General features: G+C 42.2%; 1 protein-coding gene across 2 annotated transcripts; it reads left to right on the forward strand.

Moving 5' to 3' along the window:
* The first annotated feature begins 226 nt into the window (after positions 1-226).
* Positions 227-37,429, forward strand: SEPSECS (Sep (O-phosphoserine) tRNA:Sec (selenocysteine) tRNA synthase). Of its 2 annotated transcripts, XM_024573617.3 has the most exons (11): positions 227-487; positions 1,303-1,457; positions 3,541-3,659; positions 3,985-4,143; positions 6,680-6,833; positions 10,366-10,468; positions 16,057-16,186; positions 16,318-16,409; positions 29,859-29,952; positions 31,578-31,668; positions 33,279-37,429. In XM_024573617.3, the coding sequence occupies exons 1-11, from the start codon at positions 374-376 to the stop codon at positions 33,532-33,534; spliced, it is 1,467 nt and encodes a 488-aa protein (XP_024429385.2). In that variant the 5' UTR covers positions 227-373; the 3' UTR covers positions 33,535-37,429. The 2 variants fall into 2 exon arrangements, with proteins under 2 accessions (XP_024429385.2, XP_024429386.2); XM_024573618.3 differs by lacking the exon at positions 3,985-4,143.
* The last annotated feature ends 31,274 nt before the right edge of the window (positions 37,430-68,703 follow it).

The raw sequence follows: 68,703 nt of genomic DNA on the forward strand, positions 1-68,703 counted from the left end.
GAGATGTTTTCTTCGGGAACACTCACGCCGTTGCCCTCCAACTTTCCTCAGCCCTTCTGCACAAGTGCAAAGTCCTCCCTTCCAGTCCATCTCAGACACTAGGGATCAACTAGACCAATCCGGGGCAGCAAGGCGGGGCTCATTTCCAGTGTCCTCAGGAGCTCGCTAGACAAGCAGAGAGCCCCGCGCATGCTCAAATTCTCCAGTTTCTCGGTGTGCCGGCTGAGGCGGTTCGCGCATGTGCGAGAGCGAGACGTAAATTTTTGACCCAAGGTCTTGCCGTACCGTCCAGGCGGCGAATTGCAACCCCGTTTTGTCGTGCGTCCGTTTCGTGTCGACTGTTCGTTGTCCCGCCGCAGTCGCTACCGGCACCATGAACCGGGAGAGTTTCGCGGCGGGCGAGAGGCTAGTGTCGCCGGCGTACGTGCGTCAGGGCTGTGAGGCCCGCCGCTCGCACGAGCACCTTATACGGCTGCTTCTGGAGAAGGTACGGAACCGTGGGGTCTCTCCGCAGCCGCCGAGCCCCCAGGCTCCGCCCCACTCCCCGTGTCTGCTGGGTCCCGTTTCCCTTGCTCGCGTTCGCTGGTTGAGAGCCGTCCCCGGGCGTTGTCGCAGCCGGTCGCGCACTGGGTAGACTTGCTGCGCTCAGCTCCTTCTCAGCCTCGCCAAAGCCGGCAGAACCCGGAGAGTGTCATTAGAGGGTGTGCGAGGGTCGAGATTTTGAGTCTCGTTTGTGTAACTTCGAGATGCGGAAGTGAGTGGAAGCCCCATTTGGTTTACTTTTTTGTTTGCGGAAAGGGCAAAGTTCGCACCTCCCACCGAGAACTCGGGGAACACGTGTTTGTAAACCTCCGTAAACCAGCTGGAACCAAGTGCTGCCTGGGAACATCCCAGGTCCCCCCTCTGCCAGCATTTCCGAACTGTAATTTCACTCAAGCTTGACAGCCTCTAGCTTTAACACTCTGGTTTGAAGAATCTGCGTTGAAGATAAGGTTTTCCTGGTTTTCAATGACCTTAACATACTGCAACTTCAAACGCGAGTAACTCTCTCATCATGCTCATTTGTCCCTTCTTGCCATCTGTAGGAAATTGTAATACAACGTAACATACAACGTTTAGCCTATTTGAGGTTTCTTCATAGTACTCAATTTCTGTCTGAATTCTAGACGGCAAGGAGCATGGCAAAATAACACATTAAAAAGTGGTCACATTCCTTGAATGGGTTCTGGGGAACGATGAAACCATCTTAAATAGGGTTAAGCTATAATTCAGTATAACTACGCGGTTTTTGTTTGCTTTAAGGGCAAGTGTCCCGAGGACGGCTGGGACGAAAGCACACTCGAGCTCTTCCTGCATGAACTGGCCATCATGGATAGCAACAACTTCCTGGGCAACTGCGGAGTGGGGGAAAGGGAAGGGAGAGTGGCGTCGGCTTTAGTTGCTCGGCGCCATTACAGGTATTTTTTTCAAATAGCGTGTGAAAACATTTCTTTTTTCCTTGCTTTTTTTTTTTTTTTCCTCCTAAAAACAATGGTGGCAGTATTTATCATAGATTATAAAATGTCTGTCTGGAACCTACTTCTTCCTTACGTAAACGGGCAAAACTAGACGCAACAATTTAATCTGAGTAGTTGCTTTTCAAGAGAGTAGGGTAAGTCTTTGACAGGTTCTGGGTGGTTAACCATATTGGCTATATGTTTTGTTGAGAACATTAACCTAGTAATCCTAGTGTCTGTAAGAGTTTAAAACATGTTAAGATTTCTTCTATGTTTCTTTCCTGCAGTCACGAGTTTTTGGGTTTTTTTTTCTGAGAATGACGTATAAGTAGCACTTTGAGCGTTGTTCATCTACATCTAACCGAATCCCATTTTATAGGCACCTTGCTATGTTACGATAAACATAGGAAAAGGTATGTTAAATTTAATTTTAGATTACTAAGTCAGCCTTTTATATTTTTGTAAAAAGCTTCTTCAATTCTAATAACCATTTAATTGACAGCGATTCCAAATATAATCATTCCTCTGTTCTCCAACTTTTCTGTGAAATACAGGTATACTCTTAAAAACTCCTGTCTTTCATGATTTCAAATCATGATGAAATTTTCCATCCTGTAGTACAATTTTATTTCAATCAAAACCACCAAACTTCTAGTTCAAACAAAAGACACAAACTTCAAGTTATAAAATAAGTAAGTGGTGGGATGTAAGGTACAGCATGGTGTCTATAATTAATAATACTGTATTGTATATTTGAATGTTGCTAAGAGAGTAGACCTTGAAAGTTCTCATCAGAAGAAAGAAAAATTGTTACTGTGTATGGTGATGGATATAAACTAACTTGTGGTGATTGTTTTACAATATATACAAATACGGAATCATTATTTTGTATATCTGAAACTAATATGATACTATATGTGTCAATTGTATGTGTCAGTTAAAAAAAATCCATTGCAGTTAAAACCAATGATAATGAATGTATATCTTGGGTGAAAGTTCATGTTAAAAATGGACCGATAATGGTTGATATTACCTGTAAAAAATTCTTTGTACATGAGGTTTCAATGGTAATGAAGTGCGAAACTAATGTTCTGTGACAATTCCAGTGTGTAGAATTTCTGATGTATTTTACCGTGAATTAAAAATAGATTTTGATTTTGAAGACTGTTTAGAGGTATTTTTAAATAGTGTGTAACATCTAATTTAAAATGAGTGGATTTGCACACAAATTTTCAAAAAATGGATTAAAGCAACATTTGGAATATCAACTCATCCTCCCTGGAACTTAGTGCCCTGCTCTGGTTAGGAGAAGAAGAAAGAAGAGAATTTAATGTAGCATATGTTTTGTTTTTCTACTATTGTACAACAAACCACTAAAAAACTTAGTGCCTTAAAACAGTCATTTATTATCTCATAGTTCTGTGGGTAAACTGAGCTCAGCAGGGTGATTATTGCTTTGGGTTTCTCATGTAGTTGCAGTCAGTTGTTGGTGGAGAATTTAGTCATCTGAAGTTTCAGCTGGACAGTTTATCCAAGTTGCCACACTTAGATTGCTGAGAGCTCAGGTGGCCTCTGCCTGTGGCTTTGGCTTCTCCCAGCAAGGCATGTGGGTTATAAGAGGGAGCCCCTAAAGAGCAAGCCCTTCAAGAGGCTTGGTAGAAGGCTTTAAGTCTTCTTACGATCTAACTGAGAAGTTCCAGACCATTACTTTTGCTAGATTCTCTCTGGCCAAACAAGTCACTAAGGCCAGGCCAGATTCAGGTGGAAGGAATTAGACTCTATCTCTTGGTGTGGTAGTACCATGTGGGCACAGGGAAGAAAGGAATTAATAGTGGCCACCTTTGGAGACTAGATACCACAACATAGTTGATGAATTTGTTTCAATTTAATAGGATATTTTTATAGTAATAGTTGATGGAATATATCCATAATAGTTAAGTATTGCTTCTGGTATTTTTTTGGTTATTGTATTTATATATTTATACAGTGGATTACTTAGAACACTGAATATTTTTGTCCAGTTCTTGGCCTATTTTTTGCTTAGGTTCATTCATGGAATTGGACGATCAGGTGATATTTCTGCTGTGCAACCAAAAGCTGCAGGTTCTAGCCTTTTGAACAAAATTACCAATTCTTTGGTCCTGGATATCATAAAGATAGCTGGTAAGTACTGTGTTAATCATAATACTTTTGGCTGACCAGCCAGTCATGCCTTTGCCTAATTTCTTTCATTAATGCATCTTACAAAAAGGATATAAATGGCTTTTGAAAAGACGTATATGTATATATAAAAACCTTTAGAATAAGATAAAAAATCAGAGCCATAAGAATGGAGGATGAATTTGGCAGTGAGCTTCCCGAGAGTGAGTACAGAGGAAGGAGCACTAAATCTACAACTCTTATTATTTCCTAGAGGTATATCGCTTCTTCAAGAAGATGCTGGTTTTTCGGTGGAATAACTAATTTCTGTTTTACTTCTTATTCCTAGGTGTCCATACAGTGACTAGCTGCTTTGTAGTGCCTATGGCAACTGGTATGAGTCTAACTCTGTGTTTCTTAACATTACGACACAAAAGACCAAAGGCAAAGTATATTATTTGGCCACGAATAGACCAGAAGTCCTGCTTTAAGTCCATGATCACTGCAGGTAAAAGAAGAGAAGTGTTGTATGTAGTGTCTTCATTGTCACAGTTAGACATTTCAGACTTTAAAGATATATAAATGGAAAGGAACTAAACCTGTTCCTGTTTCTTCTTTTTATTGTGTAACATACACATAAAATTTACCATTTTTAAATGTACAGTTCCATGACATTCACCTTGTTGTGCAGCTGTCACCACCATTCACCTCCAGAACTTTTCACCTCTGAAACTGAAGTTCTGCCCACTAAACAGTAACTGCCCCGTCCTTGCCACTCCCAGTCCCTAGCTGGCGTCATTCTACTTTCAGTCTATGAATTTGACTGTTGTAGGCCCTTCACATAAGTAGAGTATTTGTCTTTTGTGACTGATTTTATGTCTTTAAGATTTAATCCATGGTGTAGCATGTGGCAGAATTTCTTACCTTTTCAAGGCCTGACTGATATTCCATTCTGCGTGTATATCCCACATTTTGTTAATGAGTTCATTCGTAAATTCATTGATAGACCCTTGGGTTGCTTTTACCTTTTGTGAGTAACGTTGCTGTGAGCGTGGGTCTACCAATACCTGCTTGAGTCCCTGCTTTGAATTCTTCTGAGTATATACTCAAAAGTGGAATTTCTGGATCGTATGTTCCTGTTGTTTAAAATGGGGTTATGAATAGCTACTTCACTAGATTGTTTTGAGGATTAAGTGGGATGACATATAAAATGCCCAGCAGTAATTCCTGGAGCATGAAAGGTGCTTAGAAATGTTGGTTGAATGTACATGAGTGGAGTACACGTAAATTATCACCATGAGTCAAAGTGCAAGGATAACATACCGTTAAGTACAGATGAGACAAAACTTTACATTGCTGTTTTTGTATTTGGCTTTCTTAAGTCAAATGTGAATATTTAAGGTCATTTTTGAATGGCTTCAGTCTGTTGTATGAAATGAACAGTATTGGGCTGTAATTAACCTGCATATGTGTACATAATCATAAAGAAACTCACGTAAAGGGATTTATAAGAAGGACATACAGCAGAAACTGATCAACTTTAAAAATATGCTGATTTATTTTAAGTGGTATAAAGTTGTCAAGTCTGTTAATTTACATCCTCTTAACCAAATAATTGATAACCAAATGTAGGGAAAAGATTGCCTTACTGAAAAACTGCAAACTTTTTTCCAAAAGATGTTACAATTTGGACTGCAATGTACAGTTTATTCTTTTTCAGGATAGCCTCTGTTCTTACTAACCAGCATAGTTGTATTCTTAAAAACAGCTTGTATTTTAATTGTTTGATAGCCAAAATAGTGTTGGGTCTAGAGAATCTGAGAAATAGAAAGTTAGCTGTCCTCAGGGAGCTACTTATTTAAGTCAAGTTTTATGTGTTTGTTTTAATATCTGTGAAGGTAAGAATTAATCTGCACATCTCAGCATCACAGATTAGAAATGATTTTATAATGGCAAAGGTTTTATATGTCTATAAATAGAATGCAGACAACTTGATGTGGATTCTAAGACACAAAAGGAAACTACTTGCTCTTAACTTTGTCATAACTTGCAGTGTGAACTTGAGGAAGCCACTTAATCTTTCTGAACTTTGACTCCCATATCTTCAAAATGAATGAGTTGAGCTAAATGGTTTCTAAATCCCTTTAGGCTTTTAAATCCATGAATCTAGCTTGGCTGCTAGATTTGGTATTTGGGAAGACTGAAGATGTGACTCCCTAACTTTATGTGCAAAATTTCCCAGGTTAATATTCTATCCAGTTTCTGAGACTTAAACACTTAGGGTTTACTTTTACCCTGAATATTCACTAGTATCACAGAGTACTTAGTTATATAAGTGCTTTGTACATTATTTTGTATATTTATAGCTTATACAACTCCTTAAGTTTTTGGATACCTAAACATTTACTTACAAGTTAACATAGTTACTTTTTGGATAGACCTTTGATCACAGGATAATTAAGTATACTAATTCAATTAAAAATTGAAAAATAATGTTTATATTTAGGTTACAGAAGGCCTTGTAAGCTATGAGAGGGGTTAGTAATCCCTAGACTACTAAAATTCATTACCCTTTTCTTTAGAGATAAAACATTAAGTTGGTGATTGTGATTTATTTTCAATACTTGAGTTATTATTTTTGTTTATCTCTGAATAAAGTGAACTTCAAAATAAACCTTAAGCATTGCCAGAGAATGTGTAGATTTACTTTTCTGTGCATTGAACTGGACTACACGATCCTTTTTGTCATCAATGACTGTTACTGCTTTTGTAGGTATCTATTTAACATTTGTTGTCCTTAACTCCCAGAACTAATCTTGTTATATCAAAGTGCTAGATAGATTTGTGGTCCTAGTTGTGGACAAGTTGTCCCTCACGTTATTTTGGCTGCCTTGGACTCATCCCAGGACTGAGCCAGGTCTTTTTTGCTAGAGAAGGGTCCGTCAGCCAAGATGAATATGTGGAGTTCTTCTCTGAAGAGTGCCAGGATCTTCTCTTGTTCCAGTTTACACTAATGTTTTGATTTCTGGTTGATTTCTGGTTAGGTTTTGAGCCTGTGGTGATAGAAAACGTTTTAGAAGGTGACGAACTTCGCACAGACCTGAACGCAGTGGAAGCTAAAGTCGAGGAACTAGGGCCTGATAACGTGCTGTGTGTTCATTCTACTACATCCTGTTTTGCTCCACGGGTGCCTGATAGGTAAATGATTTGTGAATATTGTCTTTTAGGTAGCATCAGTCTTTTAAATAAAATGCACATATACTGATTCTCAAGGATGTTTAAGTAACATTTGGCAGTAAATAGGTGAATGGACTGTTCTGAGAGAATACATTGACTTTGTGGAGAAACAGCATCATTTCTTGAGAAAATAAAAACTTGTTATATAAGAAGGAGTAACAACTAGCACCAAGTGTGGAGACCCCTTTATCACCTGAGTAGATGCAGAGCAACTGTTTTCTTGCTCTTTTTTGGTTTCTGATCTTCTAGCATCTTTTCCCTCATTATTTAATAGAAGTTTCTAAGCTAAATATTGTGTTTTTACTTGTTCTCATTGCTATCTCCCCTTCTTAGATCTTACAGTTAGTTTTCATATGTAGGAACTATCAGTAGTGACAGATTTTAAATAAGAATTTTGAGAATTATTTACTGCCCTTTGATTATTTTTTAATCGGAAGAGTAATTCAGATGTACACTTAGGTGTACACAGTGGTTGTCTTTGTGTTCTGAGAAAAATGCAAATGTTTAAGAAAATAAAAGCAAAATGAAAAAAAAATCCAAATGTTTACTTTTATAAAGGATGCCCCCAAATTTTTATTCTGAAATTATAATAGACTTAGGTATAGGAATATAGAATTCCAGGGTTTGTTTTTTTTTTTAAGATTTTATTTATTTATTTTTAGAGAGAGGGGAAGGGAGGGAGAATGAGAGGGAGAGAAACAGAGATGTGATATGTGAGAGAAACATTGACTGGTTGCCTCTCACATGCCCCCAACCAAGTACCTGGCCCACAACCCAGGCATGTGCTCTGACAGGGAATCGAACCAGCAAACTTTCAGTTTTCAGGCTGGCACTCAGTCCACCGAATCATACCAGCCAGAGCCAAATTTCAAGTTTTGACATAAAGTCTTTGTTTCATTTTAACATTTTGAATAAAGTCCTAGTGATTTGTTAGAGCTATATTGACTCTGTACTTTTTTTGTAGCATCCATGGAATCATATAATATGGCAGTAATGAATGCATATTAGCTTTTACTATCTTAAAGGCAGACTTTAAGAGACAATTTTAAAACCATGCTCTTGAAAATTCACCTTGCTTCAATCATGAATGTGAATTTGCTTAAAGAATATCTTGAAAATAATGCAATAATTAATAAATAATAACATAAGAATAAGTTCTTATGTTTCACAAACTGCAAACCTACTTTTGCCCCACCCTGTATTGTATATGCTTTATTTATTACTTACCAGTCATATGTATTTTAAATTTCTATTGAAGTATTAATATTAGACATCTCTATTCTTTCTTCATTGATGGTGTTGCTATTTAGAAAAATTTTAATGTGATAGAAATAAAGCACATTTCCAAAAACAGCATATGGATATTTGTATTAGCTTATTTATCCTTGAGGATGCTACTGTTTTCGTTTCACCTTGACTCAATCTTTCTGGATGTTTATAGTATGCTTGCTGCAGTATTACCTATTTTACATGTATCATGAAGTTTTTTATCAGTAAAATTCTCATATACCACTTTTTAGTGGTATTATCTGATGAGTGTTTCTTATGAGAGGGAATCTTAGGAAAATGGTGATGCACTGCTATTAATAATATGTTTGAATTTCTGATTTACTAAATTTAAAAATGTATTTTGATTTCACATTAAGCTTAATTCTTCTGTACTCTTAATTTGAATGGGTAAAGATATTTACTTTATTGAGACATTTATTGAGACATGGTCTTTATTGAGATATTGTCTTTATTAGTCCATTAATTGGACAGAGAACATTGTGGGGCAAAAGCAGCCAAAGGAAATGTTAAAAAAAGTAAGGGTATCGTGTCTTTAATTGACAAACACCTTAAATTAGAATACAATTTGATTCACACGGATGATATATTTTCAGTATCTCTTTGCCTTTCACTAAATACCTGTATATACATACTCAATATTAGTAGATTTGATCAATTCAGAATATTTAAAACTACTCACAAGTGATTTTTTTTTAAAAAAACAGTGCTTTTGTTATTATAGTGCCTTACTCTCAAGGAAGTTTATTATTAAGGAATGCTTCTGTTAGAAGGCAAACATCTGAAAGTGCTTTTATGAAGAAAATACTGTGTGTATCTCAGAAGGTCTATTTTGTTAACAACAACATTGATTAAATGAGGTGTGCTGTGATTTGTGAGATTTGTGAAAATGAACGATGAAATGAGTTCTTACTTCATAAAACTCTGAGAGAGTAAGTTGGAAACTTCTGACAGATGAAGAGAATAACTTATATTTGTGGTTTGAAAACATATTAATGCACATCTACTATAAGAAGAATAAATAATACATAAATAGATGTAAGTCTATATACTGTATATTTGAAATACATTCCGTGGAAAGGAAGTTTTATTGTATTAAAATATCTTGCTTCCAAATTCTTTGTGTCGTAGAAAGAGTATTTTTTTTTAAATTAATTTTATTAAGCCATAGAATTTAGTCTTTGCTTTATAATGTGAAGACATTTATGTTAAAGATAACCTCTGTCACAAGTATTATTTGATTTTGCAAAAGGATATCACTTAATTATACTCTACTTGAAATTTAATTACTTTTGCATAAAGTTAGGCTCTCAAATTGTCTTTTTTTAATGTTTTTTTTAATTTAAATTTTATTTTTCAATTACAGTTTGCATTCGCTATTATTTTGTATTAGTTTCAGGTGTACAGCATAGCGGTTAGACAACCATATACTTTACAAAGTGCTCCCCTTGATATTCCCAGTACCCATCTGGCACCATACTTAGTTATTACAATCTTATTGTCTGTATTCCCTGTGCTGCACTTTACATCCCTGTGTCAGATTGTCTTTATATAAGGAGTGTCAAGTGAGAAAGTAAGCGTGAATTTAAAACCAGATTTTTTAGTATCCAAGTTGCTGGAAAATGTTATTTCGTACTGAAACATTTAAATGTTCTCTATTTTTTAATACACTGAAGTCTATTTGAAAATGTATTTTTTACATTATAGGATATTTAATGTGAGATTTTTAAAAGATTTTGAGATATGCTAATTATTTTGCAGATAATATTTTTAGTATGATAAGCAATGTGAGATTTTTTAAAGATTTCAAGATATGCTTACTACTTTGCAGATAATATTTTTAGTATGATAAGCAGCCAAAAATATTTAAACATGAATGTACCACATTATAAGGGGTCATTATAAATAATCTGCTTCTTGCATTTTATATAGGAAATTTTAAAGTGGCTTAAACCATCCATACAGATTTTTATAAATACATACTTTCTCATTTATTGGTAACATTTTAAATTTAAAAGCTTTTTAAGTTTATCCTAAAGTGCCTCCCATGCCTTGCCAAACTGCCAAATTATATGCTAAAATATTGCTGTACAAATTTAAGTTTTGTGATTTTTTCTCCTACTATACGTTAACTATTCGTTTTCACACTGTAACTTATAAAAGCACAGTAGGAGTGTGTGTTTCTATTGAATATTTCTGTTTATAGGTTAGAAGAACTGTCTGTGATTTGTGCTAATTATGGCGTTCCACATATAGTCAACAATGCTTATGGACTGCAGTCTTCAAAGTGCATGCACCTCATTCAGCAGGTAAGACAGTTAAAAAAAATCTGTCAAGAAAAAACGGATTTTAACATACAGAATTATTACTTTGTTTTTCTTGCAACTTAATATAGTAAAAATAGTTATCTAACACCCTCTACTTTAGGGAGCATTAGAAATTTGCATTCAGTATTCACTCAATAAAAGTCTTTTTTTAAAAAATTGATTTTGGAGAGGAGGGGGGAGAGAGAGACATTGACATCGATATGAGAGAGAAACATTAATCAGTTGCCTCCCATAGATACCCCAGTGGGGATCAAACCTGCAATCTACGTATGTGCCCTGATGGGGATTGAACCCACAACTTTTTGGTGCACGGGATGAAGCTCCAACCAACTGAGCCACCTGTCCAGGGCACTAAAAGTCATTTTTTGGTAGTATGGTGGTAATCGGACTAGTAACTTTGGTTGGAACCAAAATAGAAATATTTAAGGGGCTTAGTTTTTAACTTTCTGAGAATGTTTCATTACTGGGATTCTCATTTTTCTAAATACTGGATTATAGTATTTTAAAAACTATATCAATGATTTGTTCTGTGTTTAATATTTAAGGAAATCACTTTATCCCATCCTAGACTGGAAATGACTTCATTTATAAACATTCTAGCATATAACTGGAGTAGGCAAGTTTTAAAAAATTTTATGACTTATTTTATTCTTGTAAGTGTCAACTAGATCCTGGTCATCTGTTTTAGGTGCTTATTTTGAAAATATGCTTGGGTTTCCCATCCCTGTTAGAATGAGAGTGACAGCCGTGGCCGGCTAGGCTTAGTGTATTCAGGTCTCTGCAGCTTCTCTGAGTTGTTTTCCTAGTGCTCTCCTCTTACCTGTTCTCTCTGGCTGCATGCACCTTACCTTCTGTTCCTCCGTGGAGCCACGTGTGTGCACCCCTTCAGGCTTCTCCTCTTGCTCATCCCTCTCACTGGGTTGCTCTTCTAGGGAGGTGCCTGGCTTCCTACTCTTTTTAGGTCAGTGAGACCTTCTTAGACACTCTTATCTAAAATAACACCTCCTCTCCCTTGCCACCATTTCTGTTCCCCTTTTCCTGTTTTACCATTTTCATCGATTTTAAGATGCACGTTTTTCACTTCAACATTTCTGAAATTGGGATGTTTTACAATCATTGGTGCTTTATAAATGTTAATTGGCAGTTTTTCTTACCTACTGCTTTGTAAAATAATGTTGCTTCTTAAAATTGATGGCCTCTTACTCTTTTTCTCATAGCACTTATTACCATTTAATAGGTTATTTATTTACTGTCTAGTTATTGATAGTAATTAGAATTAAGTTTCTGTTAGGACAAGGACTTTGTTTTGTTCACTGTTATGTCCTCATTGCTTAGGACACAGTACCTGGTACATAATTGACACTCAATAAGTAGTTACTGAAAAAAGGGAATGACTACATGAAGTATTATGTTTATTTACAATGTTAATTATTCCTACTATATTAGGAAGTGGGTAGGTATTATACCGAATGACGAGTTATATAATTTGTGTGCATGATGATGTTAATCCCATACTCAGTTCTGAAATACATGTGATTTATGTCATGTAGACACAGGTTATTCACAGATTACCTGTGGTGTTCTCCAATGTGGCGGTGAATGCTTATTAGCCCAGGAAATCTTTTCTAGTAATTTTTTTTTGTTTTTTATCATTTGAGCATACTGGTGTCATCTCTGATATAAATGTGGCTTATATGATAGTAATAGCTGATTTACTAGTTTCTTTACTCAAAAATTGTACCTGTTAGGATGTACTTGGCAGCAAGTAACAGAAATTCCAGCTCAGATTAGCTTAACCGATAAGGAAATAGATTTGTTTCTATAACATAAGAAGTCCAGGGTTGGAGTACACTGTAGGCGTGCTATGTCAGCACTGCTTAAGATCCTTGGAGGAAAACTGGCATTTCCTTGATGTCCTTTTCTGTTATTCCTTAACTTCTTAAGGCTTCATCACAATTCTGAACTAGATTATATCTAATTTGATTGATAGCAGAGGAAGGTTGTATAATTCTCTGTGCTAGAAATATTAAAAATAATTTTAATTCAGTGATTTATTTTTATTTCCCCTCCCCATTCCCCCTCCTCTTCCCTTCTCCTCTTACTAAATTTTTAGCAGCCTCAATTTTAAAAGTCAAATACATCAGCATTATGAAAAGTTAAGAAAAGGAAGGAAGGATTAGAAACTCATAACCATATGACCCTAACACTCATAGTAATTTATGTATCCACTTTTTTCTTATTTTGTATACATTTATTGCTTTTTATATATTGTCATTGTGTACATTTAGAATTAACTTTTCAAAACAGTGAAAAATATATTTAATTTTTAAATTTAAATATGAACTTACAGTTTTATACTCCACACATACCTATGTAGTTTTAAAATGATAATTTTAATGGTTCCTTAACGTTTACTTAAATATTGTTTACTTAACCTGGGAGTGCTCCATGTTTTGGTGCTTATATATATTTTTGCATATTAGAAGTCAGGTGGCATACTTGAAGAAATTGAGACTAAAAGAAAATGAGCTCCAGGATAGGCTATGAAAGGTGCCCTTATAGTTGTGAGTCGGGAATACCCTACTCTGTCATCACCTGTCTTCATTCATGAGGTGGTTTTACTAAAATTTTAACCAGAAAGTAACAGTGAGACCAGTGAATGAGTTTTTTAAATGTAGCTATTCTGTTGTTGAAGATACTATATTACCTTCTAAAATTGTTACTTATTGAAAAATTTAGAAAAGCAGTACACAAACATTCCATTTTCCCAAATTGCCCCTTACAAATAGAGGTGGTGAATCAATTGCTTTAAATCAAATAAGTACTTGGATCTTATTGAGTGCTGATTACTGTTTCTGACATTCTAAAAAAATCAGCTTTAATTCTTCCCAGTAGTTCTTACTAGTAATATATGCCATTTATGAGTACCCATCAAGTGTCAGGCATCTTGCTAGACTTTCAGAGTCTAGTAACATAGCCCTAACAATTCAGGTGTACTTACCGTTTCCATTCTACAAATGGAAACGAGCTCAGGAGGACTGAGTGACTTGCCCAAGGCCTGAAGCTGCAAAATGGCAGCTTTGTGATTCATTGCGACTCCAAAGCCCCATATTTTGCTCTAAAAGACAAAGTACTAAAATGGCAAATACTTTCTTGGGAAGCTTATATTGTAATAACAAGGCAATAGGTGAAGAACTAAAATGTGTCAGGATTCCTTTTTTTTAAAGGCAGTGCCCCAAAATGACTTAATGCAGAGCATATAGGACATTCTGTATGCACAGGTACTCCTCAGGAAGTCAGTTTTAAAGAACCTACACTTCCGTTTATATACTGAACTCACCAATTTAGGAGACTCATGGAATATGGATATTAGGACAGCTTAATGGAAGGGGATATAGGAGAATTATAAAAATACATAGAATTAATTACCGTAGAGTCAGAATGGATTGTAAAGATCCAAAGAGTAGGAAGCAGCAAATTTGCTTATTAAGAATTTGAGAGAAGTAGGTCTTAATACTACTCATTCACAGACCTAATTGTCAGGTCAGTTAACAAATATCTACAGGGTTCCTACTGATGTGCCAAGCACCAGGATAGGTGTTGGGGATGCAGGAGTGAGTACAGCAAAAGCCTACCCTCATGGAGCAGAAGCAGACAGTAAACAATGAGTATGACAGGTCTTGGCTGATGCTCTCATATTTTGGAGGGGAGGGGTGTCAGAGTAGATGGAGTGATCCAGGATCCTCTCCTGGGGTCACGGGGTTGGGAATCTGCCTGTGTGGAGGACCAACTTGAGTTGTACGTGGATTTTTGACTGTGCACGTTCCCAGTACCTCTAATCTGCATGTTGTTCAAGGGTCGTCTGTATTATTCCCTGCTGCTCTCTCCAGAACCTAGAACAATGTTTGACAACTGATAAGTATCCACATATTCTATGGATAAATGAGTAAATGGATGAACCGATAAATTGCAGTTCTTTACTTCATAGAACATGCTCCTGCGTTTCCTATTTAAATGCTTCCAACCTTCGAGGATTTTTCCTGCTCTTCAATAGCCTCTGACTTCAGTGTGGAGAGTGAGGTCCCTATACAACATAAATCCTTCGTGAGATGGGTCCTGCCTCTGTTTTCTTGCCACAGGATGTGCTGCCCTTCTAGCACTTTCTGTGTTGTAGTGATGAAGGGGTTTAGCGAAGTCTGGGGCACTGATTGTTCTCTTAGTGCTCCTGCTCCCAGTTTAGGTTCAGGTTTCTCTCAGGAAGCCTTGGACAGCACTTAAATGTCAATAGAAGGCAACTATAACTGTTCCGCTTTATTTTTATGTGCTACTACTTTGCATGTTTTTCAGTTATTTCCTCTGTCAGTCTTACATGCTTCTGTTTTCCTGTGATATGGCGAGATTTTTCTCTGATCACAGTTTATGAGGAAATTAGAAAAGTAACAGGAAGGTTGAGATTTAAACAACCCTGTGATAGCCTCCAGCTTTTGCTGCTTCTACCTGTTGCCTGGATCTGGTCTCTCAGATTAGGCCAGCTATCTGCTGCTCCTATTTTTCCTGAGATACGGATGTGGAGAGAAAGTGTGATGCTGAAGGTCAAATGCGGTTATAATATTAATAGGAGTGTAGATTCTGAATACAGATTGAAAATCTGTCACCACAGATAAAGAAAAAAACTCTCTTAGTTGAAATTTAGATAGTATCTCTGCTTTTAAGAGGAGAAAATTGAAGCACATTAGACAGAAGGTCATAGACTATGTCAGATTGGAACTAGAATTTGGCTTTATATTTCTGTTAAGTAAGTGCTCAATTTTTCATCAGAATATTAGATTTTCACTTGAAGTTCATTTGCAGTAGAATAAGATCACCTGAGATGATAACATTAGGAAACATGAGTTAAATGTAGAAACACTGCCAAGAGTTAACACGCATTTCCATTAGTTGATGTTACAAATAAGAATTTTCTCTTTCTCTGTTGTTACCTGAGCGGTGGTAGGGGCAGACTTGCCGCTCTGAGCGGTCATGCAGGTGGTAGGGTGTCTGGCATCAAAGAGGCGCTCACACGTGCAGCTGACTGATGGGCAGCTCGGGCGGCTACAGTCCATTAGATCATGGTGGCCACTCTTAACCTCACAAAGGGTGTTTAAAATTGCTTAATAGCTTTAGGGCCCACTGTGGACATTTATTGTCAGATGGAACATCACAGATGATAGGCACCGGAGGAATCTACTCTCTCTAACCCAATTTTAAGGTGAAAAGCTCGGTTTCAATATAGTTCCCTCCTGAATTGACGCTGAAACCCTGCTTTTCTCACAGGGTTGTTGTGAGGATTAAGTGATTTTTGTGTGAAAGCAGGTTGTAAACTATAAAGTGCTCTTCCACATGTAAGGAGTATATGTTTAATATTTAGAAGTACTCAGTTTAATATTGAAAAATATTTTACTGGCACTGTTACAAGGAATAAAAATATTGTATTTGTTTTTGATATTCATGCATTATTTTATTGGTGTTTATTTGTTAATAGTCACTGTTGTCTCTTCTTCTAGAAACTAATATGTAATATTTTATTCTAGGGAGCTCGGGTTGGTAGAATAGATGCTTTCATTCAGAGCTTGGACAAAAATTTTATGGTTCCAGTAGGTGGCGCTATAATTGCTGGCTTTAATGATTCCTTCATTCAGGAAATCAGCAAGATGTATCCAGGTAAATAAATTAGTTGCTCTTCAGGAAAAAGTAACTAACAAACAAAAATCCATTTGTACATAGGCTACTATAATAAATCTTAATTTCCAAAGCTTTTTTACCCTCCTGAGTATAACTTGTTCTTATTTCAGGAAGAGCTTCAGCTTCACCTTCTTTAGATGTTCTTATTACTTTGTTATCACTTGGATCAAATGGCTATAAGAAGCTATTAAAAGAAAGAAAGGTAAGCCTTCCCTTTAGGTGTAAAATAATAATCTTATCTAGAATGGCACTCCAAATCATTGGTGTTTTTGCCTGTTGGTTTATCATTTTGGCTCATATTTAGGTATCCAGTACAGTCCTACAGGATTTTGTTTGATCTGGAACCACCCTAGGTGGTTTGCAGTTAATCATTGTCATCCTGTTTATCCAGATATTCCAAGGAATCTTGGACAGGTGATTTTGCTTTTTTCTTTTTGAGAAACTTCTACATTAGGGATTCTTATTAGTTTAGTAAAATTCAGTTCATTTATTACTTAGTTCTTCTTGAAAGACAAATGAAAAAGGCTTTTCTTTTTATTTTCGGAAGCCTGGAGACTTGTTTAGGGATGAGACATCAGTTGAAGACAAAAGAACTAGGTCAGAAGTTGGCCAGCTTCTCATTCTAAAGTAATAAATTTATCCCTTGCCATTATTGGAATGTTGACCTCACAGTTATATTGACTGTGAAAAGAAAAGTGACATTTGTGCTTGAAAACTGAGCTTTGTCTCTAACACTGAAAACTAGCATAACTCAGGACAGCTCCAAAATTGTAGACAGAGACAGTGTTGGCAAGGTGAGTCAGACTAAGATGTTTATTCATCTCTCTTCTCAGAGAGCTGGCGGACCCTGGTGCAGTTTTTGTATCTGTATAACTTTGGAATGCTTAGTAGCAATTGTAGCACCTTGGATTTTCTAAGAGTACTTTACATATTTTTAAATATTTCCATCTATGTTATTAGATAGATCCCCTCAACAGCTTCATGAATATGAATAAGCTTAAAAAATTTTGTGCCCTGTTTTACTCTAGTCTTTCTACCCCTGCTTATTCAGTTCATAGGAAAGTAATTATTTACATTTTTTAGAATTTATTGGTCTTAAAGACAGAGGAATGGAGACAGACAGACAGAGAGAAACATCAGTATGTTGTTCCACTTATTTATTCATTCATTGGCTGATTCTTGTATGTGCCCTGACTGGGGATTGAACCTGCAACCCTGGTATATCAGGATGATGCTCTAACCAACTGAGCTATCTGACCAGGGTTAGTAATTATTTACTTTTTATTGTGAGGATATCTTAAGGTTTACGTGATAGAGGAAAAAATATGCAACATTATTAGTCAGATTAAACCTACAATGACATACCACTACATATACACCTATTAGAAGGTCTAATTAAAAAAAAAACCCAAAACCTGACAATATTAAATGTTGGGGAAGATTGCAAGCAAGTAGAACTCAGACATTGTTGGTAGGAATGCAGGTAGTACAGCAACTTTGGAAAACACTTTGGCGGTTTCTTATGAAGTTAAACATACACTTACCATATTAACTAGTCACCCCACCCCATACTACTTACTCAAGAGAAATGAGAATTTATGCCTGTACAAAAACTAGCCATGAATATTTATAATGATTTTATTTGTAATTGCCAAAACCTGGCAACAATTCAAATGTGCGGCATCTGGTGTATAAACAAACTGTGGTACATACATACACAATAATAAAAAGGAACTCACTGCTAGTATATGAGCCAACATAACAACTCACAACTACATTATGCTAAAGGAAAGGAGTCAGACTTAAAAGTTCTACATATTTATTATGGTTTCATTTGTATATCATGTTGGAAAAGGCAAAAAATATCAGGACCGAAAAAAAGTAAGTTTCATGACTGTATATGTTTGTCAAAATTCATAGAAGTGGATACCTGCAAAGTGGACATTTGAAATTTTACTGTATGTAAATTATGTCTTGGTAAACTTGAGAATTTTTAAAAATGATTAGAATGAAACTCTAGTTTGATAAACTCCAAAAAGTAATCATCATGGTCATAGATTGTTGTTGCCAAGAGACCTCAGAAAATCTTTCAAGGAATCTTCTCCAAAGAATAGACGAAAGCTCTGTTTGTAGATAGGACAAGTGTCCTCTATTTCTATGAGAGTTAAGTTACACCAGATACCAGTGGTCTTAGCTCTCTCATAACTAGTTGTTTCACTATGGAGAAGGTACTTGAATTCACAGATTTTATTTCCTCATTTATGAAAGAAACAATTGATACCTCAGGCTACTTCTAGTTCTAAAACGCTGTAGAATATTTTTTAAAATACTGCACTTCCTGGGGCAGGGGCAGCATGATCATGGTAATTGGCCTGTGACTTAGTAATCCAGCACAAGTCCCACTGGTAATTTATACATCAGACATTTTGTAAGGTTAAATATTTTAAGATGATGGTCTCTTCAGTTTCATGGTGCCTCGTATCCATTTCTACCCCTACCGGTCAGTCTTGGCCCTCCATCTAAAGGATGACAAGCCCACATAAAATAGCTCGGTCTGAAATATGGACCAGTATTTCTGTGAAATTCACAGTAGATAAAGTTGAGTGTGGGATGAGTTTCCTGGAGTAGATATTTAGTTTACCAAATATTTATTGAGTACATGTTTTGTTTCAGGCACATTATATTGATATAGCAATCAATAAAGTAGACAGAGATGGAGCTTACATTGCATTTGGGGGAGACCAGCAATGAATGAGTAACATAAAACATAAATTACAAAGTTTGCTTAATACATAAATTAGAAAGGTGAAAAGTGCTCTGGAAAAAAGGAAGAAGAGTAAAAATAAGGGAAGTTGGGGATGATGACGTGGTGGTGGTGATTGATGGGAATTGTTTTTTAAATGCAGTGGTTAGGACAGTCCTCACTGAAAAGGTGACATTTTAGTTGATGTGAAGAAGTTTGAGGGAATATACACAAGTGATGGAGAAGAGTGTTTTAGGCAGAAAGCCAGATGTATTGTGTTTAAGGAGCAGTAAAGAGGCCAGTGTGGCTACAGCAAAGTGATCAAGAGAGTTGTGGGGGCTAAGGTCAGGGTGGTAATGGGGTGGGCTGATCATGTAGGGCTTTCTAGGTCACAGTAAGGTCTTTGCCTGATATTCTGAGTGAAATAGGGAGTTACTGCAGGGGTTTGAATAGAGGAGTATTGTGATCTGACTTTTTTGGAAGACCTCTCTGGTTGCCATGTTGAGAACAAATTAAAGGGGCAAGGGTCGAAGCTGGGACCCTGTTAGGTTTTTACAGTAGTCTAGAAGTGATGTTAGCCTGAATTTAGATAGTAACAGTGGAGGTGGTGAGAAGTGGTTGGGTTCCAGGTCTGTTCTGAGCCAATAGGAGTTCCTCATGGATGTACTATATGACAGAAAAAGAGAAGTCAAGAATACTTGTGAGATTTTTGACCTGAGCAATTGGAATGATGGAGGAACCGCTAACTGAGATGAGTACCTGTGGGTTTCGGTAGAAGGCCAAGAGTTCAGTTTCTGACAAAACTGAAGTCAAACATCCATTGACACCTAGATAGAGATGTCAAGTAGAGAGTAGGAAATGAATCTTGTGTTAAGAGGTAGAGTTGGGCTGGAGATAAAAATTTGAGGAATTAATTGGCCAAGAGACTAGATGAAATTGCAAGAGAGTGAGTCTGAACAGAAAAGTGCAGGAACTGAGCTCTGGATACACCAACATTAAGAAGTCTGGGAGAAGAAAAGGTACCTGCAAAGGAGTTTCAAATAACAGCCCTGACTGGTGTAGCTCAGTGGGTTGGGTCTCAATCCTACAAACTGAAAGGTCACTGGTTCGATTCCCAGTCAGGGCACATGCTTGGGTTGCAGGCCAGGTCCTTGGTTGGGGGTGCATGAGAGGCAACCAATTGATGTTTCCCTTTCTTTCTCCCTCCCTTTCCCTCTCCCTAAAAATAAATAAATAAAATCTTTAAAAGTAAAGGAGTTTCAAATAACAAAAATTTGAAGAGGAAGCATAATTTTTTATTTTTCAATTACAGTTGACATGTAATATTATATTTGTTTCAGGTGTACAACCCAGTGGTTAGACATTATGTAACCTACTAAGTGATCACTCTGATAAATCTAGTCCCCCATCTAATACCTTACATAGTTATTACAATATTATTGGCTCTATCCCCTATGCTGCACTTTACATCCCTGTGACGATTCTGTAACTACCAATTTGTGCTACTTAATCTTTTCACCTCTTTCACCTGTCTTTCCAACCCCCTCCCATCTGGCACTCATCAAAATGTTCTCTGTATCTATGATTCCATTTCAGCTCTCATTGTTTGTTAGATTTTGTGTTTTAGATTCCACATAGAACTGAAATCATATGGTATTTGTCTTCCTTTGACTTATTTTACTCAGCACAATACCCTCTAGGTCCATCCATGTTGTTGTAGGTGGCAAGATTTCATTCTTTTTTTATGGCTGAGTCATATTCCATTGTGTATATGCATCACTTTTTAAAAAAACTTTTATTTATTTATTTATTCTTAGAAGGGAAGAGAGGGAGAGAAACATCAATGTGTGGTTTCCTCTCATGCCCCTCCTACGGAGGACCTGGCCCACAACTGAGGCATGTGCCATGACTGGGCATTGAACTGGCCACCCTTTGGTTTGCAGGCCTGCGCTCAATCCACTGAGCTACACCAGCCAGGGCTGTGTATCACTTCTTTATCCGCTCATCTATTGATGGACACTTACGTTGCTTCTATATCTTGGCTATTGTAAATAATGTTTCAACGAACATATGTATGTATGTTTTTTCAGTTTAGTGTTTTGGGTTCTTTGGGTAAATACCCAGAAGTAGAATTGATAAGTCCTTCTTTGTTTCATTATAGAACCTTTGTTTTAAAGTCTATTTTGTCTAATATAAGTATTGCTACCACAGCTTTTTTGTTTGTTTTCATGTTCATGAAATATCCTTTTCTATCCCTTTACTTTCAGTCTGTGTGTGTCTTTGGATTGGGAGTGAGTCTCTTGTAGGCAGCATGTGTAAAAGTCTTGTTTCATTATCCATTCAGTCTCCACATGTCTTTTGATTAGAGCATTTAATCCATTTGCATTTCAAGTAATTGTTGATAAATATGTGTTTATTGTCATTTTATTATTTGTATTTTTATCTAGTAATACTGGTTTGGTAGTAATGAACTCCTTTAACTTTTGTTTTTCTGGGAAGCTCTTATCTGTCCTTTGATTCTAAATAATAGCTTTGCTGGGTAGAGTAATCTTGGTTGTAGGTCCTTGCTTTTCATCACTTTGAATATTTCTTGCCAGTCCCTTCTGGCCTGCAAATTATCTGTTGAGAAGTCAGCTGACAGCCTTATAGGAGCTCTCTTATACGTAACTAACTGCTTTTCTCTTGCTGCTTTTAAGAGTCTCTCTTTGTTTTTAATTTTTGGCATTTTAATTGTGATGTGTCTTAGTGTGGACTTCTTTGGGTTTATCTTGTTTAGGACTGTCTGTGTTTCTTGGACTTGTTTGTCTATTTCCTTCACCAGGTTAGGGAAGTTTTCTGTCATTATTTTTTCCCATAAGTTTTCAATTATTTCTTGCTCTCTCTCTCCTCCCACTGACACCTCTATAATGTGCATGTTCGTATTCTTGAAGTTCTCCCAGAGGCTCCTTATACTAGCCTCATTTTTTTGGATTCTTTTTCTTTTAGCTTTTCTGATGGGTGTTTTCTGCTTCCTTATCTTCCAAATCTCTGATTTGATCTCTTCTGCTTCATCTACTCCACTACTGATTCCCTGTAATATGTTCATTTTAGTTAGTTTAGTCTTTATTTTCGATCAGTTCTTTTTTATATTTTCTATCTCTTTTATGTTTTCTGTCTCTTTATTGAAGTTGTAAGTTCATCTACTCTCCCCCTAAGTTTATTGAGCATCCTTATAACCAGTGTTTTGAACTCTGCATCTAATAGATTGCTTGTCTCTATATTATTTAGTTCTTTTTCTGGAATTTTCCCCTGTTCTTTTGGGACACATTTCTTTGTTTCCTCATTTTGGCTGCCTCTTTGTGTGTGTTTCTATGTATTAGGTGGAGCTGCTATGTCTCATGGGTTTGGTAGAGTAACCTTATGTAGTAGGGGTCCTGTGGGGTCCAGTGGCACAGCCTCCCCATCACTTGAGTTGAGAATTCTAGGCCCATCCTCATGAGAGCTGTGTGTACCCTCCTGTTGTCGTTGAGTCTTGATTACTGTTGGCACCTCAGTGGGAAGGATTTCCCCCCAGACGGATTGGTGCAAGGACTGGCTGCAACCACCATGGAGGATCAGCTGTGCAGGGGCTAATTCTATAGAACAGGGCTTACTTCACTGGGGCTCTGGTGCCCGCTGAGTCCTCCCCTGGAACACGTTCCTTGTGGAGGAGGTTGTGTGGTGTTTCAACGTAGGCTAAAGCTCTCCAGCAGGTGTGCTGGCTCTGGGGCCTCCTGGGAGGTACGGGCCAAGGTTAGCCACCACCTGTGCCCTGCCCAGGACCACCCAGCGTGAGCTACAGAGTTATCTGCAGATGACTGCTACTTGTGCTGGGCTTGGAGGTACCCCAGTGAGGCCAAGCTGTGAACCGAGGCCGGCTGCTGCTAGTGCTGGGCCTGGTTGTGTGCTGCCATCTTGACCAGAACCCTTTCATAGCATTTTAATACTTATACATAGGTGGGTAATATTCTATGGAGTTTGAGACAGACTGCATAAATATCTCAAATATCAAAGCTTTGAAATACAATTCGTTAGTTGTCTTTTTTATTTTTCATAGTTGTTGGCTTTTCTTATGTTGTAGCTGCTTTTTGCCTTATATTGATCATTATGGAATATGTAATAGCTGCGACAATGAGACTTTTACACAAAGTTAGACATTTAAAGAGTATAATTTATTATGTATTGATACATAGAAACTTAAAAAATTTAATATGCTGTTATATAAAATAAGCGTCTGTTTTTCTTGAATTGAAACTAAATAGCTAATAATATTAAATATTTGCTATAAAAAATTAATACAAGTCTTGAAGTGATTTTGTAGTTCCATTTACTTAACTAGCAGATTAAACTGATTATTTTAGTGCACGCCCCTAAGAATTACCATCAGGTGTCTGAAATGAAACTTGGTCCTTGATTATAGGTAGTCTAGTAGACTAGTGTCCACCTTGGAGTTTGCCATTGATCTTTCCATTCTTGGCGTCCTTTGCTTGATAGATAGCAGATGCTCATCAGATGTCTGGTGAATGAGCCAGTGCAGGGTATTTGGGCACTCACAGGTTCGCTGTTGCGTAGTCTTCTCTTGTTCTGGATGTATAGTCATCCAGAAAGAATAAGCGTCTTTCTGGAAAATCAGTTAAAAAGCAAATCACATTTTGATATTGACTTCATTAAATTAGATGTTTTACAGAAACATTTCCCTATATGAACATAGTTGAAACCTTGTGAAAAGGAATGAGTTGAAATGGTGAGTACCTGTTGTGTATGACAGGTACCGACCGCACTTGCGGGCATGGGACTTCCTTCTGAGCAGGTACTCCCCTTCCAAGGCTCTTTTCTTATGTCCAGATGATGGAATTGTTGATTTGAGGGGGTGTTCTTAGATTTTGGAATCTAAGCATTTCTGTTATGCCATGGTTTTTCTAACTTTTGACATTTAGGGTTTGACTTTAAAGTTTTCAGCTACTTTTAGATGACTCAGAGGCCCATGCTTGTGTACGTTTTGCTTAGTATGAATGAAAATGCACCCGCTTTGAGGATGACCTTCAGGAATATGTAGCTTAGCTGGTGAATGGCTCCAATATATTGGCAGCCCAGCTCTGCTTTTTGGGGATGTTGCTCTTATTAATCATTAAATAAATATTTCATGGGAGGAATTTTATGTTCTAGTGATATTTATGAATTGGGTGGCTCTATCTCAGCTATCAAGAGGTAACTCTCTTTGTAACATCCAGAACTTTGTTCTTTTCCTTTTATCTTGGTAGAGAAGTATGGAATAAACAGGGACAGGACAAGAATAGGATTATAGCTACCAGGTATTAGCATGAGTCTATAGGAGTCCTGTTAGCTAATGTTAGTTATTATAACCAGAAAACCCTTTTAAGCTGTGGAAAAGTAGGTGGTGTGGAACAAACATTTTTATGAATGTGTACTGTATTCCAGGAACTCTGCTAGGTTTATTAAATTCATCATTTCATATTACTCAGAGTATGTTTATGAGGTAGCTATTATTCCCGTTTTACAGATGGAACTGAGGCTCAGAAAAGCTAAGTACTCTTACCCGGGGCCCACATGTAAGTGGCAGAACTGCCATTGAAACTCAGGTTGGTGTAATGCTAAAGCCTCTGCTTTCTGTCTTACCACTCTGCTCTCACTGCTTCCAGTATTGAGGGAGTGTTCATCTGCTCTGTGCTAGGCACAGGAGCCGTAAAAATGATGGTTTTGTGACTCCCCCACATTTTCTCTAGTGGAGTATGTACAACACCACAGACTCTATTGGGTTAACCGGTTTTATTTAAAATTCTTTGTATAGCATTTACTTAGAATAGAGACTATCTGCAGTAGTAACCTTCAAAGTGTTAGAATAGCTCATTTGAGAACTCTGTCACTGTAAGCGAATAAAATTGTTCTTTAACAACTTCATTCATCAGGCAAGTCTTTCCATTGAAAAATGTCGTTGTCCTCCATAAACCATAATTGCATATATGTAGCATAAATATTGTTTTTTTTATTGGATTTGTTGCAGAAGTAAGGGCCTCTTTTGTTTAAATGGACTTGCTTTTGAACTGTGAAAATTTAATCGTAATAGTTTATTGGTTCAGCTCTGGAGAAGCTGAGGCAAAGCTATTTTGCTCCATCCAGAGCTATTTATATACCATCACTGAGAGCTCCTTTTTATATTATTGGTGTTACTGTGTACTAAAAAAGGAGTGTTAAAAGAAAACTTAGGATTTTTTTATTCTGTGCCCTTATTCACCACAATGATATTTTTAGAGGTTATTTCATCTAGTATATCCCTTCAGAAAAGACTATCTTTTTTCAAAATAGAGGCAGACAAGAACTCAGCTTGAAGCCATTCCTTCTCAAGCCATCTTTTTTGAAGGGTGGAAAGATCAGAGAAAGTAGAACTGTGTGTGTGAATTGAATGTCTTTGTCCTTAGCGCCTTCCTGATCAACACATCTGCTTCATTGAAGGGAGAAATGACCATGAATTTAACTGAAGCAGCCTTGAAGAAAAGGGGTTAAAATTTAAGAGACTGTTTCTTTGAGTTTCTCTAAGCAAAAAGAAAGATCAGTCTCAAAGTTTATCCTCGCCTCTGTTTTGCTTCCAGAGAAAACCATTATTCTGCTTAGCTTTCCTTTTAGAAGAGTGCTTTGTTGAACAGGGCCGGTAGGTAATCATGGTTGCAAATAGCTGCTGACTCGGACAAGTGCAGAAGAGGAAGGACATGGGAATGGCTGCTCCAGTGGCTGGCATTTCTTAGCTGAAGCTTGGAGGACAGGCTAAGTTCTAAGAGAACATCAGACATCTACTTCAAACAATAACAAAGCTGAGTTTGGACTTATTAGTATATCTGCAACCCTAAAAGTGGAGTAGTTGAATCTCAGCAAAAGCATGAGATTTCAAGCCTGGCTGTGGGGCCTCAACAGAAGAGTTTGAAATTGGTGTTTAGCCTGTGATGCAAAGACCGCCACACGTGCCTGGATCCTTTAATCTGGCCGCACTCAGAGAGAGCAGCACACTGATACCTTCAGATATGGACATCTGTGCATGGAGAAGTACCTGCAGTCTGCTGTCCACTCACCTTTCCTGTCATCTTTGAAATATTAGGCTACTCGTTATGTTTCTCTTTTGATTTATTATCCACCAACAAGGCATACTGTAATAATATGTGGAGTTCTTTTTACATCTTATTCTGTAACATGAACAGTATGTTTCAAAAAACATGATTACAAAAGACTTTTTTCTTTAAAATTTAGTGAATTATGTGCATCTTTGGGTTATGGGGAGGAATAGGCTGAACGTTGGGCTTCATGACTGCAAATTGGTTTGCAGAAGGCCATGTGAAAGGTAATGCTCAGTATAATTCAACTTCTCTTTCATTAACATCTTGAACTATGGTCCAGAGTTTTATATTTTTAGTCTGGAAATGTAGCTGACATTAGCATTCAGGTATACAGCTCAGTTTATCTCTAGTGAGAGTCTCTTAAAATTAGGTTAAATACAGCAAAAAAGACATAGAAAATCAATAACATTTCATTTCTTTTAAGTAAGATCTTTCTATATACATTTGCTTGGGGTGCTAATACATTTCTCCCTTTATAGAAGTATTTTATAATAAATGTCAGTTATAGATTTAACTGTAGCAAAAAATATATAGTGCAGGTTCTGGTAGTGCCTTTAATATATCAGGTAAAAAATGCTTAGCTAAGTATTAGCATAGGAAATAGTGATACAGTCTCCTAAATGATATATTTTAAATGTAGTGATATTAACGGGAGAGCATTTAGGACCTTAATATCTGCAATATTGTAAGATTCAGTATATTGTGCTTTCAGATAATTTAAGCTCCTTTGCTTATTGGATTACCTATTGTAACCCTTCACATAGAGTAGAGATACTATAAATATTTGCAAGTGGATGTTAGCTTGACTTACAACTATATATTTTTTTGTCTAATTACTCCCACAGTAGTGACATGAGATTTAGTTACCTTAGTGTTATGTTTATTGTCTAAAGATTTTTATCCCAATGTTAGCTGCAGTTAACACTGAATTCTAGTGCCATTACCAAGTGATTGATAGAACTGATTTGGTTAAAACTAATTTGTTCAACTATTAGAAATTGAACATTGGGGGGAAAAATCTCAGTTTTTTAATAGGCATGTATACAGTAGTAAGTTTAAAAGCACTGCTAGGGCTATTACTAAGGATACATTCTTCTCTCTCTTTAGAAATAGCTAAGAACAAATTAAGTATAGTTTACTCAAACAACATAGAGTCGAAAATCTACATATAACTTCTGACTCCCTTGAAACTTAACTACAGTGAGCCCTGGCTACCTGTGGGGGATTGGTTGGCTCTAGGACACTCCCCCACCCCTGTAGATACCAAATTCTGCAGATGCCCAAGTCCTTATATAAAATGGCATAGAGCAACGTCTACAGTAGGCCCTCCATATCCATGGATTCCGAACCATGCATTGAAATGCTCAAATCTGTGCTGTTCAAGGGTTGACTGTACTCTACAAGTGTGACCACATTGGTGAGTGTTGTGGCAGCCATACTAGTTAGAATAATATTTTAAATTCTTCCTCACCTCTGAAATTTTTTTTTGTTACACTGGAGGGAAAACATAGTCTGTAAACCGCATTTCTGGGCTATTACATTTATTTCTTTTGATGAGAAGCTGATGGATAGGAGAGAAAGAAAATGCAGATGAAGACTTTGGTTTATAATATAGAGAAAGGAAAATCAGCAATTAATATCTAAAAATGTGACTTAAAAATACAGAGCATTTAAATTTGTGACCTACCTACTTTATAGTAGATGAAAACATGTAAAAGAAACCCAGGAATTCTGCTCTTCATTAACACTGGTGTGGTACTAAAAGATTATGAATTGTTCCAGTTGCTGGAAAACCTCTTAATTTCTTTATTCCATTTGATGATGGTTTCACCTTCTGAAGTGAATATTGAAATACTAATTTAAGAAGGAAGGGTCAGAAATCATTATATGTTTAAGGAAAGATGCCTACCATAACTTTTTTTTTTCTGTTTCTGGTGATAACATTTGTCTCCTTAAATATTTCTACAATTTTTAAATGACAAAAGAAAAAGACATCACATGTATCAGTGGGTTCAATAAGTATGACAAATATTGATACTGACTTTTAAATACAAAAACTGTCAATTTCTTTTAATCTAAGATTTCATAATTCTGACATGTTGAGATCAATCTTATAAAATATCCTAAGAATTTAAGAACAACAATTAGTTTAAAAAATTTTCATGTCAGGATATAAAATATACTGTGCATCAACAAGGGTAAAAATGCTTGTGGTCTTCAGTAGACTCATTAATAATTCATAAACTTGGTAGGAATTTTCCTCTTCTTTTAATCTTTACCTAACAAAAGATGGAGTTAGTTATCTATGTGCTTTAAACATGAAAAAGCTCTTCTGAGTGCCAGTGTGGGACCAGACTCTGCAACCCTTGTCTTACAGAAAACTGAAGCAGTTTTTGTGGCCTTGGGCGTTAGAGAAGCCTTTCCTGCTGTCTCCACAGCAGGGCTGGCCCTTGGCCCTTAAGTAGATCTTCAGAGTTTATGGGTTTTGACTGTGGCTGGAGGAGGCCAGTACAGATGGGTGTTCAAGGGCAGACTTTGGTGGGCAGATTTTTCATTTCAGTTCTTTTGAAAGGGCTTACTAGGAGAAGAAAGTATAATTTTAGGTCAAACAGTTGCCAACTTAATATTTATTTGTAACTTCTTACATGTGCACATGAAATTTTATACTCACAAAATATACGTATTTTTATTTCTTTCCTACATTATTTTCTAGAGTGGGATCATGAATACAATTTTTAGTTTTTAGTTGCTTTATTTTTTAATTGAGTTTAGAGAATCGTTGATTTTTCAGTTTATATGATTTAAAAGAAATACATTTTTAGGCTACCTTTTCCTAAGTTACTTATATTCTAAAAGCCTGGCACATTTTTCTTGGTGTTGAGAAAACTGATGAAGAAGACGAAGTCCCTTCTTTCAAGGAGTTTTCCATTCTACTAGATTGTCATAGGCAGTATGCATTTTGGCAAATAAATGAGGTAATTTCAAATTGTGATAAGTATAGTGAAGGAACCAAAATAGGCAATGGTGTTGGAGTGAGACTGAGAGTTGGGAATGGGCAGGGTTGGAGAGCTGCTTTTACAGGGAAGTAACAAAGGAATGTCTTACCAATCTGTGTCAGAAGGAACCACTGGTGGAATGACCTGGGAGAAGAGCTTGTGAGTCTAGGGGAAGCAGGCATATTCACTGTTGGCAAGAAGGGTGATGCGGCTGGTGCCATAGTAAGTGGAGGGGAGGACAGTTGCTAAGTTGGGTTTTTGGCTGGGCCAGATCATTTGGGCCTTATAGATGAAGGGTTTGTTTTTTTGCACTTACAAATGGAAGTCATTGGGAGGGACATGATCTGATTTATGCTTTTGAAAGACCACTCTGGCCTCTTTGTGTAGGACAGATTGTAGAGAGGTGGGAGAGGAGGCAGAGAAATCATTTAGAATGTATTGCTGTGGTCCGGGACAGAGGGTGACAGCCAATTGGATGAGAGCTGTAGCCCTGGAGGTTCTGAAAAGAGGATTGATTTGTGATAGATACGTAATAGCCCCAAATCAGGTTCATTGCCTTCTTTACTTAAATCCTGTGGTTTCTGATAATTGTGTCAGCTTTGAGTCTCATTGGATTGCAACAAAGGAAAGAACTGCTCCTAGGCACATGGATGAGTGTCATTTAATTTACATCACAGACTTTCACCAGGCAGATTTTGTCTTTCTAAATTTGGCAAGTTGCAATACATATTTATTTGATTTTCTTTAAGTGTAACATTTTGTTATTGCAGGAAATGTTTTCATATTTGTCCATCCAACTAAAGAAGCTGTCAGAAGCCTATAATGAAAGACTGTTGCATACACCTCAAAATCCCATATCTTTAGGTAATTTATTTTTCCTATAAAAAAAAATTAGCACTTCTGAACCATCCCCAGCAGGAAGCTGGTATTTCTAGAATGAGTATGAATTCTTTCTGGTTACAGTGTTATTTCTAAAGTTATTACAGTATTAATTTGTAAATTGAAAAGGTTTAGTTAGCCTTTAGAAATGCTTTAATGTATTTCTGAGATAAAAAACTATATACTGAAAGAATCCAAATCAATATTAAGTATTATAATGAATAGACAGAGAAATAATACTTTAACTCCTGCTTCTAATGAAAATCATTTGGTCACTAGTAAGGATTCTATATAAAAAATTTCTACCAGTTAATAAAACACCATAATATTAGAAGTTTGTTTTCTTGAGTGTCTCTATGTTGGAGAATTCTGTATTTATGGTAATTTCCTTTGTTTGTATAAGAACTATATATTTTTGTCATGTAGTACTAGACCTACACAGGATAATATGCATGTTGACTTTTATGCATTAAGGAACTTTTAAGCTTCATACTTACCCTTTTTAATTGTGAATATATGCAGTATAATATATTTCATATTTCATGTACATTTGTGGAAAGTAAGGAAACAGTCATTTGTAACTAAAACCTTTTTCTGGAATGAGCTTCCATGGAAAACGATGTGGCTATTAATATATAATGAACCTCATCCCAGTCAGTCCTTCACTAGCCTATAATCTAGGCAGATATAGTGGAAGATGATACAGTATGGTTTGAATCCCTGTTCTGCCATAGAGTAGCCCCTAACTTCCTTTCTCCTATCTATAAAAGAGAGATAATGATCCCGCACATGCAGAATTGTGAAAGAATGGTTGAGATTATATTTGTAAACTATCTAGTATGGTAAGTCTGTCCTCAGGAAATGGTGCCTGTCATCAGTGATTGGTGGTATGAATAGAGTATAGTTCACCCATATGACCTCAGAAAGAATTTTTATATCCATATGCAGAAGTTGATATTACTTAGTCTTACATGTGTGCCGAAATATATCCCACATTCTCATTTTACAACTTCTTAAAACATTGTTGTATTTGAATAAACTGCCATATTGATCACGTCATAGTTCCATCTGTTTAATTGGAAAATTCACTCTTCAGAGGGGTGATATGGAAATTCTGTCCGATTCTGAGTATGTTAACTTATATTAACATATTTTTGTCTGATATGCAAACAAATCCTGACTATAATTTATTAAGTGCATTCAAGTAAAATCATGCCACTTGACAATGAATAAAAAGTAATGTCTCTGTGAAATAAGCCAGTTAGAAAAAGACAAATACTGCACTAAGTCATTTAGATGAGGTACTCAGCAGTCAAAATCAAGAGAGACAGGAAGGGCAATGGTGGCTGCCAGGAGGGGAGAACTGGGAACTATTTTTTGTTAGGTACACAGTGTTGGTTTTACAAGAGGATAAGAACTCTCGGGGGGGGGGGGGGGTGGTGATGGCTGCACAACAATGTGAATGTATTTAATGCCACTGAACATGCACTTGAAACTGGTTAAGATGGTAAATTTCACGTCGCCTGTGTTTTTACACACAGAAAAGTAATGTCTCCATTATTATGTGTTGTTTTTTTGAGGCTCATTGGGATACTTTTTTTCCTTTTCAGCCCTGACACTTAAGACACTAGATGAACACTGTGACAAAGCTGTCACTCAGCTGGGCTCAATGCTTTTTACCAGACAGGTTTCTGGGGCCAGGTATGTTTAAAAGAGGCTTGGATTTATTTAGCTTTTAAAAGTTAATTTCAGTAAAGTACCTTTCTTTAACAATAGCCCCCCACGTACATGCTGAACTACCCCTGAGAATTCATCGTGCAGTAAGTGACGACGCGGTACAGAATCCAGGAGGATAATGTGCACCTGTGTTCTGCCTAGACTTGAAATAGTCACAGAAAGATAAGAATCTTGTTGGTTTTAATAGACATACAGAAACAAAAGTCCATTACCTTTCTGTGCAAATATTTGTCTTTATTTTCTTTTGTTAGATAATCTGTGGTGTCACTTAATGGTGTTAGAAATAGGTCATCTTTGTTACTAAATTTAAGTGAAAATATTTTTAAGGAAAAGCCCATTTTCTAAACTAAAGAAGGTTATGCAATTCATTTTTAAAAATTATTATTATTAAAAGATTTTATTTGTTTATTTTAGAGAGAGGGGAGGGAGGGAGAAAGAGAGGGAGAGAAAGAAACATCGATGTGTAAGGGAAACGTTGATTGGTCGCCTCTCATACACACCCTATCCGGGGACCTGGCCTGCAACCCAGGCCTGTGCCTTAACCGGGAATCGAACCGGCAACATTTCTCTGTGTGGATGATAGTCAGCCAGCTGAGCCACGCTGGTCAAGGCAGGTTATGCAGTTCTTGTCTAAGTACTGCCTTTTAAAAATGTAATTTTTGCTCTTTTATGTACATGGCTTAAAAATTAATTTAACGATGTCAGAGAAAAATGACTTGAAAAGAAATATCTTGTGCTAAGTATTCTTCTTTACATTCTTCTATTATTTTTCTCTGACTACCAGAGGTTAGAGATTTTACATGAAAGAACAACTTTTTAAAAGAAAAAAAATCTTAGATTAGTTGAGCTTTTACCTTGATGAACTATGTCTGTACAACACAGCATAGTTGGGTACTTCTAAAATGCTTTTCTTGGCCTTGTGTTTAGTGTTGCCACTATTTGTCTTTATGTTTAAGTTGATCTTAATTGACTTCTTTGGGAAAAAAAGTAACTCTTAGAAATCTGCTTATATCAAGTATGCCAATGAAATCAATCTTAAAAAATACATATGCCATTGCTGAGAACTACCCCACTGTAAGCAGTTATATAATTTCTTCTAGATCCTTGCTTTAAAATTTAAAACCCTTACTGCATAGCACTGGTTAGATAGGTGTCATTTTTGTTCATTGATGATTTGAGATGACACATGGTAATTAATCAAAATGGTTGGCTTACTAGTTTCACCATTCCATTAAAGTCTGTATATGTGAAGTTACATTCCATATTTGGTACAAAAACAAATAATTTTCTTTTCACCTCTTTGAAGAAGATGTACAGGTGTTTGTGATTCTGCAAGCTTGTACCTCTTTATAGTATAAGATGAATACATGGTAATCATGTTTCCATTTAAAATTGAGTGTATTGTATACTTTTTAGTTTAAGGCTAACACAGTCTCTTTTCATAAGCCACGAATAATGGCTGTTTATAACCCTCTTAAGTAGATGTAAGGCTTACTAACACAGATATCTTTTGTCTATGGGTAGTATACTAATATCACCAGACATAGTAAATTGGTAAATTTTTTCCATTTTAGAGTTGTGCCTCTTGGGTCTGTGCAAACTGTGAATGGCTACACTTTCAGAGGCTTCATGTCACATACGGATAATTACCCGTGTGCTTACCTCAATGCCGCATCTGCCATTGGAATGAAGACACAGGATGTGGACTTGTTCATACAGAGACTTGACAAGTGTTTAAAGACAGTAAGAAAAGAACAAAATAGAGAGAGCGATGTATCTGGAATTGACAGCAGTGACAAAACTGAAGGTGTGAGTAGTGAAGAACTCTAAAAGTAGTAATAGAGTTCTTGACACATAGCAGGATTCTTCCTCATGACAGGTGAAGGGGTTCTTTTTGATAATTTGAAAGAAATGATGCGGCAACACTACAGGCAAGCAGTTTAAAGATAAGACTTGAGATATTTGAGTTGAGAATGTCATGGAGCATGTTTGGTCAGGGAATAGAATATGGTCTGATTGGCCACTGATGATTGTTACATTACTTATTCTTACACTGCCTGAGTCATTATGATGCTTAACATATTATAATATACAATTAGCATTTTTCTAATTGTGAGAATAATTTGTCAATTAAGCATTATGATTCAGACAGTTCTTACTAATGTGAGGTCAGTATAATTACCACAGCACGCTTTGAAATGTGTAGACTGCTTCTTCCTAACCATCTCTGCTGTTCACAGATTACTTATGCTTCTGATCACACTGAATTTAGAGGATCTCTAATGCTACTTAGTACTAGATGTTTGTTGATACGTGTAAGTCACGGTATGCCTGTAAAATGGGAAGCAGAGTCAAGGTGTAAGCTGTAATTTTCTCTCAATAGCAATGGTTCTCAACAGATGATCTGCTTATATCTAGGCAACGTCTGGGACATTTCTGGTTGTTTTGACTGGTGGGATGTTACTGACATCTAACATCTCTCAGTGGACAAGACAACTTCCCAAAACAAAGAATTATCCATCCCCAAATTTCAGTCATGCTGAGGTTGAGAAACACTGCTCTAAAGTCAATGAATTCCTCAAGTAATGAGTTTTCCATATCACTTCAATTATTCAATAGTGCTTCAAAGAAGATAGCTCTGTAATGTTATCTCAGTATATGGTTCAGCTCCTAAGTAGTAACTGGGTTACCAGTTCTAAATATGTAATTATAAATTGTTTTATATGGCACTTGTGTGTTTTTCCATTTGGGCAAGTGAAAACTTTAATTCCACTGTTTTTGCTTTAAGCAGACTTTGTGTATTGGTTGATTTGTTCAGGTGTGCAGAGCCACCAGCCAGAGTGGTTAGCCATGGGTATTTTTGAACATATTTTTCTAGGGAGGTGAAAACAGTGTAGTATGATAAACAGGTATAATCCCCCTCCCTGCCCACATGCTCACTTTTTGAGTCTGAAATTCCAGAATTACTGGCTGTAACAATTGTTTTGTGGTTAATTTTAAGAAATAGACTGATGTCTCATAGTCTGAGGAATTAGTGAAGCCTCTGAACGCACCAAATGGTGAAGCCGTGTTTCCTAAGACCTGCTCTATAAAACATCGTTCTTAAGAAGGCCTCATACGGATAAAAGATTCTGTGGACAAATAGTTTGGGGACTTTGAAAACCTGCCTATTGGCATATTAAAGGCTCTACAAATTCCTTTGAAACCGGTTTGAATGTATCCTTATTTGAAGACTGACATGCATTGACCATACTTTTAAAAACACTACAGGAGAGAATGCTGCCTTCATTTCTGGGTGGTTGTTTTTTCCATTGATTTGGCGGTGTAAACTGTGAAACAGGAGCTCAGACAGATACTGCTCCCACTCGTGTAAGTCAGAACGCTTCAGACACTGGCTTGACGGTAACCTTGGAAGTCAAGACTTGAGATAAAATGCTTAATTATAAATGTCATAAAAGTTACTTTTAAATGAATTGGGTTCAAATACTTTAAATATCTGTTTTTAAAAATAGTTTTAATAACTCATTTTAAAGGAGTAAATCCTGGATTAAAAGGTTGTGTAATGTTTTCTGTGTGAATTTGGGACTGAACTGTAGAACCAATAAAGCTGAAAAGTCCCCACAGAACCTCCAGAGTCCACGAAAGGGGATGAGGGCCGCTGCGAGCGAAAGTGCCGGCAGCGCACTGACTCTCCAGGTCAGCCAGGACTGGTTGACAGAACAAGCGCTCTGTGCTGTGTGATCATCATCTAGCTGAAGACAGGCCAGAGCTGAGAGAGTAGCAACGTTGTCTCATCTGCAATGTATCGGCAGTTCTTGGACTTCGGCTGCTGAATAGATAATAATTCTAATTGAAGATAAATTACATGAACCCACATGGGAATGATAGATATGTTACAACATTTCATTCCTGGTCCATGAAATCAGCTGCAGTTTTTATTGTTAGTGCTTTCTTTTCACAGGTGTTGGAATTCCAGTTCTATTCCTGCTGGTTTAAAGTTGACCTTGAGATTATAGAATTCCTGAGTTTTTGAAGGGATGTTATAGGTTCTGTATAGTCAGGCTTTCCTTTGCCCCCACCCTGATGATGTTGTCCCGTGTTCACTCCCAGTCGCACATGAAAGTATAAAAAAGTATGTGCAGACAGTTGTTATTTTAGAGGGCTGGTACTGAAGGCTACTGGTAACGCTCATAACTGGCCTTCGCTATCCCGGAACTGTGGCAGGCGGGCGGTGGACGGTACATTTTCCAGTTATTGGCTGAGATGACCTCTTCCATCTTTGTGGTCCACCTGCTCTTCCCTCAGGCTGTCAGGTAGAATTTTGGAGTACCATTGGGCTGCGGTAGTCTGTCCAGAAAAGAAAATTGGATAACACAAAATATTCTTTAGGCATTACACGTTGCGTTCCTTACATGCACAGCAGGGAAAGGAATTTTAAATCCATCTCTCCATTCGGCTCTTGTGTTCTCAGCTGATGAATTCTCACTCTGTCAGGGAATGATACGTGATACCAGCCTTAGGAACTCAGTGTTGAAAGGTAAATCTTTCTATTTAGTTTTTTCTGTTAGTTGAATAAAATTATAGAATGTGAATTATTGAATACAGTTCTGTTCAACCAATAGGCACTTGATGTACAAAATGGTAAATTTAAATATAACTTTTTTCAATATTTTGCCTCAGTATGTTACTCTACTGTGGCTATTTCTTTAACCCCCCCATAAGAAGAACTTTAACAAGGCCTAAGCTACAGGATGTGCTCTTACTTTTAGATTGTATGCCTAGGGTAGGTTTTAGTGAAATTTAAACAAAGGTAAATTGAAAAAAATTAGAGTAAGCAAAGGTAATTTTTTTTAGCCAGTGAGGTTGCTTTGATACTGAATTAGTAGCTCACCATGAGAGTTAAATTCTTGTGTTCTTTCATGGAGGAAGACAGCCAGCAATTGACAAAAACAGCAGACACCAATGAGTCTCATTCTTGTTACACTTGGAAGTTTTTCTGAGTACGTCCATTGGTGTATGTAATAGCTGGGTTTTCTTTTCCATTTTCTAAGATGCGCTGATTTCTGCCAAGCCCTTAAATGGTTTTGTTATCTTGTGCTTTCGTAAGACCAATCTTATTTTGTAATTAAAAAATCCAGTTTATGTACACAGATGTTTGATACCCTGTGAATAATTTGATAAGAACAATTGAATTTGCTTTGTTAGGGAAAAACAAAAAACCTGTAAACTTTTTTTTCCCTTGTCTTTCACATTGTGTTGATGATACGTGTTTTATGGCTACGTGTAACATACAGGGCTAAGACTTACCCACTGTGTTCTTTTGTGCTTTTTTTTTTTTTTTTAACTTTCCTGCTCCTTTGGCCATTATGGTATATACACATGTAAGGTGATGAGCTCAAGGCTAATGAATATATCTTTATAATTTTCCAACTAATAGTCTACAGTTCAATCTAAGGCCTTATTTAGGCAAAATGGAAATGTTTATACTGAATTTTTTTTCAAGTGGTATCAACTCGAACTTTTAGAGAAATGTGAAGAAAGGCTATGTTTAACTGTATAATTGTGGGGATTTTAGTCATTAGAATTGAAACCGACACTAACCTGCTAGCCTATTTGTTTTACTAAACAAGAAAGATGTTTCCAAAAATATTTTTTGGTGTAGACTGTTTAAAAATAAAAATGAATTCTATAATTTATTACATGAAATAAATTTTTAATAAATCATTGACTGTACACTATGTTTTACCTAATCATTGAAGTACAGGTAACACAAAATTACTTGCCTATTTTTGATTCAGTCATCAGTATCCCCTTGCCTAGATACCAGCAAGAAAAGTCATACATACCTATAATGAGTCATAGGGGGTGGAGGGTGGTTAGAGTATTTTATTAAAAAAAAAAAAAAAAAGAAAGAGATGACATTCCAGCAACCATTTTGTAAACAGTCTATTGATTATATAAAGTTGGATGCTTAGAAGTTAATGTTTTTTAAAAGAAGAACTTTATCTTTTATTTGAAAATAAAATAGGTTAGTATCACTTCCTTCTGCAGCAGGTTTCACTTCTCAACTGTGTTGTTTGAATTTTGTGGGTAGTTTTCATTTCATTGGGAGTTCGATTCCTGCACTGGGCCTTATTACCGTATGAGCTCACATATTTAACCTCTCTGAATCTCAGTCTCATTTTAAGTGAAATGGGTACAACCTTACAGGATTGAGACTAAGTGAGATGATAGTATAAGAAAACGGTCAATTCAGGGCCTGAAACATAGCACTTGACAACCACTGTAATGCGCTGCACAAAGCTATATTGTACTGAGTGGTGCTAATTTTAATTAGCATGTATTCATTATCTAGTTTAGTAGCACTTTTATCTTTGTACAGTTTTTTTTGAGAGGGAGCCATCAATGAGTTTTGTCCATTCTCCAGCGGAAATTAAAAAGTATATAGTTGACCATCTTTTTTTTCCCCGAGGTTTTTGATTTTGGTTTCTATGAGTTACCTTTGGTTTTGCATTTATATTTGAGAATATTTTTAAAAAACATATTTAAAGCGTGTTAACTATTTAACGCATCTGAAATTTCAGATCACAATGTACAGAAGAAGTTGTGCCCCTGTGACTTCCACGTCGATTGTATTATTCTGCCCACAGAGTTTGGTATAATCAGCAGATCTGCAAGTGTGGCAGCACTAATTCATTACATTTAGCTCTGTTCTTAGGTGACTGTAGTGGAATGATCGATCGTGGCTCCCAAATTTACATCTCAGCAGACAGACCTCTTTTCTGAACTCCACACTGTGTGGAACTGCCCGATCATTTCTTGGATGTCTAACAGACATCTCAACTTCTGCATGGTTCCTTGATCTTCCCCTCCAAAAAACCAGTTCCACCCACAGCCTTCCCCACTCAAGTCCTTTCACATGTCTGTTCTTTCAGCTGCTTAGACCAAAAGCCTTGGACTTAACCTCACCTTCTCTCTTTCTCACATCCTATATCTAATCCATCAAGAAAGCATGTTGGATATACCTTAAAAACTTACCCAGACTCAAACCACTTCTCACCTCCTCCTCTGCTACCAGCCAGCTCTGAACAACCCATGTTTCTCATCTGGATTACTGCAGTAGTTCCTTCCCCTCGTCTTGCTTTCAAACACTGTGGGCATTTTTTTTTTTTGCCTTAGAGCCTTGATTCCAGCTATTCCCTCTGCCAGTGAACATTTCAAACTAGATGTTTGGCTAACTCCCTCACCTCCTTCAGGTTTTTAATCAAAGTTTCCCTTTTCAATGGGAAAGTTTGAGGTCTACTTAGACTACATTTTTTAAATACTGTAGTCATCTCCCCCACTTTCACATTGTCTAAAAGTTATCTCAGAATTGAGAGTGGAGCCTCAATTTTCCTGTGTATAGGAATCACTTGGGGTTCTTGGTAAAATGCAGATTTGAATTCAGTAGGGCTGGGGTGAGGCTGGCATTTCTAGCAAACGCCTGTGTGATACTGTTGACCCATGGACCACACTGAGCAAATGTCCAACACACTATGTATTTGACGTATTTATTATGTCCTATAGATTGTCTCTCTCCCTCTCTGTATGTAGAACATAAGCTTCACCAGGGCAGGGTCTTCGTTCTGTCCTCTTACGTATCCCAAGCACCTAGACACCTGGCACATGACAGGCTCTCAACTATTGGTTGTGTGAATGACTCAGTAGGCATTATTAAATATTTATGTAACTATGAACTCCCAGCTTGTCTTGTGTCACTGAAACTATTCGTGGTTTTCCATTGCTTTTAGGATGGAACTCTTAAAAATTGTATTTGGTGCAGCCGACGCAAAAGGTACTGCTCTGCCCTCCCTTCTGAGAAAGACTTGCTTCCTGCTGCAAGTCGTGTGCTCACCTGACAGCCTCCCTGCTATTAGTTCCTGCAAGTTGAGCTCAAAACTCATTTTTTGAGCCAAAGTCAAGCTCTTTGGTCAATTTCAGGGCAAGTGGTAGTATAGGTGCCTGGCTATTTCACCTGACTTGTTTCAGAGCCCCCTGGGGGCTGGCTCAACTTTGTGGGGTCTACATCACAGGCTGATGGCACCCCCTGCCAAGCCTGCTTCCCCCCTTTTCTTTTATAGGGTGTTACTCCCCTGTAAACCTTTTGTCCTGTCTTTTTAGCTTTTAAAATTGATTTTAAATTATAGTCAACATACGGTGTATCAGTTTCAGGTGCACAACAGCGATTAGACATTTGTATACCTTACGAAGTTATCACAGTAAGTCTAGCAGCCTTGTGTCATCCTACAGAGTTACTATGATATTATTGACTATATTCCCTTCACTGTACATTGAGTTCCCTGACTTATTACAAAGCTGAGTGCTGTTTTGCATCCCCCCCTCCAAAAAATAGGGTCATAGGCAATAAAAGGGTCCTTTTATACCACAGAGACAGAAAGTACTTAGAGTTAGAAGGCTGTTGGGGAAAGAAAAACAGACAAAACAAAACAATGCAAAAATAAACCCTCGCTTGGAGACGTGAACCTGGAACTGTGCCATCCGAAAAGCTGGGCTGCATTGGTCTAATGAAACCCCCTCTTTAAAACTGTCCCCAGTAAGAAAACAGGTCCTGAGAATGACTACCCAAAGTCACATGGCTAATTTCAGGACAGACAGAGGCAGATCTCAGTCTTGGAGTCAGGAGCCGCCAAGAAAACATTTGTACACCTTTTAGGTCACTTTTCTTTGTTTCCTTGTAAAATGCATCAACTCCTTTTTGTACCTTCAGTTCCCTGTGCCTGCTCCCACCAGGCCCGTTTCATTCCCTGTTTATCACTGCCAGCAACTCACACCATCCAGGGTGAGGGTAGGAGGGGTGGGGGCATGAGGGGTCTGGGGTGGGAGATAGGAGCCTTTTGCACAGCTGCCTTTTGTACAGCTAACTTTTCTTCAAGGCCGATAAAAATACTCTTCAGTTTTATCTACTAATTATAAGTAAATGGACCTTTTAACATGGGTAAATACAGCAATTTTTGTTTGCATTTATGATCATTGTCTATTTTCCATTTATTCCCATCTATTTGCAGTAAGTGTATTTTTGAGCCAACTTGGTTTATGCTGTTCCCCAGGAAAAAAAAAAGAAAAACCCACAACCACCACACTGCTTATATAGCCATCCCCGAGGAGCCCAGGCTTCCTAGGCATGAAATTGACTGACGCACACAAAGGCAGCAGGTGCGCGGCCACATGCCACTTGACGCCTTTTTTTAGTGTGTGTTTATAATCAGTAAATGGCTGTGGGTGTTTAAATGGTTCCCTAATACTGATGGAGAGCGGATGCTGTTATAACTTGAACTTGTATTGCCACGCAGATGGTGGAAATAAAACATCCAATTCTGCACACAGTTTTGTCCGTCCCTCACTTGTGAAAGATCGGCTGAGTGTCAGGCCTGACCCGTGCCAGTGGGGGGACTGGGCATGGTCAAGGGAGAGCAGGGACGCTGTCAGTTTCCAGATTGGCTTTTGTGTTGAGAGCCCCCAGGGCAGCGGGGTTCCAGTAAGTGAGAGGAGGTTCTGTGGCAGTGGACCCCGCCCTGGAGTTACTGGCCAGCAGCCCCAAGAGCCCCTTCACATCCAAGATGTGCCTCACACCCTTGACCTTCTCTATGACAGAACTATTCCGAACCTAACCGCACCTCCAGGAACTCTCCCTGCACCTTGCTCTCCACCTTGCCCTTTCTTAGACACCTTGAAAACGGGTTGGTTCAGCACAGTGGCGCCGATACCCAACCCCATGGCACACACTTAGCTTGCCCTGCCTGTCCCTCAGATTGCCTTCCATCTGGGGATCATTGATCTACTTACATTTGGCTCCTTTTCCTCAGCACACTGGAGAACCTTAGTGAATGTTGAACAAATGAACAACTAACCTGTTCACGCTAAAGAAATAACCAATAGGGTTTAATGTTAGCTTATTCCAGAAATATTTGTTTTAACAAATTGGGGATAAAGATAGAAATGATTCTGGGTGGGTTTGGGGGAAGGAAGTCCTCCCAGCACCTTAAGATTCCCCAGGAGCAGGGGTGGGGGGGTGGTGACGACTACTTGGGAAGAGATCAAGCTTGGGAGGGCTGTGAGCCCTTTGTCTGGGGCAGTGGCACTGGCCCCAAATTTTAACACTAAGGGATGATTCCAGTCTTCAGGGTTAAAGAAACTGCTACATGAGCGAGGAGGGGCCTGGGGCTTACACAAAGGCCCTATCTAGCAGATCTGCTTTATTACTGAATCATACAAAAGCCAGGCAGAGCCCTCCCCTCCCCCAGTTGGCTTATTTCCCCATCCCAGCCTCCTTTCTCTGAATCAAATCATGCAGTAATCCTTCCCGTTGCTATAGAGTGCTTCCTGGATTACAAAATGCTTTCACATACATTATCTTGTTTTCATCTTCTGACAGACTTTGGAGCCAGGCAAGACCTGATGATGCTTCGTATTTTGCAGTTAAGCCCCAGAGAAGTTGGGCAACTTAGATGGCTTATTTGGCCTCATTCCAGGGGAAGGATCCAGAAACCCAGGTGCTCAGGGTTCTGATGCAGGACTTAGAGCTTGGAAAGTTTGGAATAAGGGTTGAATCCTGCACTTTGGAGCAGGTATAGTAAGCTTTTTTTTTTTCTTTTTTTGGTAAAGTGCTAGGCAGGTAGTAAATAGTTTAGGCTTTGCGGGCTATCTGCCTCTGTGGCAACTACTCGAAAGCAGCCACAGACGGTATGGGAAGGAATGGGCGTGGCTGTGGTCCAGCAGCTATTTACGGACACTGGCATTCGAATTTCATGTAATTTTCATGAGTTGTAAACTATTTCCGTTTGATTTTTCCCTAGTCATTTAAAAGTGTAATAACTATTCTTCGTGAGCCATGCAAAAATAGGAGGCGGGTTGGCTTTTGCTCGTAGACCATTTTGTGCTGACCCTCGTTTATTAAATATGTAATTGAGGCAGATTACCTGGGTAAGTCTCAGTGCCCGCAAGAGGGGAAGAGTCAGGGAGATTTCTACCTTAAGGGATTGGAGGATGAACTGCAGTGACTGTGCTGGGTCTAGCGTAGTACCTGGTATACCCTTGGCCCTCAGTAGATGCGAGGTGTCGTGATTTGATGATGCTAAGTTCGGGGAATGGTTTGTCCTCCCAGAATACATGGAAAGGGGATTCTGGTCTTTTTAAAGCAACCTCAGCCTTTTCTGCACCTGCAGCTAATGAAAAATTGTGTGTTGCAGGGAAATCCAGACATGCCTACAGAAATACTTTTTTTTAAACCAAAGATAAATCTTTATAAAATAATAACTTGTCGGTGACAGAAAGACTCAAACAAAATGAAAACAGGCTGCCTGTTTGGCTTGCCGACAGGAGCTCAGGGTCAGGAGTGTCTGTTTTCTGGCCTTAGTGTCCTGCTCGTTAAAACAGGGATGATAGCAACCGTCTCTGCCCGCAGGGCTGGAAAGGTGAATAGGATAATGGGCATCGAATGCATAGCATGGTGGTTAGCATGTTCCGAGCATGATTCCCAACATGTGAACAACTCCCTGCCTGTCCCTCGTCATGCCTGCGTTCTGAGAGACCAGCACTGGTGGTGGTGGTGGTATGGGTGGCGGGGAGCAGGCAGAGGGTTGTCTGTCAGCCAAATATGCACCTTTTATACTGGAGGACTAAGAGACTGTAAACTTTGGAAACTCCCCACTCCTGGCACCCAGAGGATTCAGCCCAGGCCAGAGTCACAGTCTCTAGGGGTCCGACATCAGCAGGGTAGGCGGGGGGGAGGGGCGGGGGGGGGCTAGGGGGAGACGTCTGTGAGCACAGAAGGCTACTGAGGAGCCGAGTCCAGGAAAGAGTCCTGAGTCTGTCCACTCAGCATGTGGGAACCTGGCCTAGATTTGCCCATATCGGGCTCCCTGCTCTCCCTTCTCAGAGGCAGGAGCTTGTGACTTGGCACCTGTCTTGAGCCCTCTGGAGACCAGCCTTCCTGGATGATTCCACACCCTTGAGCAGAGGAGGGTATGGTCCAGGGGAGAGAGCAGGGCTCTTGGGACCCAAGAGGCTGAGTGGAGTGTCTGCCTCCCCTGCCTGAAGTTCCTTGCTCATCAGCTGGAATCTGTGCACCTGCCTGCAGGACTGCTGACACTCCCAATGCCCGAGGTTGGGGTGGGGGGGGCGAAGGTGACACTGTGCATCGTGAGGCAGTGGGTAGTGAGAAGCGTCACTGAGGGACGTGAAGTCCTGGAGTGAAATGCAAAGAAGAATGTAGCCCACTGCTGGTCAGTCACCCCTTCTGTGCCCAGGGACAGCTCTGGCAGTGATCTGGGGGCCTTCTGTATGGGATGGAGCAGGTAGGGCCGGGAATGAGGTGGGGCTGCTTCTGCCTCCCCCATCCCCTCTCCTGAGCCAGCCTCCTGACCTTCTGACCCCCACTCACTCAGGCGGCAGTCACAGCCTCCTGCAGGCAGGGCTGACGCAAACTGCAGGTTGACTGGCCTTCAGTTCAGTGGGACTCCCCAGGGCACGGTTGGAAAGGACTGAAGCTGCTGGCTGAGCACTGGCAGGAGACTGCTAGTTTCTTCCCATCTCTAACTGGGAATAATGGCACCCTTCCAATGGATTAAATTTCCCAGCTTGCCTTGGAGTTAGGTATAGCCATGCCAGTGAGATATAAGCTGAGTTATTTTGTGGGATTGCTGGAAAGTTTCCTTAAAAGAGAAGTGATACACATTTTCATGCTTCTTTGTTCCTAACAGGATTCAGATAGGATGGCTGGAGCTCAAGCACCTACATTGGGCCATGAGGTAGACAGCCCAGCATGGTGGAGGACCTGGTAAAAATAGCCTGGGCCTCTGATGACGGCAGCTCCACAGAGCTTTCCCTGGGCTGCACACCTCCAAATATGTTTCATGACAGGCAGATAAACTGCTACTTCTTAAACTGTTGTCATGAGTTCATGTGTTACATATAGCCAAACCCAATCTAAAGTGACACAAGTCCCCACTGTGTGCCCAACGTTCTGGGTGGTGAGGGCGCTCCGCGGGGTGCCTACCCTGTCCGCTCCCATTCTTGTGGAGAGAGAGCTGCAAAGGAGGAGACCCTGGCATTCCAGGGAATAACTGCTGCCGTGAAGTAAGGAAAACGAGATCATACTGAATGAGACGTGGTTCTGAATGTCACATGTTTTAACCAGTAGAGTGTTCACGTCAGTTCAGTGATATAAGGGCTGCTGTCATCCCCGTTGCACAGATGGGGAAAACAGAGGCACAGAGAGGTAAAGTTGCTCATGTGAGGGCGCGCAGCCAGTGGGTGGGTAAAGTGGCACGTGAATCAATGGCATTCAGCCTCAGGAGCCCATGTTCTAATGGTTTGTCCCTGCTGTCCCTCAACAGGCTCGAGAGAGGAAGGACTGCTCAGAAACTGCCACCCAACTGGCCACTGGGCCCTCTGAGGCCCTTCCATTGGTCTTTATACCAGTCCTGTTCGTAGGTGTGACACATTCAGCATAGTGGTCCTGGGGTGTGATACTCCTGAGTTTGCAGACATGTTTAAAACCACCACACATATCAATAAATTATCTCAGTAATGGTACCTCTGGCTGGGGAGGCCTCTGGAAAACAAGAGGAGCACAGATGTAATGGCTGGAGCTCAAGCAACTGTTTTGGACCATGAAGATTCCACAAAGACACTAGGAGCCAAGAGCATAAAACAAGTGATAGGGACCATGTGTAGCCAGTCTTTCCAGACCTAACCTATTGTAGGTGTGTTCTGAGATCCGGGAAGCTGAGGAGGACTTTGTGCTGCCTTGGACTTCAATATCAGTAGTCAGTGCTGGTCAGTCCTCTCCCTGTCTCTGATGGCCCTGGGAGCTGCCAACCATCACACCAATTGACTTAGTAAGATATGAAATGATATGAATTGATATGAACTAAGGGGCTGTGCCCAGTGCGAATTTGCCCAGGCATAGGGGAGCGTCTGTGCTGAGGCAGGGCCAGCCCTGCCGGGGGCGGGGGGTGCATCAACCAGTCGCCCCAGGTAGGGGAGACCACTCACAGACAAGCTGATGGGCACATTAATGGCCTGCTTCTGAGCACTGACATTTTGTAAGAGTGGTTTTGAGGTCAACCTGCCTTTACAGGAACTAGCCCCAAGTCCAGGACAACCTTCTAAGTAGAATCTGTGGAGGGTCCTAAAAGCTGTGCAGTTGCCTGAGGTTTGGGGCGTACGGACCAGTACAAGAGAAACTTGGGCCTTGCCCCAGAAGTCTTCCGAGTTCTCCATCCCTTCACCACTCCCTAGGAAATCGTGGGCCACTGGCTCCGAGAAGTATCAAGGGATGGTTCATGGGTCAGTAAACGTGGAAAAGGTTATTTATTAAGGGCCTAGGCTTTTTGTATATTACCATATGTTATCTGGCTTAGTTGTGACAGCAATCCTGCAAAAATAAATCATTACTCTTCTACAGAGGGGATACTGAAATTGAGAAAGAGGTGAGTCACATGCCTAAGGTCACAAGGCAAGTGATAAGGACACAACTGAGGGCCAGCCCTGCCTGGCTCTGCACCTCATTTTCCTTCCCTGCCCTAGTCTAATCCTCACGCTGTGCTGCCATTGGGGGAGTTGGGAGTTGGACCCTTGAGTGACAGCAAATACAAGTCTGCATCTGTCTCGAGTTATTTGAACCAGCCAGGTTCAGGGACAAATCCTATAGGGGGGGAGCATTCTCAGTGCTCAGCAGGCCTCAGGGATAGCCTGGGGGCCCTACCCAGACACTGCCCAGGCCATCTGCAGCTTGGGACAGCTGGGCTCTGGGCAGCTGGGAAGATGACTGTAGGAATATTTCCCAGAAAAGGAGAACAATGGAAAGTGTAGTTTATTTATTAAGGGGGGAAGGTGGGGAGGAATCTGGAACTAAAGAAAGGATCTGATTTTCAATAAGAAGTCTTCCCTCTGGCCTCTCATTCTTCAGCTTGCTTTGAGAACAAAGCACTTTTTATACATTGAACAAATGGTTTGTCCTCAACAGTTTCTTGGGAACCTCCTTCCCAAATTCCCCCTGGCTGTGACCTTAGAACATGAGGAGGGGAAGGGCTCTCTGCCCTGAGCATTTCCCTTCTTAGAAGTGGGACGTGTGAGCAGAGATGGTCTCAGCTTGGTTTCCCGCTGGTATGGAGCCACACTCCATTAACATTATCCCAGACCTCTGAAAACCTCCAGTTTAAAGCAATCTGACTTCACAAACTGTGCAAAGCTCTTGTTAGTCTTCATTGATCCTACTTTGTAAAAATAGTCCTCCATTTTTGCTGCAGAAATATCAGTGTGTTTGTGTATAAGAGGCGACCCCATATGGACTATGCCCCATGGTACCTTTCTTAAAACCCCCAACATTCTGAACATGGAACTATTTGGTCCCAAGATATCAGATAAGGAACTGTAAATCCACATCAGAAAAGTGGCTGAACCTCCTTCTCACCCTTCTCTGTCTTCCCTTTTCTGCCCCTTTTTACCTCCCCATTAAAACAGTCTGTTTTAAATAATATCCTGTTTCTTCTTTTCCATCTTAGTTCTTTGCCGCCCCCCGTCCCCCACTGTATCATGCACACATGCACCCATCCGTACACCCATCCACCTATCTATCCACCTAGCAGAGAGGTATGGAGGGTCAGGCACACGATTAGCCATGCAGGTACAAGGGTGACCGAGTGGGTGTAGTCCTGACCTCAGTTAGGTCCTGAGAGTTGAGTCTAGGGGGGGGCTGACAAGCAAGAGATGGTCACCAAGCCCCTTGATGAAGTGAAGACAGAGAAGCTAAGGTGCTATAGAGCATGAGGGAAGAATACCCCTCTCAGACTCTGGTGGGGGTGGGGCAGAATGGGGCCCAGGTGGGAGCCTTTAGGTGGCTTTGCTCCCTCCCAGTCTCACAAGGCGTCCTCCCAAAGGCACCGAGGCAAACAGAGTAGCACCTTACCTGTGCGACACGGGCTCAGTGAGTCCCCTGACCTGCTTGCTCTTCACCGCCGAGCTGCCCCAGCCCCCTCCTGTGGAACACTGTGTGGCTACGGACACTTCCTGAGTGGGCGGCACCTAAGTGAGGAGTCTGGGGATTTCATTCGCTGGGATCATTTCATATCCAGTGTCTTAGTTTGTTAGGGCTGCAGTAATGTAGTACTTAAATTCTGCCAAGACAACAGACATGTGGTCTCCCAGTTCTTGAGGCTGGAAGTCAGGTCAAGGTGTCAGCTGGGCTGGTTCCTTGTGAGGGCCGAGAGGGAGCCATGTCCAGGCCTCTGTCCGGCCCTGGAGTGTTCTGGTCAGCACCGCATCCCTGGGCTCCTGCTGCCTCACCCTGGGCTCTGCCTCCTCCCAGCCTTCTCCCCATGCACGCCCGTGTCCGAATCACCTCCTTTCAGAAGGGCACCAGTCCTCTAGCATTAGGACCCATCCTACTCCATTTGACCTCATCGTAACTAATTACATCTGCATTTAACCTGTTTCCAAAGAAGGTCACCTTCTGAGGTTCTGGGGTTAGGACTTCACCTATGAATTTGGGGTGGAAGGGGGGTGGATGCAATTCACCCTATAACATGAGGTCTTACCCTGTGGAGGACGCCTCCAGGGAAGAGGCTGCTGTCACTGCCATCAACTTAGTGTGGGCCCGCGGCTCCTGAAAGGACATGTGAATCAGGAGGCAGCAAAGGAGCCTAACTGGCTGTCCTGGTGAAGACTGGAGAAGGGCAGCAGCCTGCCTGTGATGAGCTGCTGGGACGGGCAAAGCAGGGAGCGGCTATAAACCAGGAGCCCAGGAGGCAGGAAACAGGGACTGCTGGGAGGAAGGCCAGACCTCCATAAACACGGGGCAGGTCAGCAGAGCCCGAGCCACCTAAAAGGGCTTTAAAACGCTACTCATCTGAGGCAAAAAATGTAACAGGAAAACAAATATCATCTCCCATAATTCCATCATGCCACAAAGGTCATTCAAAGCTAAGTTCATGAAAGTAACACAATATGCACAGATCAGGGTAGCGTAGTGGTGCAGGACATGGGATTGAGCGGCAGCCCTGCTGCCTATTGGCTGTGTGACCTTGGATAAATTACTCACGCTTTCTGTGCTTCAGTTTCCTCATCTGCACAAGGTGGGGAGTAGCTACACTTACCTCTCTAAGCTGTTGTTGCAAGAGTCACTGGTGAGGTTGGAAGTAAAGCCCTCGGAACAATGCCCTTCCTACTGTATGCTCTTCAGTAAATGTCGCGGTTATTATGCAGAACGTGAGCAGGTGAATGAGAGGCCCAGAACACACCTGACCACATTCACTTGGCCTCTAGCTTCTTCAGAGAGGCTTGCCTTTAAATAGTAGTGCAGGGAACAGTGAGCCGATTCTTAAGATCAGGAGAATCATGAAAGTGTATCAAGCTACTCCAGATCAGCGCCATGCCTAAGGCTCAGCTACACAACATCCCAGGACGCCGAAAAACTTGCCGACGTGGCCACAGAACAGGTGTTGGCGTTGTGTAAGGAATCAAGAGATAGAGGAGTGGTCCTCTAGTTCTAGTTCTAGTTTCTAGTTCTTTTTTAAGGCAAAAAGGGGGAATTGTAGAAACTGCAGACTGGTGTGATAAATGATCCCTTATGAGGATATGAGACGGTTTGGGCACGTATGGACTATCCAGTACCGTCACGGGTTCCCTTACAAACAAGTCATGCCAAACTTCATCTCTTTTGGTGAAGGGTTAATATAAATTTGGAAAATGCCAAAGTCCTGGTGGACCTTGACCTTGTGGACCTTCACCTCATGAGATATGTATCAGCAGCACAATAGCCTTTTGAACAAGAAGGAGAAATATAGTCTGGTCACATAGCACAGAGAAGTCGGTTCATCTCTGGTTGTAGCCAAAGAAGGTTGAAAGATGACCTGTTTGAGGGGAAGGTTTTAAGAGCTCAGTCCTGGACTCACACATCTCCCTGTTGCCTTTTAGAAATAGACACCATCCTCCCCAGCAGTGGGCCTATTATTCTGTTTTTCTCCCCCTCTGACTATTAAAGGTTTTTTTATTTGTTTGTAGAAGCACCTTAACACTAACAACAAACATGGGATAGTTTTTTATTTGCATTTTTTTCTGAAGTTTTCTCCCAATGGTGAAATGTTTCATCAAAATTCAAACAGTTTGGAACTCATTTCACGGTTCATTAATACTGAAGTCCCTGCAGAATCTGGCCGATGAAGAAGGAGGCCTCTTGGTCAATAGGCATTCTTTTCTGCTGCTCTTTCAAAACAAAATATTTGCTTAATATCAACGATGTACCAGGCACCGTGCTAGACAGGAGCGAGTCACAGGATCACGAGGAAACTGGAGATTTTTCAGAACTCGCACAAAGGCGTTTTCCTGAGAGCACGGGAGCCGCAGAAGCATGGTAACAAAAGCCTGTGCAGTCCAGCCCTCCTCCAAGGTTTGCTAGCTCCTTTCCTACCCTTTGTGCTGGGGTTTTATTTTTGAAATAAAAGCTGGTCTCAAGGGAGAGGCCATAAAACAAAATTGCAGTCCAGGCTTTTTTTTTTTTTAACAAGGAAGAATGTTCAGAAAGGAACTACAGAATGATTACATTTGGCCAACCAATAACCAACCCCCAGCCCCAGCCCCACGGCTCCAACAACTGAAAAACCAAATAAAAAACCAGGTGTGGTGAGCGGGCCGGCCCTGTCTCAGCCAGGCCCCTTCCAGGCCCTCACGCTGCTCCCTGTGCCGCGGGTCCAGTTGCACAGTCCTGCTCCCTGCACGTCACAGGGACCTGTGCGCCTGTAAGTGCTGTGGAACAGAACATGTATCACGGTGGTGACAAGCCAGGAGCTGCTGTCCCTGGAGTTTCTCGCTGCAGCTGCATTTTGTCACTGCCTGGTCCTATACAGTGTGTTTTCCAAAAATGACAGGCCAAATGAAAAAGAGAAGGAGCGGTCTCCTCTTTTCGCCTGGTCCATCCCCCGCCCCTCACTTGGCCCCTGCAGAACATATGGCAGTCTGGCAGTCCCATCAGTCAGGGGTGGGTGGGACCCGTGTGATCCAAATGGAGGTGTTTAGTCAAACTGAGGGTTGCCCTGAGCTGCAGGGAGTTTGGAGTCACGTGGTTTCATGCAAGTGGCTGGCACTACCTGAGAGGAGTAAGAACTGTATTCTCCATGACCTCGGGCTCTCCAGCCTGGCCACCCATGAGGAGTGTCCAGGGGGCTTTGAAATATTATTCTGGATGTCTCTCTGATGTGTTTTTGGATAAGATTAACATTTTAATCAGTTGATGTTGAGTAAAGCAGATTGCCCTCCACAGTGTGGGTGGGCCTCATCCAATCAGTTGAAGGCCTGAATAGAACCAAAATTCACCTCCCCCCAGCAAAAGGGAATTCGGCCAGCAGACAGCTTTCAGACATGTGAACTGCAACATTAGTACTCCCTGGGTCTTCAGCCTGCTGGCCCACCCTGCAGATTTTAGATTTGCCAGCCTCCATAACCGCCTGAGTGAATTCCTTACAATAAATCTCTCCCTTTTTATCCACACATCCTATCAGTTCTGTTCTTCTGGAGAACCCTGGCTAACACAATTACCTAGCAGGGTACCTGGAAAAAAGTAAGAGTTCTGTGTTGGTGAATATGTGAATGAATAAATGAATGAATGGGTGGATGGGTCCTGCATGGGCCTTGGGCCCTGTGCATCCAAGGAAAAACCTTTTGAACGGCAGCTAATGGGATTGTATGTGGCAACACACTCATAAAGGGCCAACCTCTCCACAAATGTTTGTCATTGTAATTGTCACTCCTGCCACCACTTATCACCACCACTGTGGCTTCTGGTTCTAGGCCTCGTGCCAGTGCAGGCCTTCATGTGGCCTGCATGTGGCCTGCAGCTGTTGGGCTGGTGGGCTGCCAGATACCTTGTTCCAAATAACTACCCTTCTCCTCTTTCCCCAACTGCCTAGTGCTGAGTTGATCAATTGGTGTTTAGTTTCCAGTCTCCTTACATCTGGGCCACAGTATTTGAAGCTGTGGCTCCATTTGATGGAAGGAAGCCATGTTGGGGTGTGGCGCGGGGCCTGGGGGCGGGAGGCTGCTCACGGTCATCCCTTCTGCTCTGTCACGAGCAAATCATGTCGTCATGAAGACCCAAACTGTGTTAGCGGATGGAGGGGCCTCTTTTGCCGGTATATCTGGTGGTAGGGGAAAGCCTACCACCATGCCAAACTCATGCTGTTGCCCAGATGTGTTGGTGTCTCTACTAAAAAGCCTTTGCTGAAACGGGAGACAGTGAAAACATCTGTGAGAGCCAGGGGTGGGGTGCGGGAGCTGTCTAGGCAGAGCACAGAGGACTTTTATGGCAGTGAAAATACCTAATGATATTATTATACTGATGGCTATGTAAGATTACACTTTCTTCCAAAGCTGTTGAGTGTACAACACCAGAAGTGAACGCTGAGGTCAGTGATGGACTTTGGGGGATTACGTGTTAATGCGCGTTTATCCTTGGTGAAAAATCAACCAATCTGGTGAGTGATGTCGATCAGGGGGAGGCTGTGCGTGTGTGAGGACAGAGGGTCTATGGGAAATCTCTGCGCCTTTCTCTCAATTTTATTGTAAACCTAAAATTGCTCTAAACAAAATAAAACCTGTTAAAAAAGCTTTTGCTGAATGAGAACAGTTTCTGAAACCAATGACAAGCCCCAGATGAAAAATTGCCCCGATTTATTGCAAGTCCAAACAGCTTGGCTCAGATGAGGGGCTGGCGGCACGCTGGAAGAACAGCTGTGAGATCAGGGTGGGTGCGGGTTTATTAGCCGTGAGTCGGGCTGGGGAGGGTATCTCTGGGAGAAGGGTCTTGGGCAGGGGACTCACACGACTGTGAATAATCCTGACAGCACATGCAGTTGCTGGGGAAGATTTAACTGCCTCAGCTGTGCTTCATCCATTGGCCAGTACAACGATGCCTCTGCAGCTAAAAAACAAGAAGCCAGGGCCAGGGCCGGCGGGCCAACTCCCAGCCCCACATGGGGCCTGGATCGGTTTCCCTTGTCTGACGGCCGCCTCAGCCTCTCAGAGCCTCAGAGTTGGAAGAGGCACAGGAAGATCACGGAGTTTAATGGTTGTGGGGTTGGAGGAGACCCGTGAGGCTTTCTGGGCTCAAACCCTCTCAGGGCACATGTGAAGGAGTGCCAGGTCTTCGGGGAAGACTGTTCAGCCTTCCCAGGCACTTAATAGTTAGTTCCTTGGTCGAACTTTGATGCTATTTTCCTTTTTCCTCATTCATTCATTCGTTCTGTTCACAAAGATAATATTTGTATTTTTTGTGTATATGCTCTCGTAGAAAATTTCAAACACAAAGTAGAAAGAAGTACCAGTTTCCTAGAAAGAATGTACAACTTTCCACCAATCAGAAACAACTCCTCGAACATTCTGACACCTGACAGTGAGGTTTTCAACACCTTTCTCTCTGTACCCACTCGTGTCCACATTTGCGTGTGACTCAACCTGAGACTTTGTTTCCCAATTTGCATTTTTAGTTCAACAATGTCCCAGAGAGCTCCCTCCAACAACGACTAGAGATGCACAGAAACATTTTAAATGAGTGCTTTGCATTGTGTTATGTGGCTTTATCGAAACATGGTCTCCACCATCCATGGGTGCACGTTTAGGTTGCTGCTGGCCTTCTGCTCCGAGAAACCCCGCCAGGGCGATTCCCCTGGGACCCTGCACTCTCTGACACCCTCCCACCCTGCTGAGTCGCAGCGGCCGGGCCCTAGCTCCAAGCCCTGCGTAGAGCAGGTTCTTAGTTGATGTTTGGGGAATAACCCAAGGAAAGAGTTTTGTGCCCTCATTCTATTATCTCCTTAGGGCAAGATCTCAGAACTAGAATTGTGGGATCAAGTGGAAGAGGCATTTTGACTTGCCACATATGGCCAGATTGACCCCCCAGAACAGCCCTATACATGTCAGAGCTTCTCCTCACCTCTGACAGAGCTGGGCGTTCTCCTTTTCCTTAACCTTCCCCAGTCTACCAGGTTCCATGCTTTATACTCTAAGCACCATTCATCAGTGTGGGTTAAAATTGTTTGTCTACCATTTTTCTTCTCACCAGTAGCTAGTGTGGGGTCTGAGGAGAGGTTAGTGTTACTGTATACGTAATGCAGTCGCTCAGGTGTATTTATAAAGCTCGTCACCATGTTGGGCCCCTTCGGATGTGAAGGGGAATGTGGCGTCATTTCCGCCATTGCCCACAGGGAGCCCAGCCCATGACCAGGTGTGTGTGGGCGCGGCCACCCCCCTTTGGAGAGAAACTGGTGATGCCGTGGGAGGAGATGAACAGGGAAACGAGGGTTGTCCCACACAGTGGTTTGCAGAGGATGTGTCCTGGGAGCCGACTCCAGGTCTAAGGGGTAGACGGGGGCTGCAGGGAACAAACATCCCAGAGCGTCCCCGGAAAGGAGAGTTTCAATGTGGGAGGAAGGGACTACGTGTAGCAACCACATCTCTGAAACTACAGCGGAGAACCACCCACAAGAGGACGCTGCCTCTTGCTTGTTCAAAATGCATTTTCCTGGGTCAAAGCGACGGACTCAGAGCCTCCAGAGACTGGACAGGCCTTGACCCAGCTACCGAGACATTGCTTTATGCCCCCAACTCAGGGGAGGTTTACACAGAAGCACCTGGCCGGCCCCTCCCCTCACCTGTACATCCCCAGCCTCCCCACACCGTCTGCCCGCTGTTCCAGGGTCAGGCAGACGCTGTGGGTGAACGTTCCTTCCTCTGAGGGATTTGCAGAACTGGCCAAGTGTGGGTGCTAATGTGTCTTCCCCACAGCCACGCTCATTGGGACACCCTGGGAGCCTCTGGGTGGCTACCTGTGTCAACAAACTGGGAAGTTCTCTTGGTCGTTCTCAGGACACTCAGGACAGTGTGTCTGTCCACCCCGCGGTGACCACAGCGAAGCGCCCCCTTTTACCTCCCTGACTGTCCCCAGAGCCAAACTTCCCTACCTGGGCGGGGGGGACAGTCTCCCCCCCCCCCCCAGGGGAGCTAGCAGGGTAAAGCATGGGGGCGGAGGAGGGAGGGAAAGGGGGCAGTAACACCCACTGGAACCTTCCCAGGTAGCTGCCTGTAGAACTGAGGAATGAGCCTCTCAGATGAGCACGCTGTGGAAAATTCAATTTCTGCTTGTTGCCTCCTGCAGCTCTCAACTGGCCGGCTGCAGAGGCAGAGCCAGGAAGAGCTATGGAAATGTCAGAAAGCAATCGACGCCGCTAAATCATGGCTGTCATCGCCGGGGCGCCCATACGTCCCGATCTCGCTCTACCCAGTCTTGGCTCGGACCGCTCCTGGTGGAGGGCGGGGGGCGGGGAGCGGGGGGCTGTGCTTTCACAGAGGCTGCCAGATGGCGGTGAGAGGCCCGGTGCGCACATGTCACGCGGAGTGACGGCGCTGAGAATTGGGCAGACGGAGACGGAGCCCGTTAGCTACAGTGGATGGCGTTTCTGCAATTCGTTCAATGGCCGTGCGGAAAGTGACGCACCTCGGTAACTGACCGTGAACTCTCACTAAAGGTCTGATACGCCGAGACCGGGGCGCGACGAGGGCTGGTGCAGTCAGCATTACCAGGGTAATGCTCCTGGAACCCGCTTTTCCCGGAACCAATTAATGCAGTTGCTCTTTCCCGTTTGCTGACTTCAGGCCAGCGAGTGAGGAGTAGGAAAAGGGCAAACGGCCTTACCTGTGAACTTTCTATTCTTCCTCGGTTTTCTCTGCCTGCTCCCACCAAGAAAACATGCTTCCTGTCTTTAAATACCATAGAATCTACCCCCCACCTTCACGAAGCCTTCCTGGATTTACTGAGCTCAGCTGGCCAATACCCTTTCCTTAGAATGCACTTTTTAAAAACCAGTCTCCAGCGCTAGATTTCCAAACTTTTCTTGTATGAACTGTGTGGCCTTGGGTAACCCTCAGAGCTGTTGGGGGGACGGAATGAGTTGATATGCAAAGAACATAGAACTGTGCCTGGAATAGAGGGAGGCTAATTTATTAGAACTAGTCTATATAATATACACAACACATAAGTAAAATATAAATTACATATAGAGATTATATACAGCATATAATGTATTCATATATAATATAGTATAATTATTATTAGTTCAACAAATATTCAGTGAGTGCCCGCTGTGTGCCAAGCATGGTGCTGGCCCCTGGAAATGGGGGAATAGCTGTAGAACACAGTAAACTGTCCCCTGTCCCCATGGCTGGGAGCACACACCTAGGACAGGAGCAGGATGCACATGCCACTAGCTCTCACATGAAGCCGAACAAAATCCTTCCTAAGCAGAGGAGGTGGGGGTGAGGCTCAGAGAAGAGGCGGGAGGAGAAAAGAAGGAGCTCCCCGAGTCACCCTGACTGCTGAGGAACATGGGGGCTTCCGCTTCCTGGAAGACGTGAGTGTGTGCGACACCCTGAAGGGTGGTAGGATTGGGGGTGGGGCAGGGGAAAGGGCCAGGCGCCCCAGGCACAGAGCGAGGGCAGGGGACAAAGGCACTCACCCACCCAGAGTCGCTGGGCGAGCACCTCTGTGTGCCAGGCCCAGAATACAGCAGGGACCGACTGAGATCAGGAAGGCTCAGCTGGAGTTAGGAGGAAGGGAGTATAACAAAAAGGGGGTGAAAATTCCTTCTCCGCCCGCTGATCCCAAGGAATTGTGGGGTGGGGGGAAATGGCACTAGAAGGAGATTAAATAGGTCATGAACTGGCCTTTGCTTTTCTGTTCCCTGCCGGCTACCAGTGGAGCGGGCAGCCCCAGGAATACCCAGATAGGCAGGGGTATGCTAGGGAACATGGAGTTTGGACCTTTTGTACTGGAGGGAGCATGGCTCAGGGGGCTTCAGGCCCCTGGGGAAACCCAACCCTCAGTCTGTCCCCATAGGATGTGGCTGTGGGCGAAGGTGGAGAGGCAGGGGTGGGAGCAGCAGCCAGACAAGCTGAGGTGGCAGTCCCTGGCACCAGGGACTGGCGCCCTCTTTGTAGGAGAGCAGCCTTGCAAAGCAAGGCACCACTGAAGGGGGACATGTGTCTCTAAATTCCTTTATTTCCCTGTTGACCGTAGGCAGACCAGTGAGTGAATGGGCAGTAGCAGGAAGAAGGGGCTGGCAGGGCCCTGGTGGGACTCTGAATTTTTTAAGGCCTGAGTTTCTCTTTTGAAAGGGACTTTGGCCACATAGCCCAGGGCATAACTGAGCCTGGAGGGAGAGATGTGCTGTTAGCTGCCGGGAAAGGGAGCCCTCGAGGCAGCAGGAGAAGCCATGACCTCAGGCTTGTCTAGCCACCTGCACGGTTAGCAATGGGAAGGCAGGAGTCTGTCTCTCCATCTTTCTTTCCTGTGCTGCATGGTGGGCCCAGAGGTGGCAGCAAGCCCTGGATAAAGAGACTGGGAAGGGAGTCCAGTGCAGTGAACTTGCCAGGAGGCAGGAGACAGTCACAGCCGGGAGCTAGAACAGAGGACTGTTTTCTCTACAGCATCCCCACTCCTCCCCACAGCCCACGGAGAACAGAGCCCTGACTTTTTCCAGGCAGTAGGTGGAGCCCCAGGTGACCACAGCCTCTTGGGATAATCCCATCCTCCTTTGCTAGATAGTTTATTTACCAGCTTCCCTTGCACTTAGGGGCAGACCACTGTCCTAGTTTGGGGTCTATGAAAAGTAGGGGAAAGCCTATTAGAGAAATTTTAAGAGAAGGAAAGAAGGGGAGAGACAGAGAAAGAGAAACTGAGTTGAGAAAGTTCTTTCTCACTGCCCCATGAGGCTGTCTCTCTGCTTTCCGCCCTTGAATGTAGCCACAACACCCGGAGCTGCAGCAGCTATACCGTGTGATAATGAGCATGCATATGAAAAGACAATTCCCCACAGACGCAGAGTAGGAAGGTAGAACCCGAGTCCTTTGCAACGTTGTTGAGAAACGAGCCAGCTTTCAAACTATCAACCTCCAGGACTCTCCCTGAGTAAAGCATAAATGTCCTATGGTTCAATCCAGCAAGAGTTGGGTGTCTGATACTTACAGCAGAGCACATTTTAGCCAACAGTTACTCAGGGCTTAGTCAGGAAATCAGGAACTACATCCAGTACTTTCAGCAGAGATGGTTTAATAAAATTGGCCGAACAGAGTACTGAAAAGGCAAAAAAGGACCACAGAGGTAGTGAATAGGTGGTAATTTGGGGATGCAGGAAGGGATGGGAGTTACTGGGAATTGGAGGCATGGAGGAGGAACTCTGCAGCACCAGCATCCAGGCTGCCTCTGGAAGGGAGGAAAAGACAGAAACACAGGGCTGCTGCCTGGTGAAAGCTGTTGCTGAGGCTATCAGGTGGGAACAGAAAGGAACCAGGGAGGAGCAAGCTCCTTCTCCCTTCCCCACCCTTCCAGTTCCCCTCAACCAATGAATGCGGTGGAAGTCACACCAGGTACATTCTTAAGCTTAGGCCTTAGGAGAGACCTTGTGGCTGCCAACTCACATTCTTGGAATTGCCCTGAGACTTTCATATGACAAAGAGCCCATGAGGAAAGGCCACATGGAGAGTGACACCCAGCTGAGCTGGCTCACTGCCTGGCCCACCTGTCAGCAGAGTATGGCTGCATGAGCGAGCGCAGGTGGATCCAGCTAGAGAACCAACTGACCAGCCCACAGAATCAGAGAGCTAACTGTTGGGGTTTGCTGTGCAGCAATCCATAACGGAAAAAATGTGCAATGAAGAGACCATTCAAGGAAGGCAGGGCGCCCAGCTGCAGGACCTGGTGGAGCTGGGGCAGGTGGGAGGCGTGTCAGGGGAGGGACAGAGGACAGAGATGAGTGGTGAGGAGGGGCCTGCTTCTCTATTCCTACCTTTTATCAGCACATCTCCTCCAGACCACAGCTGGCAACAGGTTTCTTTGGCTTGGGAACTCACACTCAGTGTATTGTGTCCTTTGCTCTCACTTCCCTGTCTTGGCAGTGCGGCTCCAAGGCCGATGCAGGGCCCCTTTCCTGCAATGCTATTTGCTGGCCCCTCATCCGGTTAATTCTATGCATCCTCGCTCAGAAGACACTGAGAATTCTATACATTCTCAGAGTCTATTTTGTCCTCAGAGCAGCCCTTAATCCTGACCAGTTCCCCCGCATGCTCTCTCAAGAGATGCTGAGCTTTCCTGTAGAGCACTCATCTCAATGTGTAATTATATATTTTATTTGTGCGTTTCAAAGTCCACATTCAGCACGACCTGAAGAGCTTGTGCACTGAGACTCTGTAAGACATGATGAGTAACATCAGAACTTCCTAGTCCCTCACTTTTCCTATCAGTTTCTCTAGACCATTGGTTCTCAAAGTGTAGTCCCTAGCGGCATCATCTGGGAACTTGTCAAGGATGTGAACTCTCAGGCCCCATCCCAGTCCTTCTGAATCGCAAAATCCGCAGGAGGTAGACCTTGGCCTTTGGGGTTGATGAGCTGTCCTGGTGAATTTGGTGACAAATTGGAGTTTGAGAACCACTGGTCTAAAGAGAGAAGTGAGTTGGGGAGGAATCGAGGGATGAGGAGATGGGGCCTGAAAAAATGGCAACCCTGTATCAGCCCCCTGCTCTGCTTGATTTGGCCAACTCAAGGCATGGAGTCAGAAATGCCAGATTGGTTTGGAGGGGATGGTCTGAATGCACAGGAACTTTGCCTAATGAGAGAGAGAGAGAGAGAGAGAGCGCGCGAGAGAGACTGACACTACCATGCCCCCATTTAACAGTGCAGAAACGCAGCTTGAGCAGAATTAGGTAACTTCCCAGCTAACTTCACGGACAGGGCGAGCACCAGGGCCCCTACTTGATCTCAAGTGTATTGATCCCCAAGGTCTGGTAGCCAGCCAGCCAGCTCAGTTGCCAGCCTCATCATTATTTAGAAAGGCATTTCACACTTTTCTTAAAGAAGCAGCGAAGTGAGTCTCTCTGCAGAGAAACACTCAGCACAGCAGCCTTGGCTGTGAAGGTGAGAATGTGTCAGAGGCTTGAGGGCTGGCTGGCAGGCTGGGCTACAGGGGATGCTGGGGCTCCTTTCTCCCAGTCCCCTTCTCCAAGTGCTGAGGGTGAGGCCTGCGGGATAAACAGCAGCCAGCAATGCATTTCCCCCAGTTTATTTACTAAAGCAACATTTTTTATTACCAGGACGTGTTCACAGCGAAAATATGACAGTCTACATTTTATGTCGCCATTGATCTTTAATCCGAGCCTGCCTCGAGGTTTCCTATAAAATCAGGGCTTCCTGGCCCCAAATGTGATTCCAGCACCGGAATGAATGACGGCCGGGGCTGCTCTTTTCTCATCTGAAAAGGCTGAAATTGCTTTGTGTAAATGGGTGGAAAATGCTGATATTTGGATTCTATAAATAGCTCGCCTCCTGAGCGAGCCAGCGCCGGGTTTCATCTGCGGCGTCTCCTTGGAGTGTTTGGGGCTTTATCACTTTTATCCAGGGTGAAGCATACAAATGAACCCGGCCACTGTGCCCCCCCCTCCCCCCGCCCCCCGGCCGCCGCAACCCGCCCCCCCCCTCCCCCGTGTTTGGAACATTTGGGCGCATCTGAGGGTCAGGAGGGAGGGATGCTGCTGGAGGCACACGACGGGGCTCGGGAGGCGGTGGGGGGTGGGGGTGGGGGCTGGAGATGGGCACAACCTTCCTTTAGGGGAGGGAGAGCCACACGGCCCCTACTCCCCACTTCCATTTGCAGCCTGTGCCTGCCTGCGTGGGAGAAGGTTCTATCTATAGCGCGCTATTTTTAGCTCCATCTTCTGAAGAGCCTGACAGCCAGTTAATGACTGGGACCCTTGGCGGCGTGTCTGCCGCTCTGCGCGCTGCACGCGCCAGGAGCAGATGTGCGTGCGGGGACTCAAGGTGGTTGCGTCTGCAAATGCCCTTCCTTCCCTGGGAGGTGGGCTGCGTGAGGGGCCTCGCTCCCCGCCCCCTGTCCCCCACTTTCTGAGAACCCTCATAAGGCAGGGAGGGGCCATCTTTTTCAGTTCTGCTGCAGTCAGTGACATCTTCCTAACCCAGGGTCGCACGCCTGACACTGTTAACACCGCCTGGACAGATGGAGGGGACCAGGAAGGCTGGGGTGGCAGCCCTGGGGGTTGTGAAAGGAATCTCATTTCATCCTGGGAGGGTCAGAAACCCGGGAAGAAGGCCAGTGGACCGCCAATCTGGTTAGGAGGCTGTACTTTTCCCCAAAGAGGGAAAACCCCTTTTCAGGGATTTCATGCCCTACATAGTTTGTAGTGGATCTAGTCCCTGGGTCTGTAGGTCAGGTGCCACATGCCCAGAGAGGCCCAGTGAGCTGCCCAGCACCACACAGCCTGCCTTTCCTGCTCCCACACCGTCTGCTGCAGCTTCATCTAGGACCAAGTTACAAGTCAGAGGGGCTGCTGGTACTCAGTGAAGGGGCACAGGGATAGGTCAGTGTTGGTACATTCATTCATCCTCTCTCTCACCCTACAGCTGGGGCCGTGGTCCCAACTGAGTGCCAGGAGATCAGGGTTCTACCTGCAGAAATGGACTGAACTGGAGTGCTCCACATTTAGCTCCATCGCTTATGAACTGTGTGACCGTGAGCAAGTTACTAACCTCTGTGAGACTCAGTTTCCTCGTCTGTAACATGGGTATAATAATATGCTTATCTCATCTGGCGGTTATGAGGATTTAATGAGTTAATTCATGTTGAATACTTAGAATAGTGTCTGAGTGTTAGCTGTTACGATATTATTCTGACTCAAACAGTTTTTAGGGTGATCTTTGGAAAGATTCCTAGGGTGGGATTATATTGTCTAGCTATTTGTTGGCTGATACCTGCAACTAGAATATTTTCCTTGAATGAACCTTTCAGAAGAGATGCTGCAGAAACCCCTGAAAAGAGAGGCAGCCAGACTCTGATCTCGCTTTCAGAAGAAGTTGTAGGAACTGCCTTGGTGCCAGCTTGCTGACAAATGTCTGTGTAGATGGCGGCACTCTGGACCTTGCTTTCAGTGCAAACTGGTGGGAAATTTGTGGAGTAGAGCATGTTGGCCTGTACCTGCCTCTGCTTCAGGGGTTTTTATTCCTTTTTAGGGCCATGGACCTCTTTAGCAGTCTGGGGAAGCCTATGGACACCATCGAAGGGTAATGATTCTAAATACATAAAACAAAATACTAGTATTCCAGAGGAAATGAATTGCATTGAAGTACAGTTATGAAAATATCAATAAACAAATTTATTATAACAATATATACACTTTTATACTCACACCTTAAATAGCAAGGTCTAAGTAGTACATAGTGATAAAATAAAAGGTATTTTAGGCTGCTTGCTAACAACTGTAATGTGATATAAAAAATAACCTATCTGTGTTTCCTATTAGTGACAAAGTCATAAGCACTATTATATTACTGTGGTTTGTTGCCTCATTTACGGGGTCTGTTTGGAAAACATCCAGCTATTGTTAATATAACGAGAATGGTTTGTGCAACATTGATGTAACCTGGCAGCTGAGGAGAGGAATGGAATGCACATGTGTGAACAATGATGACTTCACTGTACTAGTCAGTGGGGGTGGTAGATGTGTTGAGTGAGCATGTGCACTGTGTGGCCTTCACATTCACAATGACTGAGTGAGTAGAGCCCTGAAACTGCATCAAATTTTGCATTGAGCTTGAACATCCCACCGCAGAAACTATTCTGATGACTCAGAAGGCTGCAGCTATGGGCAACTGGTGATTGGCAGCTTCATCACAACAATGCCCCTGCTCATGCATCATGTCTCATGCAGACCTTTTTTGCAAGTCACCCAGTGACTCAGCCCCCCTACAGCCCAGATTTGGTGGCCTGCAACTTCTGGCTTTTCCTAAAACTAAAATTGCCTTTGAAAGGGAATAGATTTCAGACTATTGAAGAGACTCAGGAAAATGCGATGGGGCAGCTGATGGTGATTGGGAGAACTGTGTGAGGTCCCAAGGTGCCTACTTTGAAGGGGACTGAGGCATCACTGTCCCATGTATAATGTTTCTTGTATCTTGTATCTTCTTCAACAAATGTCTCTATTTATCATATTACATGAGTGGATATTTTCTGGGCAGACCTTGTATAATTTAAGACAACAGTAAACTTTAGTAAAAGTTAAGGGAAATAAAGATTTTAATTTTACTTATCCAAGCTCTCAGACCTTTTTGAATTCCATGACCCTCGGGTTAAAAACCCCTATTGGGAGACTGCTAATAATGACCCAGCTAATAATTGTGTGTGACCAAATGGGCTTCGTGAGGTCAGACTGCAGTACCACACGAATGAGAGAAAAGGGGCCAAAGGAAGATGCCCCCCACCCCAGTTACTATTGCTATGAAACAAAAGATTTTGAAACATATTGGCTTCGATTACATAGGTGGCAAACCTTAGATTACAAGGCCCGCAGGCCGAATCCGGCCCTCCACCTTGTTTTATCCGGCCCGGCACCTTGTTTCTACCCGGCAGTAGTGCCAAACTCTCATTTAACTGTTAAGGAGTAGTTGCATTATACAATCCTAAAATTACATTCCATCCTTTGAAGGCAACCAGAAGGCTGATATGGCCCCCGGTGAAAATGAGTTTGACATCCCTGGCTTAGAACAATGAGTTATAGATTCCCTCTGTATGTTACAAGCTTGAGGGCTCAGTTGGGTGGTTTGCTGCTGGTTTTACTTGGGGTTTTTTCATGTGTCTCCATTCAGTTGGAGGATGGCCACAGCTGAAGCTTCCAATTGTCCTCTCATCCTATGTATTAGTCTGCTTAGGCTGCTAGACGAAGATACTGTAGACTGAATGGCTTAAACAAGGGAAATTTATTTCCTCCCAGTTTTGGAGACTGGAACGTCCAAGAAGTTTCTGGCAGCATGGACTGGTGAGGGCTCTATTTCTGGCTTGTACACAGCCACCTTCTTGCTCTGTGTTCACTTGACCTTTCCTTGGTGCATGCGCATGGAGAGAGAGCTCTGGTCTCCGTTCCTCTTCTTGTAAGGGCACTAACCCTATCAGATGAGGGCCCTACCGTTGTGACCTCATTTAACCTTATTTACTTCTGTAAAGGCCCTATCTCCAGATACTGCCACACTGGAGATTAGGACTTCAACATGAGTTTTTGGGGGCAGGCAATTCAGTCTACTGCATCCTCCCAGGTCTCTCTGTGCATAAACTCTGATCACGCCTCCACCTGGCCTGTGCTTCCTTACAGCATGGCATCTGGGTTCCAGAGAGACGAAGTAGAACCTTTCAGTTCTCTTCAGGCCTGGGCTTGGAAGTTCAGAAAATTGCTTCCACAACCTTCTACTGACCAAAAGAGGTTACAGGCCAGCTGAGATTCCAGGGGAGGGAAGACAGAGCCGCCTTGTGATGAGCAGAACAGCACATCAGGGAGGGGAGAAGTTACTGGGGACTGTATTGGAGCATGCTCACTGCAGAGACCTAGCAGGACTGGTGATTGCTCAGACCCAAGGAGTGGGCAGATTGGGTCGAAGCTGTCACAGAGATTTTCTGGTTCAGGACTTGCTTTTTCTGTTCCCCCACAAAATGTCTTCTCCCAGAGTTCCCAATAGGATCCAACCCAACCACCAAAATCTGTTCCTGAGGCTTGAAAAGTGTTAATCTAAATGAAAAAAAAAAAGTGCCAATTTGTTAATACTCATTAACAGACTTAATTATGTAGTGTGTCCTATACTGTCAATAATGTAAGAGGTTGTTGCTTTACAAATGAGAATTAAGGGAACACTTCTCCCTTCATTATCTCAGCATGTCTGGCCGCTGCTGATATCTGAGCAGAGAGGATACTCTGCCCCTTTAGGAGCCTTGGCTGAGTCCACCCCCACCCCAAGTCAGAATCAGGTTGCCCTCCTGGGCTCCTGTAACTCCCACACTTGCCTGTTTGTTTGTTATTTTTAACAGATTTATTGAGACATAATTCACATGCTACCCATCACTTGCTTGTTCTAGCAACACGGGTTGGAGTAATCTTTTGTCTGCCTCTGTTACCAGATCACTGGCTCTGGGCTCCACATTGGACTCTGCTGGGGAACTTTAAAAATCCTGCCACCTGGGCCCCACCCCAAGGGATTCTGATTTAATGGGTTTGGGTGGCCTGGCATTTTCAACTGCTCCCCAGGTGAGATGATCCTAATGTTTATACAGGGTCACCTTGAGGAAGAGGGTTGGGGGGGCACTCTCTCACTGGTATATAGTAGGTGCTTAATACAAAATGAACAAGTAAATAAATGCCATGCCTTCCTCCTCTTCCTTATGCTTCACTCTGGCTGCTGGTGAAGATATTGGGGTTTTAGTGGGGTTTTAGGTTTTTGTTTGTCTTTGCATTTATAGATGAGTTGGTAAAAATGAAAGGCTTTTTCCCCCCTCCTTTTTTTTGGTCTTTCCCTCCCTCAAGAAGGAAGCAGAGCTTGGAATATTGAAAGTGAGTATTTTTTACCCTCTGGGAAGAAGGAAGAGGCCTCTGTGTTTGAAAGTTTAGAATAGGAGCCCGAATGCTGGAGGAAGGATTGGGAGTGGGCGTGGCTAAGGTGGTGTTGAGGGTCTGGGGCACTCTGAGGGTTACCAAAGGCACCGTGCTAAGGGCTTTGCCAAGGGTCCTATTCTTCACCAGGACCTGACTTCATGAGAAAGACACAATGGTTATTCTCATTTTATCAATGAGGAAACGGAGACACTGAGCGGTTACGTAGGTGACCGAAAAGTGTCAAACTGGAGGGGGGAGGCTGCCAAAGACTGGACACAACTGGATTTAGGAGAGTGGCAGGAGGTGGCAGGTCCTGCCCCTGGTTCCTTTGGTGTGGGTTGCACCTGAGGGAAAACACAGGCATGGTTTTCTGGGAAGCTTCCCCCTGGAGCCGAGGAGGTCTCAGAGTCTCAGACAGCGGGCTCCTCAGCATTCCCAGTGAGAACCAGGTGCCAAAGGGCATTCAGGAAATATCCTGGATTACTCATGAACTTCAGCCTCCCTCCACCCTACCCCGGAAAGGACCTTTCCTAAGAAAAGGACTCTGGTAGGTGGTGGCTGGACTTGTATTTAATTTTACATTTAAGTATAATCAATAAAGCAAGAATAAAACTCATACCCACTATAATGATTGGGAGCAGGCTGAGGGCCACAGGATCCTGACAATTTTGCTTCTGGGCCTCTCCTCCAGCTGTGACCAAGTTCAAGGTCGCTTCATCCTTAGGCTAGCTCCTGGAGCCTGTTCCCAGCTGCTACTCCTCCCCCCCATCCCCTTGCCTCTTGCCTCAGCCTGTCTGACTGTTTTGTTTAGGGAGATTAAGACCCAAACCTGGCTTAACTCAGAGCAGCACCAACTCATTACTGCTCTGAGCTCCTAAGCGTCAAACCAGCTTGAACAAATTCCAGGAAGCCATGGATAAAGGGCCACCCCCACCCCTCCCATAAACACATTCCTGTCACACTCCTTGGCAGGTGCCTGTTAGGAAGAAGTCTGTATTTGATTATTTATATTCGTGTTTGGTTTTGCTTAATAGGATTTAGAAGCTTCTGAGGGAAAGGAATGCTTGAAGAGAGCAGCAGGTGACTGGCCAGGGGAGGGGCCTGTGAAGGTACAAAAGGGATGGGCCCTTTCCTGTCTTTGACAGAATCCAAAGGCTCTTGATGGAGTAGGCAGCGAACTGCAAGTCAAAGAATTCCTGTGGGGAAAAAAACGGCAGGTCGGTACTCATACCGGGAAGTGCTCGTAATAGCAGCGTGCCTGGTTGCGTACTGAGTCCTTAAACCTCGGGAGGAACAGGAGCAGGAAGGCTGCACAGTAACAGGTATCTTTGTGCAGTGAGCACTTACTGAGTGTCAGGCACTGCACTGTCTCCTACCCATTATCTCACCCAATTGCACTGCCCCCATTGTGCACACGACAAGACTGAAGACCAGGGAGGTTGTCTGATGTGCCCGAGACTGCACAGCAGGGGCCCTGAGATGAAACTGAAGCCGGAGTCTGTCCCAAGCGCCTGCTTTGAGGAGCTCTGCAGAAAGGCAGCGGGGAAGAAGCCAGAATGGACTATTCAGCGCTTCTCAGCCTGGGTGCACATTAAAATCAGCTGGGGAGCTTTTTGAACAGCACTGGTACCCAGGCCCCACCCCGGAGTGGCTGATTTAATTGAATTGGGCTGTGGCCCGGGGATCGGTATCTTTTTAAAGCTCCCCAGGTGAATCCAGTGTTTGACTAGGGCTGAGAACTGCAGCTGGGTGGTCTGGAGCTGGGACTCATCCTGAGGCAGGATGAGGTGAGACTCCCAGGCGGTGGGAAGCCAGTGAGTAAATGGGGGGCACCTCGGTAAAGGATGACTGAGATTTTTACTACTTTATTTTTCATTCTTTTTCTTGATAAGTAACTCTGCATTCAAGATGAGCTTTAAGAACTCTAAACACCAAGGTTCCCAGTAAAGCACAAAGAGGGTAAGTCATCTAAAACTTCATTTCCTCAGAAATGTCGGCTCGGAACTACGCTCCCTGCTATGTGATGATGCAAACACCACTCACCTGATCCTAGAGCCAGGTTGACTCCTACCTAAGATTTAACATTATTCATTTTAAAAATTGTGGTAAGTATACATAGCATAAGACTTACTATTTTATCTGCCTTTGAGGTCAGTGGCATTAAGTATGCTCGCATTGTTATGCAGCCATCTCCACCCTCCGTCCACAGAGGGTTTTTCCAGTAAAACTGAAGCCCCGTGCCCATTAAGTAAGAACTGCCCCTTCCACCTCTCCCAGCCCCTGTAGCAGCCATTCCACTTTCTTTCTCTATGAATTGGACTCTAACCAGACCTAATTTTATGACAGATTGATCGCACCTATATCAGCTCAATTTTAAATACCAATAGCTCCCTTGACATGAGTGATTAATTACTGGCGACCACGTCAGGAAACTCTGTTGCACCCCCGCGTGTGCAGATGCTCGGACGGCGTGGCAGGGGCGGCTCCACGTGCTCAGCTGCGGGACCACCTTTTCTAGCCTCTGTGACAGTTAGGTGGGGCTGTGCTCCTGGGCCTGGCCCTAAAACTCCCTACACTGTCCCGTACCCCAACTCCCCCTTCCACAGCAACCACAGACGCCACATGTTTAACACAGCAATGTCAAAAGCTGTGATGAAGCCTGAATTCTGGGTGACCAACCTGCATCAAAGTGGCACATTAGCACAAAATCAAACTGAGCTCTTGGGCGTATTTGTTACTGCACTAGAACCTATCCCATCCCGACTAATACACAGGGGTTCAGTAACTTACCACAATCTCATAGCTAATAGTCACTGGAGTCAGGATTCAACCCTTGCTCTCTCTGATACCAAATTTTGTGATCTTCCACATTATACTCTACTGCTATCATATTATCCTGTATTGCTACCAAACTATTTATGTGAGGTAAAAAAAAATGTCATCTTAAAAAAAGACAGAGCTCACTTCTGTAAAAGAAGCTAGGCATTTCAGTGTTTCTCCACACACAACCAGCCTTCTCTATATCACGCCACATCCCAAAGGAAAAATAAAACAAATTCCTCCTGCTGAGCTCCATTCCTCCAGTTGATAAAAATCCTGGCAGCTTCTGGCACTCAAGTTAGGCAGACATTTAAAACTACTCCTCTTGAAGAGACGCTTCTCCAGCAATTTATTTTCTGTCACCGCCCGTGTTTCTGCCTATGAAGGATGATATTTTGTTCACCTTTGGTGCCTTTACTCCATTGTATTCTGCAGTAAATGTCCCCAAACAATGCTTGCACTATCCATTAGGTAGGGCTGCCTTGATGGGCTGTCACCTGGCAAGGCTGAGTTTTGCAGTCTTTGGTCTAAACATAATGTCATTTTTTTTTTAGCATATCACCCACCACTGTCTCCTGTTGAGTGAGTGTGTTAAAAAAAAAAAAAGTTTCAACCCAGTATTTCTTCTCTATTCTATATCAACAGTGCAGGCGTCA

This window comes from Desmodus rotundus, chromosome 4 (assembly GCF_022682495.2).
Source record: "Desmodus rotundus isolate HL8 chromosome 4, HLdesRot8A.1, whole genome shotgun sequence".
In the NCBI taxonomy this organism is placed as follows: Eukaryota; Metazoa; Chordata; class Mammalia; order Chiroptera; family Phyllostomidae; genus Desmodus; species Desmodus rotundus.

Coding starts and splice junctions, on each gene's coding strand:
- SEPSECS (XM_024573617.3), top strand. CDS start 374: ATGAACCGGGAGAGTTTCGCGGCGGGCGAGAGGCTAGTGTCGCCGGCG. Junction 16,187..16,317: donor AATCAGCAAGATGTATCCAG/GTAAATAAATTA, acceptor TTCTTATTTCAG/GAAGAGCTTCAGCTTCACCT. Junction 16,410..29,858: donor AGCTATTAAAAGAAAGAAAG/GTAAGCCTTCCC, acceptor TTGTTATTGCAG/GAAATGTTTTCATATTTGTC.